Source organism: Helianthus annuus, chromosome 11 (genome assembly GCF_002127325.2).
Source record: "Helianthus annuus cultivar XRQ/B chromosome 11, HanXRQr2.0-SUNRISE, whole genome shotgun sequence".
Lineage (NCBI taxonomy): Eukaryota > Viridiplantae > Streptophyta > Magnoliopsida > Asterales > Asteraceae > Helianthus > Helianthus annuus.
This window is the reverse complement of record NC_035443.2, coordinates 11,421,080-11,493,168: the sequence shown is the minus strand read 5'-3', so window position 1 is coordinate 11,493,168 and position 72,089 is coordinate 11,421,080. Positions and strand designations below refer to the sequence as shown.

Genomic DNA, 72,089 nt, shown 5'->3' with positions numbered 1-72,089 from the left:
TTCTTCCCTGTTTCTCTTCCATTTCTTGCTTTCGTCAACTCAAGGTCATTTTTTGACATTTTCGGTTGGTTTGGTGTAGATGAAGATGGGGTGAGGAAGATGAAGATGACATTACTTTGCAGATCTGAGTCTTTTACATTCAAATCTTATGGGTTTGCGTTCAGATCTGACTGCTTCTACAGTTTCACGTTTCATCTGACTGCTTCTACAGTCTGCTTTGTGGTAGCAGGTTTATCTAGATCTGGATCTGAATCGATTTAATTTTTTTTATTTGTAGAAGTTGTTTTTACAGCTTTGTTGTGGTTCGATGATGTTAGAAGGAGGTTTTCAGGTCCTTTTTGCTGGTGAGGATAGAGAGACGATGCCCTCTTTGAATCTTCGACGGCTACAAGTTAGTCTACCAGCAACCACACCTACGAAGGTACAAGATCTAATGGATACAATCTTGAAATACCTGATCAAATGAATGGTATTTGCCTGTTTATTAAGAAACTGTTTGCTTTAATTTTTTGTATATACCAAACACAAAGAGTAAATTACACGGATGGTCCTTATGGTTTACCAAAATTTTGGATTTGGTTCCTAGCTTTCCAAAAGTACACAGATGGTCCGTGTGGTTTGCATTTTGTGTCGCATTTAGAGTATGATGTTACCATGAGTCGGTTTTCAGTAAAGTAACTGGTATGTTGCAAATCGTTACATGTAATAATTCTATCTGTCATAAATTTTTGGTACTGCAACACTTAAGTGTGTATAGTTTAAAAGTTTGGGAATGGAGATGAAAGTGATACCTGATGTTTGTTTTAAGGAGAATTTTTATCAAACCCTTGAGATTAGGGTTTTTTTTAAACCCACCCAATGTGGTGGCTTCTATATTTAATTCCAAAATGCCTTTTCGTCATTGAGGTTTGGCCAGTTTTTTTGCGACTTTCGTCCAAAGGTTTGTTTTTCTACATTAGGATCCAAAAGGTTTGAAATCTTGCAATTTTCAAATGAATGGTATTTGCCTGTTTATTAAAATGGCAAGATTTCCAACCTTTTGGATCTAGATGCGAAAAAACAACCCTTTGGACGAAAGTCGCAAAACTGGTCAAACCTCAGGCTCGAAAATGGCATTTTACTCTATTTTTAATTTGTGCTTCATTGTTTACTGTTTTAGTTTTTTTTTCTTGATTTTTTGCTTACATTTTGCTCGATAAAATCTGATTAGTTTGAAGATATATTTGCTGAATGATGATTAATTGATTAGTATAATCATATGTTTTGTTCATTCTTTACAGGAGAAACAACGATTCAATGATTGCAACTGTTGAATCAACAAAACTAGATTATGAATGGAGGAACGACTGAACAAAACATGTTGGAGCTGATTCATTGGCATTGGCGAAGGGATCCAGTTTGTGAGGTGCGGTGTCTTGGCGTTCCGACTTTCGACATGCGAAACCTCTGTCGCGTTCTACAAGTTTATTCAGACAATTTTGATTCATCACTTAGGTTCTGTAAGTAGATTAAGTTAACTGTTTAAGTGAAGCATTTATGGTTAATGTTAGTTGAAATGAAAGGAGAAGACTGGTGGTAAGATTCTTCTTAGGACTGGTGGTGTGTTGTATCTTTTTCGGGGTAAACATTATGATCCGCACAACAGGTCGAAATACCATTTGATTCTGTGGAAGCCTGCAACTCGGTTTTCCCAAAGCTTATACAAGAATCACCGGAAGGGTTGACGAAAGAAGAAGCTGATGAGTTGAGAATGAAAGGGAAAAAACTTCCCCCGATTTGTAAACTAGGTAAAGTTTAACGTCTAGAGTTACATATTTGCGCATTGGGTTTATTATTTTCTGAGTTCTCATATATTAATGACTAAACCAGGTAAGAACGGTTGAAGAGTAGAAATGTCTCACAACTGTAGAGGATCCGGAGGTGGCGGAGGGCGCGTGGAGGTCGTGGTCGCTCTGGTGGTTCTGATTTGAAATGCTACCATTGTGGTGACGTTGGCCAGTTTGCTCGTGAGTGCCGTGGTGGCGGTGGTGATAGACGCCGCCGCCGCGACCGTAGCCCAGTCAACAGGTACCGACGGAGTCCTAGCTACGTTCAGAGGTGAGATTTCTGAAACACGAGATTATTTTTTTGTTTTGTCACTTAATTGCCATATAATGTTTATTCACTTTAGTACATGAAAATAACTTACTTTTTTGCCGGAAGCAGGAGCTACAGTCCTCGTGGCCAATCACCATCCTCGTGGCGGATCACCGCCACGCCGTAGGGTGTCACCCCCTCACAAGATTAACTACATCAGGTCACCTCCGCATGGTGGAAGGTATTGACGTGGCTAGGGTACCGCCGCAAGCGGGGGATATGCTTCTGATTTTATTTAATATGTTTTCTTAGTATGCATTTAGTTTTTGTGTAATATGATTGATCAAACAACGTTAGGCTTGTCTGTTAGGGGCAGAGGTCATATATTCTGGTTTATTGACGCTTATAAAAACTGTTAATATCACTTTTATTACTTGTTTTAAAGTTTTAAACTTTAGTCGTTATGATCATTTAGGTTGGATTTGATTCTCTTTTCTTCGGCCGGATTGATTACCAAGATAAAGCTAAGCAAAAAGGGGATAAAAATCTCGAAGTTATTTGGCGGGCCTCCAAGCGTCTTGGTTCATCTTCACAGGTGTGTTTTAACTTCCGTTATTATTATCATTAAAATAAAAGAATTACTATCTAACAGTTTTATAAATCGTTACAGATTTTTGCAAGTGCTTTTCCACAAGAATATGCACCTCCACCTGGTGATTTCAACTTTGAAGTCAACAATGATTCCTCAATCGTACCATTCAAGACCAGGTCAAAGTAAGAACGCCTATTCTTCTATATACCAGTGTAAAAGTTTATTTATTAATGCTTATTATGATTCCATGTTGTTTGTAGTCTATTGGCGTTGATCTTGACGGGGTCCGCAAGGATCATCAAGCTATCAAGGCCAAACTTAAGACACTCGAGACTGAAAAGGAGGCCATAAACAATGTGATTGCTTCTTTAGAGGAGGAATTGTGTGTAGTGATCGAGAAAAATTTCAATGAGTTCGACCTTCCTAAGATAACAGACGATGTTAACTTACAAGATGCAGGTTATCGTGAGTTACAAGAAGAGTATGGGATTGTTTTGGAACCTGAACACTTGAGTGCCAAAGATTCACTTAATCCGGACCAAAAAAACGTGTTTGATGAGATCATGATGCATGTTGATAATGATCTTCCAGGCGTGTTCTTTATTGATGGTCCAGGTGGAACTGGAAAAACATTTTTGTACATTGCCTTGCTTACTGAAATTCGGTCACGTGGTCTTATTGCTCTCGCAACAGCTTCATCAGGTGCAGCGGCTAATAATATGCCAGGAGGTAGAACGGCTCACTCGAGATTCAAGATTCCTCTTAATCTTGAAAATAATTCAATGTGCAATATCAAAAAACAGAGTGGGGCCGCTAAACTGATTCGGTCTGCCAAAATAATCACATGGGATGAAGCGTCGATGGCTAAACGACAGGCGATAGAGGCAGTCGATCATACATTCCAAGACATTATAGGTGTTAGTCTCCCATTTGGTGGAAAGATAATGGTTATGGGAGGTGACTTCAGACAAGTGTTGCCGGTTATTAAACGTGGCACTCGAGCACAGATTGTAGACTCCAGCGTACGAATGTCACCTCTTTGGTCTTTGACTAAGAAGATGCGGTTGACCATAAATATGAGAGCGCTAAAAGATCCATGGTTTTCTAAATTTCTTTTAAGAGTCGGCGATGGAACTGAAGAACCAATCGAAGGAAACTATATTCGCATACCCGATGACATGACAATTCAGTGCAACAACAGAGAAATCGCTATAAAAGAATTGATCCATGCCATCTTTCCATCAATTGAAGATAATGTATATTCTTCAGATTATATAATCTCTAGAGCAATATTGTCCACTAAAAATGATAGTGTTGACGAGATTAATAATCAAATGATTGAAATTTTTCAAGGGGAGGAAAAAGTTTATTACAGTTTTGATGAAGCTGAAGACGATCAGCGCAACTTCTATCCGGTCGAGTTCTTAAACTCGCTAAATGTTAGTGGTTTGCCGCCTCATAAGCTTCGTTTAAAAATTGTATGCCCAATAATATTGTTAAGTAATATCGATCCATCACATGGCCTGTGTAATGGCACGCGATTGATATGTAAGGGTTTCATGCGAAATGTTATTGATGCGGAAATTGCAGTCGGTCAACATGCCGGCAAAAGAGTTTTTTTGCCAAGAATCCCTCTAACCCTTTCTGAAGATGACATGTTCCCATTCAAGCTGAAAAGAAAACAATTTCCAATTCGACTTAGCTTTTCCATGACGATTAATAAAGCTCAAGGTCAAACAATTCCAAACGTTGGTATTTATCTTTCGGATTCTGTATTTTCACATGGACAACTTTATGTCGCGTTATCAAGAGGGATTTCAAGACAAAGTACGAAGGTGTTGGTACATCTCGCCAAAGAATTCAAACAAAGCGGAGTTTACACATCAAATGTTGTCTACCAGGAAGTGTTGCGTGATTAATTAATCGCATCCGAATAAAAAAGAAGGTAAGTTAGTAGATTTTGTGCCTTATTTGCTTCCAGAAATTACCTTTTAATTACTATTTTAAACCACCTGTAGGCGTCTAACATTTTTTTATGTGTCGAAATCTGGTACAGTAGAGGAGAAGGTACAAGAAAGTCATAAGCGAACGGATGTATTGGTAAAACAGGAAGAGATACAAGAGACTCCCCGCATGGTGTTTTTATTGTTTTGTCCAGCTACTTGACTGTTTTGAACTCTTCTTGTTTTTAATTACATCTACTTCCTTGTTTTGTACTATTCTTGTAGAAGATCACCAAATAATCGATAAACTAACAGAAAAACCAGTGCCATTGTATCACGAATAAGAAAACTAACTTAAGTACTATACAATATTTCATGAGACGACGGATAAACTAACGGTAAACAATTATACTATTGTAAATTGCCACTCCCGCCGCATCGCGCGGGTAAGTGACTAGTATAGGATAATATATAGGGTAAAGTTCTTTTACAAATAATCTTAACATACTAAACATACAAATTGAAGGAAAACTCAAAAAGACAAGGTGGCATTTTTGTAATTATCAATAACTATCAAAGTTACTCTACAAATATACCTAAAAAAACCTAACCACTCCCCCCACCCCCAAAAAAAACCTAAACCCCCCATCCCCCCCACCCCCCAAAAACCTAAAAAAAACCTACCCCCCCCCCCCCACCCCCCAAAAACCTAAAAAAACCTAACCCCCCCCCACCCCCCAAAAACCTAAAAAAAACCTAACCCCCCACCCCCAAAAACCTAAAAAAACCTAACCCACCCCCCCCAACCCCCAAAAACCTAAAAAAAACCTAACCCCCCCACCCAAGCTAAAATGCTAAAAACTAAACCCCCCAAAAAACCTAAAAAAATCTAAAAAAATAAAAAAAAAACACACAAATTATTTTATTTTATTTTTTTAACATTTTTTATTAAAAAATCGCTACTTTTAGTAGCAGAAAAATTTTTTTTTTTTTTTTTGGCTAACGAAATGTATCGATTTTTTAATAAAAAATGTTTAAAAAAAATTCTGTTTTTTTAAGTATTTTTGGTTGTAACTTTGATAGTTGGTGGTAATTACAAAAATGCCACCTTGTCTTTTTGGGTTTTCCTTCAATTTATATGTTTAGTATGTTAAGATTATTTGTATTTTATCTTTTGTCATAATATATATTATACTAGTTGCCTACACATAAGTACAATGACAGGGTCGTTGAGTACAATTTAAGATTTTACCCACTTAATTCATTTGAATAATTTCGGACGCTTATAAAACTGACTAGACAGATTTCCATTTTTGTAATTTTATTATCAACTATTTACAATAACTGGTTCGTTAAATACAATCTAACACACTTTAATCACTTACATAATTTCATACGTAAAAAAAAAAAAAAAAAAAAAACTGACTAGACACCTTTCCATTTACTAGCAAACGTGAGATTTAAACACCCTACCAAAAACAGATAACAATGGCCTCAAATTCAACACTCAACAATTTCTTAAGTCTCAACAATAACAAACATGTGAGATTAAATATATAAAATGTAATATTTAATCTTGTAGCCTATATAATCATTTATATTATATTAGATCAAAATATATTTATTAACCTATTAATAATTAGTTGGTAATTGTTGATGGACCATATTACCCTTATTAACTAATTGGGTTTCCTCTTGGGTGTATAAATAAGGGGCTTATTAGAGAGTTAAAGGGTTACACACATTACACAATCACAACCCTCATAACATCAAGAAATCGGCTCTCTCCCCAAAACCGAAATCACCCTACTTTCGGTTTCATCACCATCATAACTTACACCCTAAGGAGGAACCAGATCATCCTGACAATCATGTCGAACTCAGTGTCTGCATCTCTGACTGGATTCTCTGCTGGCCTGTCTGCTGTAACAGGTATTATTCATGTTTTCCATTACATTTAAACAGAACTGATACAACATGTGGTATCAGAGCATATGTTGATAAACCAGTTCTGTTTTCGTATCCATTATTCTTGGATCAAAATCTGGAAAACGGAAGTTTTTTAAGCCTTAAAATCAAAAACTGTTTTCGGGTTGTTTATGACCGAAATCCCTGTTTTCGGAAACTGTTAATTGATAAACCGACTCGAAATTATAAAGATTAAACTTATTATCACGAAATCCTTTACAAAACCATTAAAATCAGGTTTCGGATTTCCAGATTATGTTCTTATTTTGTTAGGGTTCATCATAATGTTCTAAGAAAACTCGAAAATTCCCTAAGATTTGGAATATAATTTGGATTAGTGGGTGTTTTTACTGTTTTGATCTTATTTTTATCTAATAAAATTCCGAAAACTGTTAAAGAGATATCAGTTATTATTTTCGAAATATTTTGATAAGTTTAGATCAGCATTAAAACAGGAAACATTATCCCACAATCCCTTAAATTTCGAGTTTTCAGTTATTATCACAAAACAGCTGTTAACGAGGTTGCTACTCGCAACCATGAGGTTGCTACTCGCAACCATGAGGTTGCTACTCGCAACCATGAGGTTGCTACTCGCAACCATGAGGTTGCTACTCGCAACCATGAGGTTGCTACTCGCAACCATAAGGTTGCGACTCGCAACCATAACGTGATTTATCGCAACCATGAGGTTGCTACTCGCAACCATGAGATTGCGACTCGCAACCATAACGTGATTAGTCGAAACTAAGGTTGCGACTCGCAACCATAACGTGATTAGTCGAGACTAAGGTTGCGACTCGCAACCATAACAGCACAACTCGAGACTAAGGTTGCGACTCGAGACTAAGGTTGCGACTCGAGACTAAGGTTGCGACTCGAGACCATGAACTTAAGCTGTCCCCCGCACCCCCCAGCGAACTCACCGCGGAGTTCGATCCGCGCTAACAGGTGGTTTGCTATTAAATACTTGGTTTTGTTAATACTTAATTCATTAATCAGAATCAGATAATTTTACAAAACCAAAATAGCTTTACTTGAATGAGCTTCTGATGTATTAATTCTGGCCAAAGCTGATTTAATACATCTATTTATTGTTCAAGTATTATAAAAGGCTATGTTAAGCATGCATTACAAACCTGAAATGTCTTAATTCTGGCCAAAGCTGATTTAATTCATTTATGTTTAGCATGCTTGACAAGTGCATAACTAAAGTGATTGTCTCATTTCTGGCCAAAGCTGATTTGTCACGATTGCTTTGCACACATACTTAAATGATTACACTTCTGGCCAAAGCTGATTTGTCTTCGTTTAAGTAGAATTTTTACTAAGTCTATTATTTTGATGTTAGTAATAGACATTATCACAGCTTCATAATTAAAATGGTCATTATTTATGCCTGCCTTAGTATAACATGCCCATTAGATCACATTAGGACTTCTTCTTTTGTATCATAACTTGCTCATCTTATTTCCATTATCAGCACCCAATTGCGGGATTCCACCTTTGACTGGTGATAACTTTGCTGAATGGAAGGATGCTCTCATGCTTACGCTTGGGCTGCTGGACTTTGATTATGCCCTAAGAGAGAATAAGCCAGCGGACCTTACCGCCACCAGTACTGCTGCTGAGCAGATAGTCCATGATAAATGGACTAGGTGTAACCGCATGTCTCTCATGTTCATGAAGCAGTCTATTCATAACTCAATCAGAGGAGCCATTCCTGATTCTGAAAATGCTAAAACCTATCTGGCTTCTGTGGAGGATCAATTCAAGGGAACATCAAAAGCACACGCTAGCACTCTTATCCTCAAGCTGGTGACAACTAAATATGATGGGAGGAGCGGCATTCGCGAACACATCATGATGATGCATGATATGGCCAATAAGCTGAAGGGCCTAGAGATGGAAATCAGTGATGGTTTTCTCGTTCACTTCATCATCACTTCGCTTCCTTCGTCCTATGAAGCTTTCAAGATCAATTACAACACTCAGAAGGACAAATGGACGATGAGTGAGCTGATCGCTATGTGCGTGCAGGAGGAAGAGCGTATGAAGATGGATCGCACTACTGATGTTGCTAACTTCACCACTTCCAGCTCAAAGAAGAGGAAGAACTCTTATCATAGAAAGGATGCTTCTAAGGTTCAAAAGCCAAATCCAAATCCTAATACAGGTGCACCTTCCAGCTCTAAGAACTCCTTAGGCAAACCCTATTGCAAGTTCTGTAAGAAAACAGGACATAAGCAAAAGGAATGCCCTGACTTTAAGGAGTGGCTGGCTAAGAAAGGTAACGATTTTTTCATGATACTTGAGTCCTTTAATTTAAATGTTCCTGCTAATTCTTGGTGGTTTGATTCTGGTTCTATGGTTCATGTAACCAATTCACTTCAGGGATTCCTTACAATCCGGAAGCTGGGAAGAAACCAAAGAACACTTAAAGTTGGGGATGATCGGGAATTAGAAGTGAAGGCCATAGGAACATTACAATTATTTTTGAAAACTGGTTTATGTATTAAACTTTATGATACCTTATATGTTCCTGAGGTAACTCGGAACCTTGTATCAGGACCAAAGTTAGACATGGACGGTTTTGTCGTTTCTCATGGTCATCGCAAACTCTCTATTCTCTATGATTCCGTTGTTTATGGTACTGGCATTCTGGATGGTGGTCTCTATAGATTAGAACTCGATGATAATTTTTCCAAATCTTTGTTGTCATATAATATTAATGAATCACTCACAAAGATGGAAAAGAAACAAATTCGAGACTTAGAGACTTCATCTATGTTGTGGCATCAACGTTTAGGCCACATCTCAAGAGAACGATTAAATCGTCTCGTAAAGGATGAAGTCTTACCTCCTCTCGATTTCACCGATTTTGGAACATGTGTCAAATGTCTTAAAGGCAAAATGACATCAGCGAATAAGAAAGGTGCCACTAGGAGCTCTAATTTATTAGAACTCATTCACACTGACATTAGTGGTCCCTATCAAATCGCTGGCATCACAGGACATACTTCATTTATCACTTTCATTGATGATTATTCTCGTTACATGTACTTGTATCTTATAAAGGAAAAGTCTGAATCTCTTACAACTTTTAAAGATTATAAAGCTGAAGTTGAAAAGCAATTAGATCGTCAGATTAAAGTTGTGAGATCAGACAGAGGCGGTGAATATTATGGAAGACATACTGATGTGGGTCAAGCTCCTGGTCCATTTTATGAGTTTTGTAAGGGCCAGGGGATTGTGAACCAATACACCATGCCTGGTACACCTCAGCAGAATGGTGTCGCTGAACGAAGAAATCGTACCCTTATGAACATGGTGCGCAGTATGTTAGCCAACACTAATTTACCATTATTCCTCTGGACTGAAGCGTTAAAAGCAGCTGTTCATATACTCAATAGAGTTCCTTCTAAGTCTGTCCCTAAAACTCCTTATGAACTTTGGACAGGAAGGAAACCGAGTCTTAAATATATGAAAGTATGGGGCTGCATTGCTGAAGCAAAATTATATAATCCTTTCCTAAGGAAACTTGACCCTAAAACAGTTACCTGTTTCTTTATCGGGTATCCCGATCATTCAAAGGGTTATCGTTTCTATTGTCCTTCCCATGTCACCCGTATTGTTGAAACCAAGCGTGCTGCGTTCCTGGAGGATTTCAAGGTCAGTGGGAGCAGTACTAACCCTTACGAAGAATTGCAAGAAGTACAAGACGCGGGGGGGAGAGACTCGTCGCTTACCATTACTCCGCTTACTCCTCTTGTACCACATGCAACTGCACCTGAAGCCACTGCACAAACTCCAACTCCACAACCAGAACTCATTATACCTCATAACGAAGGCACATCAAACGCTCAAAACCAAGACAACGCTCAACCCGAAAATCAGCTCAGGAGGTCATCTAGGCAAAAACGGCCTACTAATTGGGATGATTATATTACCTACCTGACTGAAATGGATGCTGGAAAGCTCAATGATCCTATCTCTTATAATGAAGCCATTAGCAGTGATCAGTCTTCTGAATGGAACAAAGCAATGATTGATGAGCTTGAATCCATGAAGAAAAATGACGTTTGGGATTTGGTAGAATTACCCAACGGTGTCAAACCTGTAGGTTGTAAATGGGTGTTCAAAACAAAACTGGATCCGAATGGGAACGTTGAACGCTATAAAGCGAGATTGGTTGCAAAGGGCTACACTCAGAAAGAGGGAATTGATTATCAAGAGACGTTTTCACCTGTCTCTCGTAAAGATTCATTAAGGATCGTTATGGCCCTAGTAGCTCATTTTGATTTAGAGCTGCATCAGATGGACGTCAAAACTGCTTTCCTTAACGGAGACTTAGACGAAGATGTTTACATGAAACAACCTGAAGGCTTTAAACCTGAAGGTCAGGAGCATCTAGTCTGTAAGTTGAAGAAATCCATTTATGGGTTAAAACAAGCATCACGTCAATGGTATCTCAAGTTTGATGAAGTCATGAAGAGGCAAGGTTTTATGAAGAATCAAGTGGATCAATGCACCTACCTCAAGATGAGTGGGAGTAACTTTACTATACTTGTCCTTTACGTAGATGACATTCTATTGGCAAGTAATAGTTTAGACATGTTGCATGAGTCGAAGCGGTTACTCTCGCATAACTTCGACATGAAGGATCTCGGAGATGCTTCTTACGTCATTGGCATCGAAATTTACCGAGATAGACACAAAGGGATCTTAGGATTGTCTCAAAAGACTTACATAGATCGTGTCCTTACACGTTACAACATGCAACAGTGCAAACCCTCCGTCGCTCCAGTAGTTAAGGGAGATGTTTTCGGTTCATTCCAGTGTCCGACAACAGAGGTTGAAAAGGAGCAAATGAGCCAGATACCTTACGCGTCAGTAGTCGGGAGCCTGATGTATGCTCAAGTCTGTACTCGCCCAGATATCGCTTATATTGCTGGAATGCTAGGCCGTTATCAGACTAATCCTGGCCTAGATCACTGGAAAGCAGCTAAGAAGGTCCTCAGATATCTGCAAGGGACGAAAGACTATAAACTGACTTATAGAAGAAGTGATCACTTAGAAGTGGTAGGTTATTCTGATTCTGACTTTGCCAAATGCAAAGATGACAAGAAATCCACTTCGGGCTACATCTTTATGTTAGCAGGCGGACCTATCTCATGGAAGAGTCATAAACAACAGTTAACTACAACTTCCACAATGATGGCAGAATACATTGCTGTTTACAACGCAACCTGTCATGGAATGTTGCTTAGAAATCTGATCACTGGACTCAAAATTGTTAATTCCATTTCTAGACCATTGAAGCTTTACTGTGATAACTCAGCTGCCGTTAGTTTCTCGAACAGTAACAGTTCGACTGGAGCTGGTTTATATCTCGATACAAAGTACTTGTTCGTACGTGAACGTGTTGAGGAAAATAATCTTTGTATAGAGTATATTAGTACTAAAGATATGCTAGCGGATCCAATGACTAAAGGTCTCCCACCTAAAGTTTTCGAAGAACATGTATCGAATATGGGACTTACTAAAGACCTTGTTTAATGGCATATTGTACTAGCTTATGTTTTAATTAATAAAATTTCCTCAGTTTGATTTTGTATGTCTCTAACATATGTTCTGCCGGTGTAATGACATATAGACAAATATAAATACAAATCAGACGCTAAAGGGCTTATACATATTTTGATCGTAACTATTAGGTTTTAAATTGAGGCTATAGTATGACTAATGGGGGTCCTGAGTCGAATGATGATTCAACGGCTGTATTTCTCTGCTATAGTTCTTGGTTTAAAGCTAAAATGAGTGTTAACTCCTGGCCAGGCTTACCTAATACTCATGATAAATGATTACTTGGCTAAGTGGGAGAATGTGAGATTAAATATATAAAATGTAATATTTAATCTTGTAGCCTATATAATCATTTATATTATATTAGATCAAAATATATTTATTAACCTATTAATAATTAGTTGGTAATTGTTGATGGACCATATTACCCTTATTAACTAATTGGGTTTCCTCTTGGGTGTATAAATAAGGGGCTTATTAGAGAGTTAAAGGGTTACACACATTACACAATCACAACCCTCATAACATCAAGAAATCGGCTCTCTCCCCAAAACCGAAATCACCCTACTTTCGGTTTCATCACCATCATAACTTACACCCTAAGGAGGAACCAGATCATCCTGACAATCATGTCGAACTCAGTGTCTGCATCTCTGACTGGATTCTCTGCTGGCCTGTCTGCTGTAACAGGTATTATTCATGTTTTCCATTACATTTAAACAGAACTGATACAACAAAACAATAATGCTAGCCTTCTTGTGCCTAGTTTTGCACCTAGCCAGTGCCTATGGTTCCACATCCAAAGGGAAAACCATAATCTTACTAGCCGGACAAAGCAACATGTCGGGCCGAGGCGGCGTGCACAACAACACATGGGACGGCGTTGTTCCTCTTCAATCCCAACCCAATCCATCTATCCTACGTCTAACCGCTAATCTCACTTGGGTCGAAGCGCGTGAGCCTCTCCACAAGGACATTGATGTCCATGCAACGTGTGGAGTAGGTCCCGGGATGGCCTTTGCTAACAGGCTGTTGCAAAGAGATCCTGGCTTGGGTCCATTGGGTTTGGTTCCATGTGCGGTTGGTGGTCCGAGAGGGACCAGCATTAGCGAGTGGGGACGAGGGACGTTTTTGTACAAGCAGCTTTTGATGAGGGCTAAGGTGGCTCGAAGAGACGGTGGTTCGATTAGAGGAATGTTGTGGTATCAAGGGGAAAGTGACACGGTTAGTGAAGTGGATGCAAGGATGTACAAGATAAGGCTGGTGAATTTATTTAGGAATCTGCGTGCTGATCTTGGAACTCCTTCCCTTCCAATTGTTCTTGTAAGGCTTTTTAGTTTTTTTGTCACCTACAACATAATATATATGACTATACGTATTTCACAACAAAACCTAATATATGTTATCATAAATAATTTGAATATAAAGAATAAAAAATGAAAACAAGTCTGTTAAAGTAGAGAATTCTCTATCTCGTTAAAATGCCAAAACACAAAATTACCAGCAAATGACAGATAAATGGATAAAAAGCTGCACAAGCAAATTGCAAAACATATTCTACTAAAAACAAGTCGACTTAAGGGTCGAAAAATTACTATTCATGAAAACCCAGTCATATATCCAGAGAGAAACTTAAAGTGCGTTTTCATGAAGGTTTATTTATTTATATTTTTATATATATCCAGAGGGAAACTTAGATTAAGTTTTCATGAGGGTTTGTCAAATGCCGTGGAATTTAAAAGAACTTAAATTTAAACAAGAGAAAAATGTAATTTGCGTCCCTGTGGTATGTTCCAAACATCAACCTGAGCCCTTAAATTAAATTTTTGGTTTTTTGAGCCCCTGACCTTAAATTAAATTTAGGGGCTCAGGTTGATATTTCACTCATATCTGTCAGTTTGACTGTTTGAGACAGGGGTAAGACCGTCTTTTGACATATATTAATAACACTCTGCGTCCCTATGGTATGAGTGAAATATCAACCTGAGCCCCTAAATTCATTTTTTGCTTTTTTCTTAAGAAATTTAATAATTCAAATTAACTCTTTTATTTTTAAATGCAATATAATAATTAAATGTATACTATATATATCAAATTATTAAAGCCTAAATTCACTTTTATTTTTAAATAAATGCAATCTAATAAATGCAATATAATAATTAAATGTATACTATATATAACAAATTATTAAAGCGTAAACTGTATATTAAACGTAAAGTTTTAATACATACAATATAGAGACAAAACGTCATACCAACTTCGTAGACTTGACGGAACTTACAGACTCGATAACAAAAGACCGTAACATACAATACAGAGACAAAACGTCAAAGATCCACAAGCAATTGTGGATCTTTACTGACGGGTGCACTTCGGAATGTAGCAGATATGAATGAATATAACCTCAGTGTAGGTAATTACATATCTGCCACTGGGGTTATATTCATTCATATGAATGAATATATTCATATGAATGAATATAACCCAAGTGGTAGATATGAAATTCCAGAGCTCGATAATTACACATCTGCCACTGGGGTTATATTCATTCATATGTTACAATATAACCCAAGTGGTAGATATGTAATTAGCGAGCTCTGGAATTTCAAGGAAAATCGAAGACCTACACTGGGGTTGTATTCATTCATATCAATCACTTCATGGGAGGCTTTGATGGTGTGCGAGGAGGACCTCCGCACAAGGCCCACGATTTCGAGGGGCATGCGATTTAAAAAAATTCCGATACGCATATGTTATAATAAACACATACAACTTCCAATATATAGGCCCATTCACAAATTAATTTTTATGGTTTAGAATTTAGCCCACTTGGAATTGGGTTTATTGAACCCAATACTAATTCGATTTTTATTTTAAATAATAACAAAACATAACGGAATGACACATTTTTTCAATCTCGAACAGGGTACGTTAATTCTGAGAGACGCCTCTGAATCACTTCCTTATGTGCACCGCACCATCTTCTATGAGGTTGTCAAGTGTTCTCGCCTTCGTAGTTGGTGTTTTGCGTATCTTTACATCCGCGGCCATTCTGTACAACAAAACACATTCAAATGAGGAACACATTCAATCCAAAACTGATCCGATACAACAAAACACATTCAAATGAGAATCAAAATCAAAACACATTCAAATGAGGAACACATTCAATCCAAAACTGATCCGATACAACAAAACACATTCAAACTAGAATCAAAACCAAAACACATTCAAATGAGTAACACATTCAATCCAAAACTGATCGATACAACAAAACACATTCAAACCAGAATCAAAACCAAAACACATTCAAACCCACATTCAAACCTCTGTTTTGATACCCTAACACATTCAAACCATGTTTTGATACCCTAACACATTCAAACCAAAAATCAAAACCAAAACACATCAAACCCACATTCAAACCCACAAGAATCAAAACCAAAACACATTCAAACCCACATTCAAACCCTTTGTTTTGATACCCTAAACCCTAAACCCACAAGAATCAAAACCAAAACACATTCAAACCCACATTCAAAACCTCTGTTGATACATCAAACCCAAAATCAACCCTCTGTTTTTTCAAAATAAACCGCAAATCATCGAATGGAACCCAAAATCAAACCCAAAATCATCGAATGGAACCCAAAATCATCGAATGGAACCTAAAATCAAACCTAAAATCATCGAATGGAACCCAAAATCAAACCCAAAATCAAACCCAAAATCAATTCTCTGTTTTTTTCAAAATCAACCAAAAATCATCGAATGGAACCCAAAATCAAACCCAGAATCAACCCTCTGTTTTTCACAATATAAACACATTCAAATCATCGAATCAAACCAAAAATCAATATGAGGATGAAGATGAACCTGATCTGTTCGATGATGAAGATGTTCGATGAAGATGATGAAGATGATCTGTTGAAGATGATGATGATGATCGATGAAGATGATGAAAAGATCTGTTGAAGATGATGATGATGTTCTTGAGAGTTGGGAGAGCTCGCTATTTGATGATGGGATGATAATGAAACTGGTTATGAATTTATTAAGTGTAGATATTAAGGGTGGGGAGTATTATGGACTTTTCACAACTGTCAAATGGTAAAACTGACGGAACACTAACGGCAGGGACTCATACTGTTATGAATTTATAAAGTCAGGGACTCAAAAAACCAAAAATTTAATTTAGGGGCTCAGGTTGATGTTTGGGATATACCACAGGGACGCAAATTGCATTTTTTCTCTTTAAACAATCTAAAAGGAATCAGAATTTAAAGGATTTTGAATATAAAAAATAAATTTAAATTATGAATTTGATTCACAAAACAATTATAAAGAAATTGTAATCTATCACTCGGACCTCAAACACGGCCTCCACCGCCCGTGACACAAATCAACCACCACTCACGACCCGACCACACCTGGACCCAGCCCGGAATGTCGTCACCCAAATCATCGTAGCCACCCCAACCCGACTACCGACTATGACCCAACCAAACTGTCAACCCACTCGACCCGGGTTGGCGGTCCAAGTCGGGGGGGATGGGGGGGGGGGGAATGAGTCGGAGTCTGTGATCTAGCACTGGTAGGTAGTAGGGATGAGCATGGTACCGGACCGGTACCAAAAGTACCGGTACCGATAAATGGGGAAAATAGGTACCGGTACCAGTACCAAATATATCGGTTTGGAACTTGTACCGAATATACCGGTTGGGTCCGGGTTTAGGCGACGGTCGGGTCGGGGCTCCAATCAGGTGCAGATTGCGGTGGTTGTCTAGGTCAACGATTAGATTGTGCCGGTGGTCCGAATTGGGGAGACGGTTTTAGACGGCGGTGGGGGATGGTGGATGTGATGAGACGGTTAGTGGTGAAGATTCCAATAACTTTGGTTTAATCGATTTACATTTTGAAAAGATTTTAAAATTCTTACATAATTAAATGAATTTAGTTCAATTCCAATTTCAATTATTTTCGAACCAAACACACTAAAAATGGAATTGAAATCAATACCAACCAATCGCAAACCAAACACTTGTATCAATACTCATATAACTACATTTATACAAATTTCATTTAGTTTTTTTTATAGTAATATATATAGACGTGGGTTTTGATGTTCTAGGTGGCTATAGCTTCAGCTAACGGACCCTACATAGAAATCGTGAGAAAAGCACAACTGGGAATAACGCTTCCGAAAGTGAGGTGTGTAGACGCCAAGGGCTTGCCGTTGTTAGAAGATAAGCGGCACCTTAGCACCCTGGCTCAGGAGCGCCTTGGCCCGATGTTAGCCGATGCCTTCCTCACTCTAAAAAGATGTGGCCTCACCAAGCAAAAATATGCGTATCAGTCCCTCTAAATAGTAATTAGGGATCTCTATATTTAAATGCAATACTATAATTATGACATGCATGGTGTGTTGTTTTTCAAATATTATAGAACAATAAATAATGAACTTTATTTCAAGAATAAATATGCATGTCTATGGAATTTTGGATGTGGCATGTATTTGAATTGGGTGGAAACTTGTATCGTATTCTTTATTGCAATAGGGTATAAATAGTTACAAGAGGTCAAATATTTACAATACGATATATGCATAAGAGTACATTTAAAGTTTAAATGATAGGTTCTTTAAAGTTAAGTTCAAATAAAACTCTTGATGTGAGGTTTATTTATTTTCCTGGTACAAATATTACAAAAAAAAACAAAGAATATAATTATATAAAAATGTTAAGTTGAAAAGTATAACAATAAAAAAAAAAATGATGTTGACTTATTCCACTATCAAGACCTAAAAGATATATTCTCACGTTGTAAATTATTAGCACTGATATTTTTTAAGAAAAAATATTCCTTACAAAGATTACTCAAAGATGATAAATTACAGAAAATGACTTCTTCTAACTATATAATCAACAAATAGTCGTAACCGCAACCATTACAAAACTTTAATTGAACTAATTAATGCCCCCTTCCACCTGAGCTTGGACCAGAGTTCTTGATGTTCCCCAAATTTTCAAGATTTGGAATATCAGATTGGCCAGAGTCTTTGGTCTTGTCACAGTTTTTAAAACGCGTAACACCGTGTCTTTCGACTGTATGACATGGACTAGAGACCGTTTCATAGTTTCTAAAACCATGTCCCTTTCCTCCTGGACTTGGTCCGGAGTTTTTGATCGCCGCAAGACTTTTATAGTTTGTATAACCGTGTCCCATCGAACTAGGCTCGTGACCCTTTCTTCCTGGACTTAGTTCTTTATCAGTTTCACTTGTTGCAACCCTGATGTGGTGAACACGTTCGGCATCAACCATCGATCTACTCAAAACTTTAAAGGTTAATGAGTTGAGAAGTAGAAAACCAACAGCCAAGAAAGTAAGCATTACTGATCTAGCCATATGTGTAATGCTTGATTATCAAACTTAATAAATGAATAAATGAAGTGTTTATATGCCAATGGAACTTGAGAGAAGAAAGAAATAATTTGTGTTGTAAAATTGGCATGAAGGTGGTGGTATATATACATATGTGTGTATGCATGCAATGATTGACCATACCCAAGAATAAAAGAAAATTCTATTTAATAATTGGAACACGTGGATGAATCAACTATCAAGTGTCTTGTTTAATTTCATTCAAATTTAACTGTTTGAGTAGTCATTGATGAGGTCTTAGTGGTTTGTTTCCCAATGAGGAAAAAAGTGAAGCAATGTTGTCTTTTGTTTACTACTTTTGGTATCTATTTGGGTGACATATTAACGTAGTAAGCCATTGGGTGTGATCCACTAAGTCGTGTATGAGCGTCCTTGCTTACATAAACTTTTTAAAGTTGATTGCATTAAGTTTTTTTAATCTTCTTATGGTGTACTGGGTGGTCTCGGCAACCCCATTCGGCAAGGCACGGCCGGCTCAAGCACCTTGGAGGCCCAAAGCGAATTATAGAATTGGGGCCTTTTTTTGCAGCTGAAAAAAGTCTTTGTTTTCTTCAATCCTTAATCATGCTTCATAAACGTTAAAAACTTAATTTTCCTATAACCATGTCAATTATAGTGTCTTACCGAAGTTATAATCTAATAAAAGATTATAGATTGAAACTTTATTATATTTACAGTTGTGTAAACTCCTTTATTCCTATAACTTTTTTTTAGTTGTTATACATAAAGGAAGACATATCAATAAGAACTTGATATATTCTTTAGTCCTAAGAAGTAATAAATAATCACTAATGTCTATATTGATCTTCATATTTAGTCATTTCTCCAACTCTTCCGATGTAAAACCCATCTTCCCACATCAACTTCCTTCAAATTACCCATAAAATTACATCAACACTTGTTCGATTTCATGACCGATGATCGGAAAAGAAAACTCACAAGTTGTCATTGTTGTCTCCGTCTTTGCACCCATTACTACCTAGAAGTCGCCTAATAAGAAACTAAATCCACAAAAACTAGAAATTGAATCAGAAAATAATGGTACCACAATACCACATCATGCTTTCTTCCCTTTTGCAGAAAACATCATACTTTCTTTCCCTTTCTCTGCAAAAATTGTTGTTCAAAATGCAGAAACCGTAAAAACATTTTGGGGCCCCTTAAACATGGAGGCCCTAAGCAGCTACCTCATTTGGATTGCCCTAGAGCCGGCCCTGCGGCAAGGCGTTTGCCGATCGGCAACACCGCCGCCAAGGGTGTTTGCCGCGCGAAAAAGATGAATTTCGGGGAGAGTTTGCCGCTTTGGGGAAAGGTGAATTGAATGTTTGAAAGTGACCGTTGGCAAGGTTTTTTTGAACGTTGGCATTGTTTTTGAATGGTTAGATTACCGTTAGTTTATAAAAAAAAAATAAATAAACACCATATAAATATCATTCCATTCTATAAAATTCTCACCCCATTCTAAAAAATTCTCACCCAATTTAAAAAGTTCTCAAGCACATCATGGATAGACAAAACAAGAGCGATGGCAAGAAAAAAGTTTCGGGTTCGGGTTCGAGTGCGGGAGGGCGTGGCTCGCAAAGTAGACGAGACAGATCAAGTATGTACCAACCCAACTTCCCACCGCAATTTTTTCCGCAAACGGGTTTTTATAACACCTAACCCCAACCCAATTATCCACCACAATTTTATTCGTTACCGCAAGGTCCCACGATGGTTGCACCGGGTGTATTCGAGTATCCTACGGAAGCCCAAAACACTTTTGACCCGTTTGCTTATTAGTCCACCGTCTCAATCTTCAAGAGATAACGTTGAACACGTGCTTCCCGTATACGATGACGACGAAGATGAAGAATTTGTACCCGATACTCAATACTCAGATGAAGATGAAGAAGTCGAAGAAGAGGAAGATGTTCAAGGTGAAGTAGAAGCCGAACATGAAGGGAAAAGAAAAGGGAATAGGGCAGATCCACAAAGATGGACGAAGAAGCAAGAAGAGGCTTTAGTGATGGCGTACGTGCATTGTACTCTTAGCAAGAAAAAAGGAAATGCACGAAAAGCGAAAAGTTAACTCGCACACTACAATGCAACCGTTCATCAAGTCCGTCCGAAATGAAAAAAATATGCAATTAAAGTTGAACGAATTTAACGGTTTTTGGTATTAAGCGGTATAACTTTTAACGTTTACATAGTTATTATTTTTACCACAAAAAATATTCTTGTTTTTTACATTAATATACTTTATATTTTTATTACAGAATCGTTTACGTCCTAGCGGGAGTGACGATGCTCGTGTTATGAAACAAGCTCTAAAAGATTACCTAAAACGACATGAAGGTGGCTTTCCTCATATTGAGGCGTAGGAGGTGGTTAGAAAGCATAAGAAATGGGGCCCGGTGCCATTGGTGGGTGAGGATAGTGGTCCGTTTCATTAGTTAAACTAGTCGTTGGAAAACATACAAAATGACATTAGTAAGTCAGACAAGCAGTAAATTGCAGACCTTTCACCACATGACTACACAGATCAGAAACATCAACCAAGAAACATGAAACACAAACTTGAGTCTTCGAGCTCCAACACCCTTCTCAGCAGCTTCCTTTTCCTTCAACCTCATCAAATATGAATTCTCTTTATTTGACCTCAACAGGGATGGAAGAATCCTCTCACATCTGGGGCATGAAAGTGGAGGTTCAATCCACCGAAGCAAACCACAGCCATTGATCAGAATGTGGTAAGAAAACATAACACACTACTTATCAAACATAAAAGTCACTGAAATCGATGATCAACAAACAAATAAACCATTACACAGCAAAGAAAACGTCTCCCAGGATTAGCTTCAGTCCAGGATGTTCTAATGCAAGTCGCAGTACCACATGAGCATACTGCATTTGAGCGAACAGTAGCATTGCTTGTCCACGATGAACCTGATGACATTTTTAGGTTACCTTCGCCGGCGAAAATAGTTGCAGACTTTATAGAGAAGACAAGATCATAACACGAGCTGCAATTTCGGTCCCTGAGGGGCATTCTAGTCTTTTAACACAATTGGTAACGGCAGACTGACGGAATATTGGAGGAGGGACGTGATTGAACGCAATTGACAACCCCAGAGACTGGATTGTAGCGTTTTTTTTTCAAATGAGGGCTGATTCTGCATTTTGATGTAAATCTCAGGGACGTAAATTGACATTTACTCGTAATAAAAAGAAGTAGGAATTCACTTTAGAACATGAGTTGATATTGATGTTTTTTAATATGAGCACACAAATTTTTCACTTTATACACTTTTATCCCTAAACAAAAATTAAATGTCGACGTTTGTTGTATGCTTGATATTGTTGCTTCTTCACATATATATTTAAAACTTGAAAGCTACTTATTTCTTATTTCAAGGTGTGATCGTATTTAATGTGTTTGATTAATGTATTATTTAAGAGTTAATTGCGAAAATCGTTCCTGAGGTTTGGCATGTTTTCCATTTTCGTTCAAAATGACTTTTTTGAACCAAATAGCACACACGTTTGTAACTTTTTGTCATTTTCATCCAAATGCCTAACTGGGTTAGAAACAACCGTTTGATGAGGGTTTTTTTTTTTTTTTTTTTTTTTTTTTTTTTTTTAGAAATTTCACAAGTACAAAGCCTGAAACGTAATTTCTTTTTAAACCTAAAACCATCACCCTCTGTTTTCTCTCTCTCTATAACCTTTAAAACAAACCATCAACTACTACTCACACCGTTACTCACCTCCACCGTGTAATGCTTATTGTTTTGTGTATTTTTGCTTGTGATTTGTAGTTTGGAGGGCTTTTGGTAACCGGAATGTCACCTTCTAAGCTTGAAGAATGAGATGGAGATATCATGTTCAGAATCAGAAGAAGAAAGCTAGATCAACACGTGAAATTCGTAAGAACTTCCGGCCATTGATGAGTTCGCCGGCGACAAATCCGGTAGAGGATCCCATCTCCGCTGTGATACAACTTTTGACCAGCTTCGTTCAACAAATTTTCGCCTGCTAAAGGCCGTCGTCGTCACTTGTGCGGTCAAACGACCTACATCGACACCACACGGTTCGCTAGAATTTAAAATTGAAACTATATGATTTGAATCGGCACCGCACGGTTCATCAGAAATCAAAACGGACACTCTTTTGAATCCACCACACGGTTCGTCGGAAATTAGAACGGAAACTTTATAATTTGAATCGGAATCTCTGTAATGAGTGTTAGATCTAAAGCCATCTTCATTACGAGTGTTAGATTTAAGGAGGTCTAAACAAATTTTCATTAATTATTAATATGATCGAGTTGAATTATAAAGTTTTAGTGTCTATTCATGGCTTATTTAAGCCTTCAAGCTATGAACAAGGAGTATCTCCAATGGATATTAATTAAGTATTTTATTTTTTTACCACAATTGTTTTCTATAATTCTACAATTTGTTTTACATGTAAATCTTTACTTTTATAAAGTTTGAGTTTAAAAAGAAATTACATTTTAGGCCCTTTATTTGTGAAATTTCAAAAAAAAAAAAAAAACCCTCATCAAACAGTTGTTTCTAACTCAGTTAGGCATTTGGATGAAAATGGCAAAAAGTTACAAACGTGGGGGGCTATTTGATACAAAAAAGTCATTTTGAACGAAAATGACAACATACCCAAAACTCAGAGACAATTTTGACAATTAACTCATTATTTAAATTCAATTTTTCGAGTTTAAAGTTTGATTATCTAACAAATATGGTTTGTATACAAATTAATATACTTGAAATAGTCCTTTATAAAGTTTGATTATTTAAAAATATGATTTGTAACAAATTAATATACTTGAAATAATCGTTTAAAAAGTTAGTATCGAAGTTACTTTTTTAACATACGTCTTACATTCCTTATTTTATTTTATTTGTAATTGTGTAAATTTTGTTTCACGATATTCCGACAAATATTTAAAAAAACATAGTTGTATGCTATAGTGAATGCGGGTGCGGTACCGGTGTCGGTGTTATTGGAACTGGTATAAGTATTAGTTTTATAGTTTTGGATCAATGTAAAGCATGTTTGGACATATTTTTTTTGTCATATTGCGATTTTATTTTTGGGTTTACTCTTTAATTTCTATAGATATAAAATACCGTTTATATAATGGTAAAGTTACAGCACGACACAAATCAAATACTTGTTGCGTAGCGCAGGCTATTCCACTAGTTTATTTTAAGTTTCAACTTTACTTCTTAGAGCATTCATATCCCTTTCACCATTTCTACGATATCATTATATTAAAAATCGTTATATTTTCTCTCTTTTTAATTAAATAATATTTTTATAACTTAGTTGTTACATTTTTTTCTTCTGCATTTACAACCACTTTCAAAATATATTAAAAATTATTATAGAGGATAAACAATTTCACCTCAAACATACGGATGAACATGAACAATATTTTTTCTATTCTTTACTAACAACCACTTTTTTATAATATAAAGAACACACTCACAAAATTTGGTCAAAGGGAGGTAAATGCTCAGGTGGGCCGGGGGTTACCATAGTGAAACTTCGGGCAATAGCTTTCCTCTGAAATAGTGGGTGGGCCTACTCACCAACGTTGTTTCTGTTGGCAGTACGTGAGTGGCCTTTTGTCAATGCGTTTGCCTAGATGCCCGGGCTTGTATGGTTTTTGTTACCCGTTCAAATATATATATATATATATATATATACACACACACACATTTAACTCATTTAAATTTTTAATAATACTATTTTTCTTAAATAACTTGCGTTTTTTAATTAAAAACTACATAAGTTGTCTTTAGTTATTTTTCTTATAAATTTTATTAAAACAAAGCCGATTGCAAAGTAAAATATATTCCAATCCTGTATAACTATACCGAATGCTGGTACTGTTACAAACTAACCAATACAAACCGAACAATATCACGGGCAAGATCTGTATCATTAGAGCTGAGATCCATGTTCATTTTATGGTTTTGAGCTGCTATAAAACATGTATCGATATCGTGTTAAGTATATCATCTTTTCTTTGTAGTATAGAGTTTCCCTGCGAAAAATACTAGCTTATAAACTATTTTTTAAAACAAGTAATTTTTTCTTTGTTCTTTTTTTTTTTGGGTGTCGATGGTGTTCCACAAAAGCCAATCGCTTTACTTTACGCCTTTACCCTCTCTACACTCAACCGTTGTCCCCATCCTGTTTGTAGTTTTCCTCATTTCTGCACATCCACCGCTTCTCCTCACTCGACCCCCAACAAATCGTTTACAAAATTAAAAAAAAAAAAAAAAAACTGTCAGTTTATAACACATTTGGAGTCGGTTTGATGCGTTTCAAAATGTTGCCGTTAATTCTTTGTGAAACTGATCACGAAAAACTCAACACAAAGGTTAAATACAATCAATTTCTCATAGTTAAAACCAATGTTTTCAGTGCCGGACCGAACGTCTAACTTATATCGATCATATGATAACAGATTAGATCAGTAGATCAACTACTTAATATTATATAAAATCACAAACAAACACCAAATCCAGAAAAGAACTAAACAATTTAACAATTCGTCTAATTTGATTTCCTGTTACTAGAATTCATCTTCTCATAAAAACGAATTGACAAAAGACACAGAGATAGTTGAACCTCATCTTTACCCCAACGACTTTTCGCAGCGGGAGGCTTCGCCGTACGGGGCTGCTGCGGCGGTAGACACGGCCATACCGACGAGGACCCACATAAAGATAAACCATCTGAGGAGGAAGAAGAAGAAGGCTTAGATAACGGCCATAAATAATGCGAATAAAGTCGCCTAAACCCACCAAGCGCAAGGACTACTGCACGAAACTGGTCGTTGTTGTTATTGCTTCCAATCTTGGCCCAATGTTGCGTGCAAATCAGTTCCCATAATCGCTCGTCCTGAGCCGTCCGATTAAAAAGTTGGGAAAATTACCAAAATAGCCGCTTGACCAGCCATTTTACCAAAATAGCCATTTGACCGGGCTTAATGGACATTCCCATCGAAGTGAACTCTCATTTTTATGCACCTTCAATCCAGCCACAAACAAGCGGACACGTGTCCCTCTTACCTGACCAGGCTTTATGCACCTTCAATGTCAGCCGAGCCGCTACAAGTACAAGCCGAGCCGCTTCATGGCCAAGCCGAGCCGCTTTGCCCCATTCCAAGCCGCTACACCCTGGATCTAAGCCTCTTCAGCATGCCACCTACCCCCAAGCCTTTACATTTGAATTTATGAGCTTTCAACCCATGCCCAAGCCGCTACACCCTGGATCTAAGCCGCTTCAGCATGCCACCTACTCCCAAGCCGTTTCATTTGAATTTATGGGCTTTCAACACATGCCCAAGCCTTTACATGTGTTTTTTATGTATAATTTCGTAAGTATATATAACATCTGGATTTTGCACACATGTGTTTTTTGTCTTCTCGTTATCTTTGTTTGAATACATACTCTGGTCACGTTTAGTTTAATTTTTTTTTCTTTTTTTTTTCGAACAATTACTTTAAAAAAAATATGCACACATCCATAAGACTATATATATTTCGAAACAAATAAAAAAATATTTATTTTCAAACCTATGAATATTAATTTTAACTTACGAACAAGACATTACATTTTTATAAAAAAATAATAGTTTTACATCTTGTGCAGGTTATATTATAAAAAAGTGAGTTTTTTTATAATTTTAACCTATGAATAAAAAAATAATAGTTTTTTTATAATTTTAATAAAATGTATATCAAGACATTCAGGAAAAAAAACTAAAAAATATCGTTTATATAATTTTTTAAATAACTAATCATGATATATATCGGTAATTTATATCGGAAATTTATATATATTTTTATCGGTAATTTATGTATATTTTTTAAAATATTATCTAACTTACATATAAATGTACAGGTTATATTAAAAGTCACCGAACTTATTTGTTGTCTACCATTTTTTGAACCTTTGCATATACACTAACATAACTTATACATATATAGCAATCAAATTGATTTGTTCACATATTTCTTTATTTTGATAAGAGATGAATTAGAAACAATAAACATTATACTTATATCAATATTACACAAAACGGTCATATAAATCCTAAAAATATTACAATATTAAATAATTATGATACCTGCAAATTAATAAAAAGATAAGTAATTTTGAGTAATGTTTATTTGGCCTGAAAACAATAAAAAAATATGGATAGAAAAAGAAACATTGTCCACATCAATATTTAAAAACGATATTTCTTAGTTAAAAGATATAAGCTAGTATGTGTATAAATTTTTTTATATTTTTCTTAGACGGCCTTCATAAAAAAATGGAGAAAAGAGTATTTTGATATTTTTTTGATGTATTTTGATATTTTTTTGATGTTTTTTGAAATTTAAAAAAAAATACTACTGAAGCGGCTCGGCTTGTACTTGTAGCGGCTCGGCTTGTACTTGTGGGGCAGGGGGCGAAGCGGCTCGGCTTGTACTTGTAGCGGCTTGGCTGACATTGAAGGTGCATAAAGCCTGGTCAGGTAAGAGGGACACGTGTCCGCTTGTTTGTGGCTGGATTGAAGGTGCATAAAAATGGGAGTTCACTTCGATGGGAAGGTCCATTAAGCCCGGTCAAATGGCTATTTTCGTAAAATGGCTGGTCAAGCGGCTAGTCTGGTAATTTTCCCTAAAAAGTTTGTTCACGCATCCCACCGCACCTAACGTCCGTGCGTCCACGTGTTTCAGAACTTCGTAGAGCAAATTCTCGTCTAACAGAACACCAACGCTCGTCTCGTCTGCAACGGTCACAGTTTTCGGAATCTGATCTTGCCGGATCTTCTTTTTCATGTTACAAGAATCCATGTAGTTCTGGTCTTCTGAAAGAGTAATTGATCTCTTCATAGGTAGATAGATTATTGAGAGAATTGTGGAAGTGGATTTCTTTTGTCCTTTGTGTCTTGTGTGTTGGTTGGCCTAGAGGTTATATAGAGGAAAGTTTGAGCCTTCGAGGCAGAGGTGTACAAATGGTTTTTTTTTTTTTTTTTTTTTATTATTTCTTTTAACCGGTCCGGTTTTTAATTGAATCGGTTTTTTTGTAAGAGAAAAACCCGGTTTTTGAAAAATCTGATTTGGTTTTTAATTGGTTTTACATGGTGGATGAAATCCAAAAAGTGGCCGAACTCTGAATTAACAACGATTAGATCTTTAATAGCTTGAAAATCTGAACCTGCACGAGTAACAAACCGTTAGGCTCGCCGCAGAGGTGAGAGGGCCACTCTGCGAGCGCCTTCCGGCTTGAGGATAAGTATTTGTTTAGAGAGAGAAAGTAGAGAGAGAATGAGGATGAAAGTTCAGAAAATTATACTTGAGGTGTATTTGGAGAAGATTATTTATACTAGTTGATCTTTCGATGATGTTATTGGGATGGACGCACTTTAGGATATGCGTCCTTTTGTTGGGTGAAGGGACGAACCTGTTTGTTATTGGCCAAGACTTAATTGGGCATCTTGTCCCCTGGTGGGTATACGTTCGTCCGGTCTTCAAAGAGTGGAAACCTGAAGTGGTACTAGTCGATTCGGTTCGGTTAAAACCGGGTTGAGCCAAAAAAATCATGTTTTAACCGGGTTTTTTTAAATCGGTTCCAGAGATCGAAAATACTAAACAGCCTACAAATCAGCGGTTTGGTTTGGGTTGAAATCGGTTTTTAAAAAACTGGTTAAAAACGGTTTTGATTCTAAAATCGGTTTTTTGTACACCACTTTGAGAGGGGTGTGGGTATGGGTTGGTTTAGATTGTTTAGGAAGACAAGTTGGCCAATGAATGGGGTTTGGGAAATTACTATTGTGTCCTTCGTATTTTTGTATTTTATTGACTGGAGGTCAAGTTTAGGTTGTGGACATGTGATAGTGCCATGGTTTGTGGGTTTTGTTTGTATATGCACACTGCCTGCCAGCACCAGCCGTTTGGATACATCCACTCCTTTGTCGTTTTTATTAAATATATATTTTTATTGTTTTTAATTAAATATTTATATTTATTGTTTTTAAATAAATCTACTCCTTTGTCGTTCTTATTAAATATTATATTTATTATTTTTAAATAAACTGGTAGCGTTGTTGATTTACCAACAAGGTTTCGTAACAAGCTAGAGTGTAACCTTCTGCACAAATATTGGTGATGAATGAATTGCTTTTTTGCTGTTAAAAAAAGGGTGTACATATTCAGACACCTTGTTCCCTAAATTCACACCCTTCTATACGCTTCGTATAGGGCTATACGAAGCGTATAGGGTTGCTTTTCCCGACCAACTTCTGCACCTCGTACAACGTCACATCAGTCAACTTATACGGGGAGTCTAGGCCTGTACGAGGGGCCAATACGAAGGCCCTTAGACGCCTCGTATAGACCTATACGAGGCGTCTTGGACTGACCGATTTGACTATGAAGGGACTATGTCTGACATGACTTAAAGGCATACGGGGAGTAAAGACCTATACGAGGCGTCTTTAGCTCCCATAAAATGCAACCTACAGTGCGTTCTTGGTCCACATCCGAGGTTTCAACAAAAAACCACTCACATTCTGTTTGTTTTTTTATTTGTGTTTGCGTTATTATCATTCCGGAGTGTTGAAATGTCATCATATTGGAACGACAACTATATCTTCGGGCAATATTCTAGCGAAAACTGGGGGCACGAAAGCGTTCCGGTAACAGTTATTAGCGTAAATGTTATAATTACTTGTTGTTTTCGTTTATTATTTACTAATGATGATACGGTTGTCTATTTTGGAGGAGTCTGGCATTCCCGATTCTAATGAGCAAGAGGAGGTTGTGTCTAGTATACAAGGAAAACAAAACAGCCCGTTTCTAGATTTGAACAAGCATCCTCCTGTTGATGAAACAGCCCCTGTAGATGACTCATACCCTGCTAGTGGATACGGAGGAGACGGTGGATACGGAGGAGACGGTGGATACGGAGGACACGGTGGAGACGGTGGATACGGAGGAGACGGTGGATACGGAGGACACGGTGGATACGGAGGAGACGGTGGATACGGAGGAGACGGTGGATACGGAGGAGACCGTGGATACGGAGGAGACGGTGGATACGGAGGAGACGGTGGATACGGAGGAGACCGTGGATACGGAGGAGACGGTGGATACGGAGGAGACGGTGGATACGGAGGGGACGGTGGATATGGTGGATACGGTGGATACGGGGGATACGGTGGATACGGAGGAGACGGTGATCATCAGCAATTCATTTCCCCGGGCACTCCTTATGTTCATCAAAACAATTCGGACGTTGGAGGATATGGTGGTTATGGTGGATATGGTAGATATGGTAGTGAAGCACCTCCCATTCTGGACAGTCTGTACTTAAAAAAGACGGTATAAATTACTATTTTATTATTAATATTTTATTATTATTAATTTTATTATTATTATTTTATTATATTATTATTATTATTATATTATTATTATTATTATTATTATTATTATTATTATTATTATTATTATTATTATTATTATTATTATTATTGTCGATGTTACAGGTTTTCAACTCCTTAGATGAACTAAAGAAACGGATACAAGAAATAGCAAATGCGGATGGTTTCGTTATTGTCACCCGTCGATCAAAGAAAATCGGGGGAAGAACCGGGAGGGTATGGCTTGAATGTGATCGTGGTGGTGAGCACCAGAGTACAGCAACACTTAGAAAAGCTGGAAGCAAAAAAACCGGTTGCCCGTTTTACCTGCTGGCTGTCCGAAACCACCCGTATGAAACCTGGGAGATAAAAGACGGAACAATTGAACATAACCACGAACTTTGTGAGGACCTGTCGGCCCACGCGTTTGTGCGAAGGTTTACTCCAAGCGAAATGAAACTGATCGAGCAGCTGACAGCTCAAAACATGGAGCCGCGCAAAATATTTCAAACGATAAGGAAGCAGGACCCCGACAGGTTTCATGTTCAGAAAGACGTTCAAAACGTTGTAGCGAAGATTAGAGCCGAACAAAGACAAGGATTGACTCCCATGCAGTCACTAGAAAATGTGCTGATGAAGAACGACTTTATTTACGAGATCCGGGAAGAACCCGGAACAGAGATCGTAACAGAGATCTTCTTTCTTCATCGGGACTCGAGAGTCTTGTGGCGTGCATTCCCCCACGTCATGATGATCGATGCAACGTACAAGACAAACATATACAATATGCCCTTTATCCAGATTGTTGGTATGACGCCTACCAACAAATCGTTTATTATCGCGCATGCCGTTGTTAGTAAAGAACGGGGTGATAACTTTGTGTGGGTGCTTGAGAGGGTTAAGGCAATGTTGGATGAATGTATGGAGCCACGTGTGATTTTAACGGATAGAGACCTAGCCCTTATGGGCGCGTGTGCTAAAGTATTTCCAGACGCCTCCAGGCTTCTTTGCAGGTGGCACATACAACAGAATGTTATGAAGCACTGCAAGGGTGCCTTCACAGACGACGACTGGAAGAAATTTTTGTCATTCTGGGGTTCATTGATTGAGTCTCCATCCATACCCATCTACGACTACCACTTGCGCAACATGCGAAAGCGACTTGTGGAGTGCAAACGTTCTAGTAAGTTTTTCTAATAACATACGACTCACCTATGCAAATTTTATTAAATTATTTTTACTTTTTAGGAGTCTTCAAATACGTGTACGATAACTGGCTAAAAGACTATAAGGAGATGTTTGTCTTTGCGTGGACTGATAAGAGGCGCAACTTTGGTAATCGTACTACAAACAGAGTTGAGAGCCAACATGCCAACTTAAAGAGATACGTCGAAGATAGGAGCTCGCTGGACCGTATAGTTGGTTGTGTCCGGGATATAGTTGAGACACAGTTCGGTGAAATAAGGAAGACTTTTCGAGAAAGCATCGAAAAAACAATGAAACACCACAAACACCCGATGTTTCAACACCTACTTGGAAAAGTATCCCACAAAGCCCTTGACTTGTTGCATGGAGAGGCAATTAGGAGGCTAGATGTCTTGGAGCGCTTTAATTCATCATGTGGTTGCCAAATGTGGCACAGCTGTGGGTTGCCCTGTGCTTGTAGGATAGAAAAGTACATGCGTGAAGGTAATAATTATTGAACGTCGTACAACACTTGTGTGATATATTTCCTTTCCTTCATTTTACCTAAACAATATTGTTTTTAACCGTGCAGAGCGTCCGATTCAACTCGAAGACATAGACGTCTTCTGGCGGAAACTTAACTTCCAAAGTTGTAAATTGATAGACGACTCCCTTGACGTGGTCGAAGAGCTAGATGTTGTTAGACAACAATTACAGTCGCACCCTCCAGCTCAGCAAAAAAGCCTGCTTTCAAAGATTAAAGCGGTGTTGACTCCAACGAAATCTACCAAGAAACCACCGGTTGTCCAACAAAATACTCGTGGCCGACCAACAACAAAGCAGGTACAAGAAAGGTTGGACGAGGCCTCTCGTATAGATGAAGAATTGAGGAGAAGCTCCTTCGGTGATGCAAACACGTGCTTTGAAGGTTCACGACAAAGTAAGTACGATAAACCTCGCCACAGCTCGTACGTTCCGTCTCAAGCCTCACAACAGTCGGTTATAAGGTCCCAAAAACCCAAAGCGACCCTAAGCCGTTCAAAGAGTTCTAAGAAGAAAGAGACACGAGATGATCACGGTTTTCCTTTAATCATTGGGGACGAGTACGTGGGAATCATCGAACGGTTTAAGTCTGACATTCCGCCAGTGTTCCATCCGTACGTCTCGTGCATACGAGATGTGATGCCGGACGGTCATTGTGGGTTTCGGTCTGTGGCTGTGGGCTTAGGGATGGATCAGAGTTCATGGGGGCGTATTAGAAGGGACCTTGTCCAAGAAATGGATCAGAACGAATCGATCTGGTTCCCAATATTTGAAGCATGGGCTGCAGGTTATTTTTACACGCATCGTCAGGGCCTAATTTGGGATTCAGTGGCCGGTTGTGGGGAGAATCACTGGATGGACTTCCCCTTTGCAGGACTTCTTATTGCACAAACGTACGGTATCGGGGTGCACCTGTTAACGACAACCATGGGTGCGAGTTCCACTTACTTCCCAATACTAAGTCCTCCGGCTAATCAACAACCATTATTCATAACGCTTACACATGTTAACGAGAACCACTTCATACATGTTAAGCTGGAAGGGGATTATCCTATGCCACCAGCACACGGGCTATGGTTGACCCACCGAAGACCCCACACAGAACAATGGGAAGATATGTACTTGCCACGTCTAGAATGGTATACATCGATAATGAATCCTCGACCAAGATCAAACCCCAGTCTTAATTACATAGATAGTTACACGGAAGAATGATTTTTGTAATTAATAGTATTTTTTTGGAATTAATAGAATTTTTTTGTAATTATTAGTATTTTTTTGTAATTATTAGTATTTTTTTTGTAATTATTAGTATTTTTTTATAATTATTAGTATTTTTTTTGTAATTAATAGTATTTTTTTTGGAATTAATAGTGTAACTTTGTAATTAATAGTATTTTTTTTGTAATGAATAATATTTTTTGGAATTAATAGTATTTTTTTAAATTTTTCTACAAAAAAAAAACTATACGCTTCGTATAGAACTAGACTCCTCGTATAATATTGCACAAAAGACCATTTAGCCCCTGATAGGCCCCCAATAGAGGCTTATTCCAGGGGCTCAAAGGTAATTTTACACCAACCAGACGCCTCGTACAGACCTGTACGGGGCGTCTATTTGAGCGGGATTTTGAAAATTCAATTTTTGAATTTCTGAAATTCAAAATTTGAATTTTTTGAAAGTAGACGCTTCGTACAGACCTGTACGGGGCGTCTCTTTGAGCGGTTTAAATTTGAATTTTGAATTTGAATTTTGAAAATCATTTTAGTTAATTACTATTTTACCCCTGATATGCCCCCAGTATAGCCACTTAGCAGGGGCTAAAAGGTAATTTCAAAATTGTACGACTCGTACAGACCTGTACGAGGAGTACAGTTGAGGCGGTTACTTTTTGCCATTTCTTTTTTTAATTAATAAAATGTATTATTAAATTACCATTATGCCCCTGTTTACCCCTTAGTATAGCCTTTTTTCAGGGGCAAAATGGTAATTAACCATTCCAGAAATATCTTTTTGGAATGGTTAATTACCATTTTGCCCCTGATAAAAGGCTATACTAAGGGTAAAACAGGGGCAAAAATGTCATTTAGCAAAAAGCATAGACGCCTCGTATAGCTCTATACGAGGCGTCTAGGCTTCGTATAACACAGGGGGGGGCCTAGACGACACAGATCACACACACAAACAAAAACACACACATATACGGTGCATTCGGATCTATACGCCTCGTACGTATTTCAACCGTATTTTTGAAGAATCGAAGCATCACCGGTACGTATTTCATCCCGTAGTTAAGTATTTTTGTCTCGTTTATGCCTTTAGACCGTAGGTTTGCCCTAAAAGTTGAATTTGGTTGGGTTTTGGGGGTTTGATGTTGATGATGATGAAGAACTTGTGGAACAGGACGCTGAGTATAGCCCTATACGAGGGCTATACGAGGGTCTGTTTTTTTTTTTTTTTTTATTAATTATATTATTATTATTATTTATTAATTATTATTAAATATTATTATTATTTATTAATTATATTATTAAATATTATTATTATTATTATTATTTATTAATTATTATTATTAAAAACATTATTATTAATATTATTATTATTTATTTATTTATTTATTTATTTATTTATATTATTATTATTATTAATTATTGTTATTGTTATTAATATTATTATTTATTATTTATTTATTTATATTATTATTATTATTAATTATTGTTATTGTTATTAATATTATTATTTATTATTTATTATTTATTATTATTAATTATTGTTATTGTTATTAATATTATTATTTATTATTTATTATTTATTATTATTAATTATTGTTATTGTTATTAATATTATTATTTATTATTTATTATTTATTATTTATTATTTATTAATATTATTATTATTGTATACGTATACAGTATTTATTATGGAGGACGATCTGATGCCGGGCGATGACATTCACATAGAGCCGGTTCAGCAGGGTCCACGACGGAGACAGCGACCGCCTGTGGATACGTTGCAGGGGCATCCCTATCTAGAGTTTCCCGACGGCACTGACGCCGCCCGTCATTGCCAGAAGCTTAGGAGGATGCACGTTGGATCGCATGCATCGATCGACTGGGATGCGATGGAGGAGATTGCTGAGACGCCGAGAGTGCGTCGGTTTATACCTATCGATTCCCCGTGGCATCGTCTTTTTGATTTGGCGCACACGCCGACCTACAGGGAGCTGCTGGTCGAGTTCATTTCGTCATTCACATTTCACCCTCCTGGGGAGCCAGTGCCGATTCCGTACCCAGGTGAATGTTATTGATATTTATTTATTTATTTATTAATATTATTTATTTATTAATATTATTTATTTATTTATTTATTTATTTATTTATTTCTTTATATTATTATTATTATTATTATTATTAATTATTGTTATTGTTATTAATATTATTATTATTTATTATTTATTATTTATTATTATATTGTTTTATTTATGATTCCGTACCCAGGTGCTCCCCCTCCGCCTGAGGTTTCTTTCAGGCTTGCTGGCGTTCAGCGTTCGATGACGCTAGCAGAGTTTGCGGTGCGCTCTGGTTTATACATGCAGGAGGAGATCGAGACTGAGATCTACACAGCGGGGCTAGTGGTGGTTGAAAAACCCACTCTTGTTGGGTTTTGGCAGGTGATTGCGGGGGCGGATCATTGGGAGCATGACAAGTCGAAGGGGAGGGTGTCGTTTGTTAGCGACCCACTATACAGGTATGTACGTTTATTATTGCAATTATTGTGATTATATGCACTGTTTATTAATCTCTGTTTTTGTATTTCGCTAACACTATCTGCAGGTATCTGCACCATTTGCTCGCCACTTCTATATCAGCGCGCGGCTACAGCCGTGAGTGGTGTACGACCACAGATCTTTTTTTCCTATATTGTTTGTTGTATAGGAGGCCGTGCGCGCTAGCACACGGTCTAGCCCAGTACTTCGCCTCCGGCCATCACCGGCAGGAGCGCGGATTTTTGTATGGCGGGGCGTACGTGACCGTCATTGCCCGTTCATTTGGCCTCGTACCACATCAGGACCCACATCTACGGACGCCGGCCATCATGCCGACGCGGATGGGTATGCCGTCGCTATGGGGGATGAGGGTTATCAAGAGGTTCCCGGTTGGCCCGCGGTTTAAAAACCGCGAGGGGGGCGTATGGAGAGAGGAGGACCTACCAGAGCATTTCGAGGACGTTCATCCTCCTGCAGATCCTGCTGATGTAGTGCCCGTGGAGGACCCTCCGGAGGATCTAGACGGTGCAGCGGGGCCACAGCCACCGCCACCTGCCGGGGCACCTCAGTTTCCACGTCACGCTATTCGAGGTGGTGCCCCAGGAGCTGCACTACATCCGGATGTACTAGCCAGGCTTGACAGGCTCGACGATTTGGTAGGTTGGTTGGTACGGGCGGAGCAGGATAGACGAGAGAGAGAGGGATTACCCCCGATACCGCTTCCACCGGTTCGAGCACCACATCAGCAGCAGCAGCCGCAGCAGCAGCACCAGCCGCAGCAGCAGCATCAGGATTCAGATTCGGATTTGGATGCATAGACCTGTTGTTGTTTTTATTGTTATTGTGGATGTACAAACTTATCTTCTATATTTTTGTTATGGATGTAAACAGTTATCTTATATATGTCATATTTATGTTTGTTTTCAGTTATTCGGTTACTCAATGATTGTTCTCTTAAATTTAGATAATACGGAAACAATATAACCCCTGAATATAATACGGAAACAATATTTGAAAGAAATAAAATTTTAATCGAAAGAATAATATTTAAAAAAGTAAAATGTTAAAAACAATATAATATATTTAAAGAGCCGATTTTTAAAATAGTTGATTTAATCGACGCTGAAACAAAAATTTTTTTTAAACTTTTTATAGTGTAAAAAACAAAAAAAAACAAAACTTTTTTAAAAATAAAAAAAAACGATTTTTAAAGGCAAATAGTTAATTTTTAAAAAACAACAACTTTTTATAGTGTAAAAAAGAAAAAAAAAACTTTTTTTAAAACCTAAAAAAATTTCATCAAAAAAACACATCTTCAAAAACCATCCAAAAAACCAACCCAAAACCCACCAAAACACCCCTCATTTCAGCCAAAAAAAAATACCAAACAGAGACGCCTCGTATAGCCCCATACCCTGCGTATAGGGTTCCTTAAACAACGTGCCTGACACCCTCTGTACACCCATCGAATTCAGTGCATGGACGCCTCGTATAGGTCTATACGAGGCGTCTAGGTTTGCAAAAGTGTGGATTTAGGCGCAGTGGGTGTCCGGATAGGCGGAGCCTAAAAAAATTACAGAGTAAACAAATAGACTTAGAAATACTTTTTGATCAAATATAAAACATATTACTTTACATCCAACCAACTATAAAGAAAATATAAAATAACAACCTAAATATAAAACATATTACTTTACATCCAACCAACTATAAAGAAAATATAAAATAACAACCTAAATAATATCTATTATATTGAATTTTTATAATTATGTTAACGAGCAATCGATTCTTTTTTTAGTCTTTTTTTTCCAAAGTGCTGATATAACTCTCATAAATAAAAATGCTAATACAATTCACATATGTGTTAAAATCAATTATCTTTTTTAATTTACAAGCGCTAATATAATTCAAAAATGTTACTTTTGGTATGTGTTAGTTTAACTTTTTTAAATGCTAAGATTTATTCTCACGGTTTTTAGGATAGATATGATTTGTACCGTAAACATCTCTAGCATTTACCGGTTCAATTACGAAGTAAAAAAAAAAATAAGTTTTATTTTTCAAAAAAAAAAAAAACAATCTTGATAGTTAAGAGGTGTGATCCACAACAAAAAAAAATTAAAAATTTAAGCATTACATCATGTAAATTGTAATGCATTTATTCTGGTAGCTATAGGTTTTATTGTTAAAAAAATTAAGGAGTACAAAAATACCAGCCAATTCACCGGCCAGTGGTCCAAATCCATGCAAATTGAATCGGCACAGGGTTTGATTTCCATCCAACCAGCCTGAGCTTAAAGGTAATACTCATCCAATTCAATTTTCAAACACCCTATTAGACCATTAGAAGTAGTCAACATGCGAATGGGCAAAATTCGTTATGTGACGTACACGTTAGTATGGATAAAATTACTCCGAACATGGTCTAGTGGTGTGAAATGTGTGAATGAAACAAAACCACCCAACACATCTCTCACCCCTTCTCTCTCTCTCTCTCTCTCTCTCTTGTACCCCATTTGTATAGAAGGTGTTTTTGTGCTTTAAAGTGTTATACATGTAGATAAAATGGTTGTACATTAAATCATATATAAACCTTATTTATCAATATATTTGGGGGCTAGGGATGCTAAAAGCCTATATATATATATATATGTCACACCCTCAAAATCCACATGCGGAGTACCACCGCTTGGAGGCGCGACTTACCAGGATCCAGCCACCAATTATACTGAGCAATTTAATTAATAACATAAGTAATACTCACCAACCGCAGGGTTAGCAAATATCATAGTCAAAGTTCAAAAGTTTTAAGTTCAAGTAGTAGTTCAGATAAGTAGCGGAAGCATAGACAAAATAGTTTAAAACAAGATTCTTAGTTCAAGTTTGTTTAGAACCCAACACACGGGTTAGACGACCACTACACATCCACAAGCTGCAAGCTCCTGAGTCACTGGGTACCTGCAAAGCATGCAGTAGGGTATCAACATAATGTTGGCGAGTCCACGAGGTGTCAAGTTTTAGTTTTTGAAAACGTAGGTTGTTTAGATAAAGCATTTATAATCACGTTATGGGGAGCTACCCCATCTGTAAGCTCACTAAACTGTAAATACCGAAACTGTTGACGGGAAGTTGTTGTGCCCCGAGTCAATGTCTATCGTCATTGACCAAGATGCAAGGTCTACTAGTTCACGCCCGATCCCCCCGGTCACGGTGTGAGGTTGTCAAACCTAATAGCGCTATCAACTAATAACCCGTTCGCCCCCGGCGATTAATCGGTACTTGTAATCAGGGACTTAAAGTGATAGAGTTTCGTTTAGCTTGGCTAGTTGTGATTTATAAATAGTATCCAAACGTATCTCCCCCGGAGATAGTAAGTTAAAAGTACCCATTCGTATTTCCCCCGGAAATAATAGTTCAAAAGTATTTTTCCCAAAGTTGGCAGTTTGTCTGTGTCCCTCCCTGGGACGCATGCTTTTAGTGTGTGAACTCACCTTGGGTTGCTCGGCAGATTAGGTTACTTGTCAAGCACGCTGGTCACCACGTCCGGTTGGTGAAAAGGCACCGAGTCAAGGAAGAAAGTGAGAAAATGAAGTGTCCGAGTGATGATGATGAGCTTGACCGAGGTTCCTTGTTGTTGCCGATTGAATCCGAGAGAGAGAAGGAGGTGAGCTTGATTGTTAGGGTTTTAGTGAGAGAGAATGAAGGAATGTGTGTGTGTGTGGGAGTGAGTGTGGGAGAATGATGGAAAATGAGGAATGGTTGGCTTGGGCATGGGTTTTATACCCGTTCTAAGGTCGGTACACCCTAATGGGTTCCGAGTGGGATCAAGGGAGGGGTGCGGCCCAACTGTTCACTCGAGACCAAGCGGTCTCGAGTCGGGCCCTTGTGTCTCGGCTCACGCATAGATATTTTATACATACATACATACATACAACACATAGCATAACAAGATAATCACAACTTTCATTTAATAATTCGTACGTACACAATGCTAATACAAGAGGGTTTCTCGGGAAAACCTAGAGTGTCACATTATCCCCAAGTTTTAAGAACTTTCGTCCCGAAAGTTAAGGCAGCCACTGTCAAGCTAGTATGAGTGCGAACGTTTCAACGGGGTGTCACATCACCCCCCGTTAGTTTGGAATTTCGTCCCGAAATTCAGTTGTAGCTTCAGTGCTGGGGGTTTCGTTTGGGAACAACTGGGGATACTTGCACTTCATATGGTCTTCCCGCTCCCAGGTAAACTCTGGGCCACGTCGCGAGTTCCAACGAACTCGCCCGAGAGGTATCTGGCTACGTTTGAGGGTTTTGATTTCTCGATCCGTGATCTCAATCGGTTCCTCAGTAAAGTGTAGCTGTTCGTCAATAGTGAGTTCCTTGAAGGGAATGATGAGTGTTTCATCTGACAGACACTTCTTCAGATTAGACACGTGAAAAACATTGTGCACCGCACTCAACTCTTCAGGCAAATTCAATCTATAAGCAACCTTACCGATCCTCTCGGTAATTTCGAATGGTCCAACATATCACGGATTCAGCTTGCCCCGCTTACCAAAACGAACCACACCCTTCCAGGGTGAGACTTTAAGTAGAACCCGGTCCCCGACCTGGAATTCTAGAGGTTTCCTACGCTTATCAGCATAGCTTTTCTGACGGTCACGAGCTGCCGTCATGCGTTGTCTGATCTGGGCAATCTTCTCCGTTGTGTCTACCACCAGTTCTGGGCCTGTGATCTGGCTATCACCAACTTCCGCCCAGCAAAGAGGTGATCGACATTTACGACCGTACAATGCCTCAAAGGGTGCTGCCTGAATGCTGGTGTGGTAGCTGTTGTTGTAGGAGAATTCCACTAGCGGTAGATGCTTCTCCCAATTCTTGCCAAAATCGATCACACATGCCCTAAGCATGTCTTCCAGGGTTCGAATGGTGCGTTCCGACTGCCCATCCGTTTGTGGGTGATAAGCGGTGCTCATTTCCAATCGCGAGCCAAAGGATTTGTGCATAGCTTGCCACAACTCCGAAGTAAAACGAGCGTCTCGGTCGGAAATAATGGAGGTTGGCACCCCGTGCCTCGAAACCACTTCCTTTAAGTACACGTCTGCCAAGGTAGAAAACTTATCTGTTTCCTTAATAGCCAAAAAGTGTGCAGACTTGGTCAATCGGTCTACTATCACCCAAATAGTGTCATTCCCGCGTTGGGACCTAGGTAGGCCAGTGACGAAATCCATGGAAATTTGCTCCCATTTCCATTTCGGGATTTCTGGTTGTTGGAGTAGGCCTGCTGGTTTCTGGTACTCTGTCTCGACTCTTGCGCAAGTCAAACATTTGCTGACATATGTTGCTATGTGGGCTTTCATGCCAGGCCACCAATACGTAGTCCTTAAGTCGTGGTACATCTTATCCGAACCAGGATGTACTGAGTAACGGGACTTATGGGCTTTGTCCATCAAAAGTTCACGTAGATCTCCATAGAGTGGAACCTAAATGCGCCCTGTCACATAGTAAGCGCCATCTTCTTTTTGTTCTAATCGTTGCCTCGATCCTCGCAGGGACTCAGCCCTGATGTTCTCCGGTTTCAGAGCTTCAACCTGAGCATTTCGAATCTGAGTAGGGAGGTTAGACTGGATGGTAAGTTGTAGCGCTCGCACGCGCTTGGGTGCAGTGTCCTTTCGGCTGAGGGCGTCTGCCACGACATTGGCCTTCCCCGGATGGTACTTGATTGCGCATTCGTAATCATTTAAGAGTTCGACCCATCGACGTTGTCGCATGTTTAATTCCTTTTGCTTGAAGATTTGCTCGAGACTCCTGTGATCGGTGTAAATAGTGCACTTGGTACCGTACAGGTAATGTCTCCATATCTTAAGAGCAAAAACCACTGCTCCCAGTTCCAAGTCGTGCGTGGTGTAGTTCCTTTCGTGAGTCTTAAGTTGTCGAGAAGCGTAGGCAATAACCTTCTCGCGTTGCATCAACACGCAACCGAGTCCATGAATAGACGCATCGCAGTAAACCACAAAGTCGTCGGTACCTTCAGGTAACGAGAGAATAGGAGCACTACAGAGGTTATCCTTTAGCTTCTAAAATGCGGATTCCTGAGCTTCATTCCATTTGTAAGCAATACCCTTCTGAGTGAGAGTCGTGAGGGGCTGGGCAATCTTCGAAAATCCCTTGATAAATCTACGATAGTATCCTGCCAATCCCAAGAATTGGCGAACTTCGGTCGGAGTTTTAGGTGTAGGCCAGTTCTTTATAGAGTCGATCTTAGCTGGGTCGACGTGAATTCCGTCCCTATTGACCACGTGCCCAAGGAAATGGACCTCTCGAAGCCAGAAGTCACATTTCGAGAACTTGGCGTACAGTTGCTCATTGCGAAGGAGTTCGAGAATAAGATGCAAATGTTGTTCATGCTCCTCTTGACTTTTCGAGTAGATCAGGATGTCGTCGATAAACATAATTACGAATTTGTCGAGCTAAGGCTTGCACACTCGGTTCATGAGATCCACGAATACCGCAGGCGCGTTAGTCATTCCAAAGGGCATGACAAGGAATTCGTAATGACCATAACGAGTTCTGAATGCAGTTTTGGAGATGTCTTCATTACGGACTCTTAGCTGATGATAGCCTGATCGTAGGTCAATCTTAGAGTAGTAGCTCGATCCTTGCAACTGATCGAATAGATCGTCGATACGTGGGAGAGGGTAGCGATTCTTGATGGTAACTTTGTTCAGCTCACGATAGTCAATGCACATTCGGAATGTGCCATCCTTCTTCTTAACAAAGAGCACTGGTGCTCCCCAGGGTGACGAACTAGGACGGATAAATCCTTTATCCAATAGTTCCTGTAGTTGCGTAGAGAGTTCCTTCAGCTCTGCGGGGGCTAGTCGATAAGGCGCACGAGCTATGGGCGTTGCTCCGGGAGCTAGCTCGATTTGGAATTCGACCTGACGGTTGGGAGGGAGTCCAGGTAGTTCTTCAGGAAATACCTCGGGGTAGTCGCGTACCACTGGAAAATCTTCAATCCTCTTTTCCTTTTCCTGCGTGTTGGTGACAAGTGCTAAGACAGCGGTGTGCCCCTTTCATAAACACTTTTAGGCTTTCAAGAACAAGATGATGCCTGTGACTTCTCCGCCTTTGTCAACTTGTACGATGAGGGGTTTGCCAGAGCGGCGGGGGATGCGAACCATTTTCTCTTAACAGAGGGTTTCAGCGCGATGTTTGGATAACCAATCCATACCGATGACGACGTCGAAGCTTCCAAGAACGATAGGGAAAAGATCGATGCCATAGGTCTGACCAGACAGTACTAGTTTGCAGTTGCTGATAACATGTGAGGCCTCGATGTTTCTACCATTAGCTAACTCGACGATATGCTTGGAACTTAATAACACAGGCGGGTGCTTAAGTTTCTTACTAATACGTAGGGATACATAACTAGCATTGGCTCCGGAATCAAATAATACAGAAACATAGTGATCATCGAGTAGGAACTTACCCGCCACGACATTGGGGTCATTCCTTGCTTCTCCAGCTCCAATAACAAAAGCCCTTCCTCTTGCACCATTCCCAGCATTGTTGTTGTTTTGATCGTTGTTTCCAGCTCCCTGATTGTTGTTGCGGTTCTGGTTCAGTTCAGGGCAATTCTTCTTAATGTGCCCCTCAGCTCCACACTGGAAACAACCCTTGACGTTCCCATGATGCTGCTGCTGGTTCTGCCCTGCGGGACGTGGACTCCTACAGTCCTTGGCCTCATGCCCCATCTTGTTACATCGCTGACACTGAACTTTCCCACAAGGCCCACTGTGGTGTCGATTGCACTTGTTGCACTTGGGGTGGTTCCCACGATAGCCACCCTGTTGTTGAGGGCCCTTGTTGTTTTTGGTTTTCCTTTGCTGGGTCGGGGCCTGAGTGGGGTTAGCATCCTTGCTTTGATTTCCTTCCCACTTACGCTTGTTATCACTAGAAGTTCCAGCAGTAGCACTTAGGGATGAGCATATCGGTATCCGATACCGAACCGATACCGATACCGATACCGCCTAATACCGATCCCGAATTTCACCCAAACTAGGCACCAATACCGATACCGAAACATGTCGGTTAGGTATCGGTACGGTACGGTATCGGTTTATACCGTATTTTGAGGGTCGGTATCGGTATAATACCGATGCCGTACCGTACCGATACCGAAAACGCCAAAAAGTAGATACCGATCGGGATCGGGATCGGTACGGGATCGGTATGGGATCGGTATTCGGTGGCATATGCTCATCCCTAGTAGCACTGATCCTTTTGGGCAACTTGCCCTGTTCCACGGCCTGATCAGTGAGTTTGTGAGCAAGACGAACGACCGGCTGAATGGTATTGAGGTTGGCTGCAGTCACATGGCTTCGGATTTCTGGAGCCAAACCCTTGATGTACAATTCGATTCTTCGATACATAGGTCGAGACATGTTTGGGCAAAGAGCAACATAGTCGTTGGACTGTTTGGTGTATGCCTCGATCTCTGATCCAACCATCTTGAGCTCAAAGTACTCGTTTTCGAGCTTGTGGATGTCATCCCTATGACAATACTCTTCCTTAATCATGTCCTTGAAATCTTCCCACGCAGTAGCATTAGCAGTTTCCAAACCAAACATCTGAATTTGCGCCTTCCACCAAGAAAGCGCGTTTCCTTCAAGCGTACCAGTAGCAAACTTCACCCAATTTGCAGAGGGACACTCACAGACAGCAAAAGACGGCTTCAACTTTCTCAATCCAGTGTAGAAGACCTATGACACCCTCTATGCCATTGAAAGGGAGAGGTTTGCAATCCATGAAGGTTTTGAAAGTACAAACATGTGGTTGCGCAGGCGCGTGCTGACCTGTTGTGAGAAGCGAAGCGAATAGGTTTAGGGGTGAAAAGACGATGCGGCGGTAGGATCTAAACATCCTAAAATAACGAGTTTACCTCCAGGGTGAGCTGCGAAAGCTGCAGCCACCGTGTTAAGCAGGTTAGTGAATTGAGCCTGAGTCATGTTAATGTTTCCTCTTCCACGTCCACTCATTGTCTTCATAATCAGAAAACATAGTATGAGTGTGATGTCGTAATGTAGCGAGAATGAGATAGAAGAGGGAGGTGTATCTATCTAACTAGGCACACTAGTACGTATAGCAGAACAGAAAGCATAAAGCAAGCAAGCAAGTAAACACTAGTCCGAGCTATAAGGTCCAATGTGTTGAGTCTTGCACTTGGAGTGTAGTGTCGTCACGAGTCACGTGTTATAGTCTGGTTTTTCTCAAAAAGATTTCCCCTTTTTAAAACCAAGTTCACTATAACCAATGGCTCTGATACTAATCTGTCATACCCCCAAAATTCACATGCGGAGTACCACCGCTTGGAGGCGTGACTGACCAGGATCCAGCCACCAATTATACTGAGCAATTTAATTAATAACATAACTAATACTCACCAACCACAGGGTTAGCAAATATCATAGTCAAAGTTCAAAAGTTTTAAGTTCAAGTAGTAGTTCAGATAAGTAGCGGAAGCATAGACAAAATAGTTTAAAACAAGGTTCTTAGTTCAAGTTTGTTTAGAACCCAACACACGGGTTAGACGACCACTACACATCCACAAGCTGCAAGCTCCTGAGTCACTGGGTACCTGCAAAGCATGCAGTAGGGTATCAACATAATGTTGGCGAGTCCACGAGGTGTCAAGTTTTAGTTTTTGAAAACGTAGGTTGTTTAGATAAAGCATTTATAATCACGTTATGGGGAGCTACCCCATCTGTAAGCTCACTAAACTGTAGATACCGAAACTGTTGACAGAAAGTTGTTGTGCCCCGAGTCAATGTCTGTCGTCATTGACCAAGATGCAAGGTCTACTAGTTCACGCCCGATCCCCCCGGTCATGGTGTGAGGTTGTCAAACCTAATAGCGCTATCAACTAATAACCCGTTCGCCCCCGACGATTAATCGGTATTTGTAAGCAGGGACTTAAAGTGATAGAGTTTCGTTTAGCTTGGCTAGTTGTGATTTATAAATAGTATCCAAACGTATCTCCCCCGGAGATAGTAAGTTAAAAGTACCCATTCGTATTTCCCCCGGAAATAATAGTTCAAAAGTATTTTTCCCAAAGTTGGCAGTTTGTCCGTGTCCCTCCCTGGGACGCATGCTTTTAATGTGTGAACAAGTTGCTCGGCAGATTAGGTTACTTGTCAAGCATGCTGGTCACCACGTCCGGTTGGTGAAAAGGCACCGAGTCAAGGAAGAAAGTGAGAAAATGAAGTGTCCGAGTGATGATGATGAGCTTGACCGAGGTTCCTTGTTGTTGCCGATTGAATCCGAGAGAGAGAAGGAGGTGAGCTTGATTGTTAGGGTTTTAGTGAGAGAGAATGAAGGAGTGTGTGTGTGGGAGTGAGTGTGGGAGAATGATGGAAAATGAGGAATGGTTGGCTTGGGCATGGGTTTTATACCCGTTCTAAGGTCGGTACACCCTAATGGGTTCCGAGTGGGCTCAAGGGAGGGGTGCAGCCCAACTGTTCACTCGAGACCAAGCGGTCTCGAGTCGGGCCCTTGTGTCTCGGCTCACGCATATACACGCATACATATTTTATACATACATACAACACATAGCATAACAAGATAATCACAACTTTCATTTAATAATTCGTACGTACACATTGCTAATACAAGAGGGTTTCTCGGGAAAACCTAGAGTGTCACATTATATATATATATATATATATATATATGACAAAGATCCGTTAGGAACCACACTTTATTGCGAGAACCAATGTGAACACAACCAAAAATGCCTAAAAATAGCTAAAAAACACACAAATTATTTTTTAATATTTTTTATATAAAAATCGCTAATTTTAGTAGCAAAAAAAATTTTTTTTGTCTACTAAAAGTAGCGATTTTAACATAAAAAATATATATAAAAAAACTTTTTTTATATTTTTTGGGGGTTTAGTTTTTAGCACTTTAGCTTGGGGGGTGGGGGGGTTAGGTTTTTTTTTTTTTTTTTTTTTTTTTGGGGGGGGGGGTTAGGTTTTTGGGGGTTGGGGGTTAGGTTTTTTTAGGTTTTTTTTAGCTATTTTAGGTTGTGTTCACATTGGTTTTCGCGGTTCTCGCAATAAAGGTGGTTCTCGCATGAACCTTCCCATATATATATATATATATATATATATATATATATATAAGCACCTTGCGCCTCACGTACTAAAAGCATGCTACTTTTGCGATTTGCACTTCGCGCTTTGATTTTAGACCTTGTGGCTTTTGTGCACTTGACTCTTTTTTAAACCAAGGCTTCATGTAAACAAGAAAACAAAGGTCTAGAAAAGGTACACCAGAACTCTAAAACCTATCACTTAAGGATCCTCCTGACAAATCCTACCCTTCCTAATCAAATGAAGAGGCAAAGAATGGTCGTTGGGGATCGAATCTCTATGAATGAAGAAGAACTTATCCCTCCAATCCTTATTGTTCTATTTGGTCTTCAGAACTAAAGGACTTTTGCCATATTTGATTCAAAACATGAAGCGACAGGTACTATGGGTTCTGAGCTCGTAGACATCAGCAAGTTCAGAAGCGTTGATGTCTAGGGAATGGGCTTGATGGATCTTATCGAGGACATAGAGGATCCTCCACAGCTTGGGCATGACTTGGTAGTAGAAAAGTTTGGTGACTTGTAAAAACTCATTCAAAAAGGGTGAAAACGGAATTCAGATGCTCAATGTCCGGGTCATCGAAGGAACAAAGTTCCCCCTCGCATGCGTCCAGGATTTACTGATCCCTGGACTTGGAGACAACATTTGAGCTTGAAGATCAATGGGACTTCTTTGCCCTTTGCAGAGTTTTTGAAGAAAAACTTATTGAAAAAGAAAGAAGGAATTAACCAGATCTTTAACTCTCGTCGATTGGAATGGAGAGAGTGAAGATAGGGCTAGCTGTTTGTTATAATGAGGGCAATAACAATCAAATTAGTGTGGGTAACCAGGTCAAGATTTTATCCTTCAATCTCATCCACATCTTTTATATGAAATTTGAAAATTCAACATTTTATAACTGTTAATTCACAACCACAAAAACAAAATTTGGGGAAAATTGTTAGGGTTAGAATTTTTATACCAAGGATCCTGATGGCTTGACCATGTTATAGTATCATGACATGACTAAGGATCCTGAGTTCCGGTAATACTAACATCTGCTTCACGCCTTTCAATATTCGAAGGAATATTCCTTCACAATGGCTAGAAGATGGAAGCTTGCGGATATATCGTGAAATGAGTTGAGAAAACGTGTGAATCCCAGTCTTCCCAGGATCCCGGAAAAAGCGGACTTGTAGTTAGGATATTTTTCGACTTGTATGCTATAAATAACTGATTAGATCACATTAGAAATTACTTTTTATGCACTATATACACACACACTGCAATTGAAACAAGTCCTGTAACACTTAGATTCCGATCGATCAAGGTCAGTATTGTACTTTCTTTCAAGTTCATAATAATATCAAAGCTAGAGAGCTAGGTAGTTACCAGCTCCCGCGGTTTTTGTGTCGGCGATCATCTTTCAAAGATATCAAAGGCTTTCCCCGTAACATATCATGTGTATTTTTGATTGATTATGGCGTTCATACTTTCCTTATCGCATTACAACCATTCAAGCAATCCTACCAAGCTAAAAAATCTTGTTGAGTTAATTACTGTTTTCGTCCCTGAGGTTTGTCAAAAATAACAGTTTCAGTCCATTAGTTTAAAAATTGCGATTTCAGTCCATTAGTTTCATTTTCGTAACTATTTCAGTCCACCAACTTAACTCCCATCCATTTATTTTGTTAACTTTGAGTGAAATTACCAAATTACCCCTATGGTTAAATTTAAAAAAATGCTAGTCACAGGTTTCGAACCTGTGTCCTTTGCTTTGAAAGGTAACTGTTAAGCCAATATGCCATGTATTAAGATTATGAATGAATTCAATTTGTTTTTCTTATAACATAGCTTACTCATCATCTTTTTCCCTAAACCTATTCATCATCTTCCACAAACCTTTCATTCACCACCATTAACAACCCACCACATAACAACCGACAAGTTCCTCATGGGTTCGATACCGGTATTTGAGGGTAAAAACCGGTAAATACCGGTACCGAACTGATACCGAAAATGTCAAACCATTTGCTCATCCTTAAATGCAGGTGTTGTAAACTTGTAATTATGTTTCAGTTATTTCCAAGATACAAACCATTTTCATACCACATTTAAGCAAATCAACACCTACCACTGAAACACACCCCCAGACACAAAAAAAATAATAAAAAAAGAAAAAAAATTATAAAACTACCAGCAAGATCCCAAGGTTCTGATTTTTAAACATCAACTTCTGAAACAGCTTCAAACCGAAACGGTTTCCGACAAACCTTGCGCCTCAAGTAATACCTCACGAGTTCCTCATCGGTCGGGTGAAACCGGAACCCAGGTGCAAGTGACGTCGGTGCCGGCGATGATGACGTTGCCGGCGGTGGCGCCACTGTCATCAACTCAGTATGACTCATTTTGTCTTTGTTTTTTTTCTTTCTTTGTGGGTATCACTCTTTTTGATGAAATAAGGATTCTAGTTGAAGCAAGTGAGCTACATGATGGGAGAGAAAGAGGATATGGATTGTATTGTTACATTGTGATTTAGGTTAGAGTTTGTGTAAATCACAAACTTGATACATTGCTCAATGGTTGAGTGGTTGTTTTAAAAATCAAAGGTCATGGGTTCGAGTCCTGTGAACTGCATTTTTTATTTACAATTTGTTAAGTTGGCAGGGGCAATTTGGTCATTTCACCCAAAGTTAACAAAATAAATGGATGGAGTTAAGTTAGTGGACTGAAATGGTTACGAAAATGAAACTAATGGACTGAAAAAGCAATTTTTAAACTAATGGACTGAAACCGTTATTTTTGACAAACCTCAGGGACGAAAACAGTAATTAACTCAATCTTGTTTTTTAAACCAGGATCCTGATATCAATCCTAGAATCCTCAACAACAAACTTACCATTTTCAAGAGCACCTCATCTCACTTTCTCAATTTGGTTAATAAATTGATCTCACCAGCTTTTGACTAAAACAGATGGACACTACGAATTCTTTGTTATGCCTTTTGGGCTAAACAAATGCGTCATCGACATTGCATTCTATCATGAATGATCTTTTTCGCGGTGTGTTACGCCGACACATACTTGTTTTCTTTACGATATCCTAGTCTACAACCAAACTATAGAACAACATTATATCCATTTGCAACAGGTTTTCGAGACTCTTTCTCGGAACAAATTCTTTGCCAAACTAGCAAAGTATACCTTTGCAGTCCTATTTATCAGGTGTCTAGGACATATCATCTCCACCTAGGGAATAAAGGTTGACCCTCAAAATTCATTGGGTATGATTTTGAAATTCATTACAAACTGAGGAAGGAAAACTGAGTTGCGGATGAGCTAAGTAGAATTAGTCCTCCACATCTATTTGCATTATCGGTCACAAGTCCACAATGGGTCAGTGATTTAAAATTATATTCTGACTCAAAAAAATAATAATTTAAAATTATATTCTGAGTCACATTTAACTCAAAGATGACTTGTTATACCATGGTGCACGAATATTTATTCCGGAATCATTTGCTATTTGTTGTTAGAATATATAAACTTGATTATATTTCATATTTATTATGTATATTATGTAAACATAACTCTATTATACTTATATATAAGTATGTGTATCGAATATATGTATAGGGACATGTCGGCAAAGAAATACCGATTCACAAATGGTGGTTACTCCCGCCAAAAGTAACCGCCAGAAATAACTTTCCCTTACAATATGTATATAAACATTTGCCGGGATCAATAACCGGTACCAAGATATTTCATTTTAATATCCTTCACTCATAATCATCCTATTCGTTTATGAGAATTATATATGCTATGTTTTTAGATGTTCTCACTTACTATTACAAATTCAAGTCAGTTCAAGATGATGTGAGAGACGGCAAAACAATGAACAAGGAAGACTTCCACAAGCAAGAACCAGAATATGCAGGAACTGAAGATCAAGCTGCTGTTCAGGGGAGAAGATTGATGAGCACGAGATGTATACCGGAAGAAGATAAAGAACACTATGCTCTATTTGCTGGAAATGACTGGATGGGACTGAAGAAAGCACAAAAGCGATGGAGATTCGATTTCCGGCAGGCTGAGAAGGCGGTGAATGAAGCCAATCGAAGCGTTCTTATGCACTCCCGCAAATATAATCCAGTTTAAGGGGGTGTGTTAGAATATATAAACTTGATTATATTTCATATTTATTATGTATATTATGTAAACATAACTCTATTATACTTATATATAAGTATGTGTATCGAATATATGTATACGGACATGTCGGCGAAGAAATACCGATTCAAATGGTGGTTACTCCCGCCAAAAGTAACCGCCGGAAATTACTGTCCCTTACAATATGTATATAAACATTTTCCGGGATCAATAACCGGTACCAAGATATTTCATTTTAATATCCTTCACTCATAATCATCCTATTCGTTTTCGTGTGAGTGTGTTGTTTGTACGTTGATTCATTATGAATTCATCAAGTGTTTACGGTGAATCAAGTTCTGCAAATGATGTTCATGATGAAGTTAAACTTCCGCTGCCAACATTTGTTTCATACTTTTGTAGGAATTTCATTCCTCACCTATACGGGCCACTACGGCATCTGAGCTACATTAAAACAGTAGGCAGCCTTGTTCAGTTGACCAAAGCTTCAAGCCGATGTTGCGTGATTTATTCGTCAGTGCCATAATTTTCAACAGGTGAAGTATCCTACACATAAACCATATGGTCTTCTTCAACACTTACCTATCCCATCTACAATCTGGCAAGATATATGGATTTTATCACACATATTCCATTTTTACGAGGTAAAAATGCCATATGAGTGATCGTTGATCGTTTTTCTAAGTTTAGTCACTTTATTTCCTTACCGCCAAAATATGGAGTCGTAACTTTAGCTTCCTTATTTCTCCAAAACATCTACCGTCTCCATGAAATTCCTAGAAGTATCGTCACCAATTGTGACCCACTGTTTTTTAGCAAATTTTAGTAGGAACTTTTCATCCAGATTGGTACCAAATTGAAGTATTCCACGACTTATCACCTGCAATCAGACGGCCAAACGGAAGTAGTTAATAGGTGCTTGTTGTGGTCGTTTACCGGGTAAACCAAAGCCGTGGAGCAAGTATTTGCATCTCATAGAATATAGGTACAACATAGCATATATAGTTCCATTAACATGACCCCTTTTATGGCACCTTATGGCTAGCCTTCACCCGACAGTATAAGATACCAACATGGAATGTCAGTTATTCCATCCATTGATGCTATCCTTTTGGAGCTCCAACGATTACGTCTTATGCTGAAAAACAACTTGAAACGAGCACAACAACAAATGGCAACACTGCAAATGAACACAGGTTAGACAAAGAATTTCATGTGGGTGATTTGGTCTTCCTACGTTTACAAGACTATCGGCATCAATCTGTTCATTAATCTCGCACAACTAACAAACTATCCAAACAATTTTATGGGCCATTCAAGGTTATTGAGAATATTGGTGCAGTCGCTTACCGTCTCCAACTACCACCGGGATCAAAAGTTCACCCAGTGTTTCATGTCTCATTTTTACGAGGAGCGTTCGGGAATCCATAACCAATTCTGCTACCCCCGGAGTTATAGCAAGAGGTGTCGCCATACAAGTCGAGCCAGCTCTAGGACGAGCTAGTTTTTGAGGAAGGGGCAAATGATACGGGTCAGAGCCTGATTGGGCCAAGAGACATGCCCAAAAGGAACCACAAGAAGCCTGCTAAGCCTTTGGAGTAGCCCAACACGAGAAGTCTACATAATTAGTTGTTTTGTGGAATTTGTGTTTTATTGCACGTGTGTTTATTTTATTGTTCTGGATGGATAGGAGAGTGGGCATGATTTGGAGTTATGGAGCATTAATAGAATAGTGGTGCACGCATGTTGCATAATAAAAAACGTGGATAGATGTATTCACTGTTTCTCTGCATATTTATTTCCCATGTTTTTTACATTTGGATTTTTATCCAGAAAATCGTTCCAAAAACATTCTCTCTTCCTTCTTTTGTTATTCTTGGAGTCTAGCCTACTTATAGGCCCTAACAGATTCACTCGGCTAATTAGGCTGCTTGTGACAATCAGATACCCCGACTGCGCTAGGAAGGTTGCGTCTAATGTACAAACGTCTAAAAAATTCAGGGGAAACGTCTAATGAAAAAGGTGGTGGCTAGGTGCTTATAATGTCTACAATTTCCTTCAAGCATCTGATCCATTTAAGCCGATAGAAACGGCTAGGCTCAGACGCTACAACACCTATAATATTGTGGCTCTGTGGTGGCTTGTAGACGCTACCCCTAACTTGTTGGGGATCAGAAGACGAATATGCATGAGAGTGTGATGGTGCAGCGGAATTATGAGTGGGGTTTGTGTTGTCATAAGCAATTGATCCAAATTGAATGTGCATAATGAAGATGATATCGATGAACAAGTGCAGAGGAAGGAATGGACAAATCTCGGTAAAATTAAGAAATGTCTTGATTCCGGACATTATTGCCGGTAACTTGAATATATACATATGAATTTGGCGGTTCGAATTGGCGGGTAACTGTCAAGGACAGTTATTTGAAAAGTTTACCCGCTTATCAACCGATCATTACATAAACGTATCATTAACTAATCTAATACATATCATATGCAGTTCTACTTATAAGTTCGAGTAATAATAAAACTAATAAACATAACTTAGTTTAATAAATCCAACATAACCCCCCTTAAACTTGGTTATGTTTCCGAGCTTGATCTAAAACGCTTTTATTCGCTTCATCTACAGCCCATCTTGCATAGTTGAAATTGAAGCGTTTCCTTCTTTTTCCTTGATTCCAATCTTCATCATCAATACCTGCAAATAACGCAACTTGTGCAGCCCCTGCAGGTTCTTGTTGAGCCTCTCCTGCATTTTTTGACCTTTCATGGCAGCCACCGGTGGACCTTCCTTCTTCTAAGACTGTCTCCTTGTCTTGCACTCTCTTTTGAACAACTTTAAAATTATAATAATACTCTAGGATATCGAGATACATGGGATATGTGACTCTCATGTAATCTCCGTCTTCATAATCGAATCCTAGTTCCTTTGCTATTGCAGGCCACAAGTTCTCCGTTGTTACATTCCTGTAACCTCCGTCCACGGCCACCAGCAAGTACAGACTCAGTAAGTAGGTTGATCTTCCTCTTGTTTGGAGTAACTGGTGGAACCGGCCTTGTTGTGATTCCCATATATTCGAATAGAAACCATTTAACCAGTTCTTCAAACTTTGAATCGAGTATATGTTTATATTTGAAAACAAATTCTCGATCATCCAGTAAATTCATAAATGCTCTATAATCTTCAAATTCATTGAATTCCATGGCCATTACGATCATAACACTCCAATCTGTCTCTTGTGAAGACAGATGGAGTTCTTCAAAATAGGAATTCAAGTAACGTTGTTTGAACTCTTCATCAAATACCCCTTCTTCGATTATATTTTTCTTTTCTTTTAACCCAATCTCTTCTTCCCTCGTTAACCCACTCGCTTCATTCACCGAATTATTCACCAGAACATAAAACATGGGGAAAATTCTGCAAGTGTCACCATCTTTATTGATAGTGAAGCCTTGCATAGTCAATTGATCCATGCTTAAAATGTTTCGGTCTAATTCCGGAGAGTAAAAGACACTTTGAATTTTCATAATCTCATTACTTGTTTTAATCTCTACCGATCCAACCCCCCGTGTGAACAAGAAATTGCTTTATCCCGTTTGTGTATCAACCCCAATGATGTGTTTAATGCGTTTAAACACATTTAGATTTCCAGCCATGTGATGTTTAAACACAGAACTAACGCTCCAGAGCCCTCCTTCGGTACCGACAACGATCATCCCCAGATGATCTTTGATTCCTTCTTCTTTGTTCTATATCCCCGTGTTCACTGCCTGCCGGATAAGTTGGGTTGCTTCATCGGTTTCTTTCTTCAGGCATGAAGAAATCTGGTGCCCGGGTTTTCGACAGTAAAAACAAATCTTTTCCCGATAACGTTGTTTATTCTTGCCCTTTATCTCGTCTGTACAATGTTGACACGGTAATAGTGTGGCTGTTGATCGAATTTCAGTCGTCTTCTCCTTTCCTGTAGAGGCTCTGATACTACTTTGTTGGGGATCAGAAGACGAATATGCATGAGAGTGTGATGGTGCAGCGGAATTATGAGTGGTTTTGTGTTGTCATAAGCAATTGATCCAAATTGAATGTTGATGGAGTGTGTGAAACCTGAGCCTTAATGTGTATTATACTACGTGTATTAATGCGTTTTACGTGATTATACACCTCGAATGTGATAACTACGAGTTCTTGTGGTTTACAGGTTAATCGGCGTAATTTGGTTAAGTTGGAGTGCGAAGTGATTAAACGGAACGACCGCGGATACGTATGCTACGATGTTCAAGCATAACCTACGACCAAGCAAATAAACAGGGAACAGAATGTCAAGACCGTAACTTACGATTTTAACCGTAAGCTACGGTTTAGAAAGGAACCCCATCGCGTAATTGATTCTTGGAGGATTTAAAAAGGATCTATTAAAAAACCGTAATTTGGACGCATATAGTGGGAGGTGGCACAAGAGCCAAGACATCATCATTCTTTATTGAAGGCAGCAGTTCACGTGGACACGAGGAGTAGTTAACAACCCATTATCACAACAATCAAAAAAATCACATTCTCATTTGAAGGCAGCCTTCATTCACGTGACTTGTGGAGACAAGTGGGCCCGAGACTTGTTGAAGCACATGTGGACTTCTTATTGGCGGCAGACAACACAACAATCAAAGACTCATGTGGAGCATATGGGCTTTGATGGCAAGGAGTGGGCTCGTGGACTTCTGTTTGGGCCGCCATATATGATGATCATCAATATCAATACACAACATCACAAAAACACAGTTCGACGGCAGATAGGGGAACGGAAAAACAGGCAGACGAAATTCAACCGAGATGAGCGGCTAAATCTCTCGTGAACACTTCGGGTGAATGATTGTGTAAGACGCTATTGATTTGGTTTATTGTTTTATGTATTGAGTTCGGATTGTAACCGTGTGACAGACGGTCTTTACTTGCGTTTTTATAATTCGTGTGACAAACGAATCCTGTGTTAGACAGAGAAATAAATACGTTTAAATCCGATTATACTTTGTTGGTTGAATAATTATTCATTGCATGAATAGTTGATAATTATATCGTTTAACCCATAGTATCCAATATGACAATCAGCTAAGTTATTAGTTAATCACACAATCTGAATCCCGGAGTGATCACCTTTTCTCATCATTGTTTATTACAACTCACTCTTTTTCTTAATTTTTATTCGTTACTTTAGATAATTCTTATAATCAATCACACCGATTTTCCAATTCAGTAGTAATTAATTAATACTTTTCATTCGAAACTTTCCACAATCCTCCTCTGGTTCGATATCCGACTTACTCTAGCTACCTAGTTTATTTCGGTTTTTGCATGTCACTAATGACAGACATCAAAATGGCGCTGTTGCCGGGGAGGCGTGCCCAAAGTGTTTAGTGTTAAGTTTTAGTTTAAAAAAAATAAAAAATAAAAAATAAATAAAAATCCAAAAATAGTGTCAGTTTTGTTTGTTTTGTTCAGATTTATGCGTGGTGCTTGTGTTTTTTGTGTTTGTGCAGGATGACAGATCTTACAATATTCTGCAGCTCTCTTAGATGCATTTTGTGCAAGGAACCACTTCACCCGTGTATCGGTTGCCACGAGGCCCGATTTAGACGGGAAAAAGCGAAATTGGAAGAACCACCGATGCCTTGCTATGATAATCCTTCCCCTCCACCATATTTCTATGATTCTGATACAATGGTGGAGGATGGTTATTACTCTGACGGATGGGATCGGGACGAGGATGCTTATTATGAGCCAAGGACGGATGGACGATGTTTCTGTTGCGGTTGTTATCATACTTCTTATGATGAGGATGTGTGCGCGGTGTATTTGGAAAATCCAGAGTATTGGAATAAAAAAATGATGGATGCATACATCTCAAAACCGTATCAGGGATAACGACAGTATCATCCCGAGGAATATTCTGAGCCCGGGGGTGTTTATATTTATCAGACCGAGGAGGAGAAAGAGCTTGCTATGTTGGAAGTGACTTTGTCCAAACTCGAGCAATATTTATCAGCACCCAACCTTTCCGATGAAGATCGAATCAGCTGTCTAGTTTCTAAGTGTCAGAAATTAAAAATGAAGATAGAAATAGAAGAGCGTCTCTCACCATTACCTGATGATATTAGAGATTATTCTCACATGGAGGAGGAGGTTGTGGAGGATAATACCACACCAATGAATCCTTTATCTGATGAAGAGTCACTGGTGGATCGGATGGTGTGTGAGGATGAGGAGGCAGAGCAGTCTGAGGAGATAAATATGTGTACCGAACCTCTTCCCATATCAATCATTCAAATTAATAAGTGTGGGGAAGACGGTTCGAGTAAGAAGATGAGAAGGGTGAAACAACAAGACATCAAGGTACATCTCGTGAAGTGGATTAGTGAATCCCGCAGGTGCAGTCTGAACATGCCAATTATACTGACAAACCTATGGAGATGGCATGTAAATTTCCGTGCATTCATGGGAAATACATTGGGTAAGTGTGCATTGAGACCACCATAGCGCATATCAGGTACGGTCTGGCTGAAGACCTTTAACTTAGCGCTCTCGGGAGGCAGCCCGAGGATGTAGAGTTTGTACTTTGTTTTGGTTTTGTTCGGTGTGTTGTGTTTTGACAGGTTCCTACGATTCTATCTTCACGGATGCAATGAATCAAGTGTGGGGATCTTTGGCAACATCCCCGATGAGATCTCAAAGAATCTATGAGGGGCGTATGTTCCGGTTAGATCGCAACAGCTACACCGCCACAGACACTCACTTATTTTCTAATCAGGTGCATGTGTTTATCTATCCTGTGTTTTATTTGTTTTTGTGTACTTGGTGGTGTGAATTTTTGTGTTGGGAATGGTTTCTTTGTGTCGAGTCGTTTAGTTGTTAGCCGTTCATGGTTTGTTAGGTGGTATCTCTCGAGTTCGGATTCTAAATTGCACCATACATTGGGGACAATGTATCCCAAGTGTGGGGATGCGGGAACTCGAGAGAGGGTTGGTAAGATTGTTGATCTCAATTGCTTGGAAGGGATGAAATTGTGAAAAATTTTGAAAATTTTTGTCTCAAGTATGCTTGAACTTCATGAAAACCAACGTTTTCAATCGCTAAAGGGTTTCTTGCTGATATTAAACTAACTTAGATCCCTAGTCATGGTTGTCCCTTTAAGTTTCATGAGAGTATTTCTGACAAGTTAAAAAAAATAGTTGAGAAGAGATGCCTAACTAGGGGTAACATGCTTTAGGAATTACACATGCTACGTGTCGGTAACCCATATTCCTTTTGTTCGGTGAGATATTTGAGCCTACTTAATTGTTAGTTGAATTGCTATAATTGTTCAATTGTTGAGTGTAGGCCATATGTTGCTTTGTGTTAGAACTTGTGTGGTTTGATACGTGCCGAGACTGTGATTTAACGTATGCATAGATGATAAAGGCATTAGGATCCCTTCCATTGTGTTATATATTGATTGTTTATCCACCCACCTTAGTTAACCATGTTGAGCCTTTTACCCTTCGTTTGATACACCTTGTGTGACTCGTTTGCTTACCAACCATGAATGACAAGTACATGTTAGATGTTTGTTGAAAAAAAAAGAAAAAAAAATTAAAAAAAAAGAAAAAAATGAAATGAAAAAAAAAACGAGAAAAATAAAGAAAAAGAAAAAAAAATAAAAGTATTATTATGTTTGTGTTATATAAATGGGTCGAAAATATCCCAAAGTGTTGGTAGTTATTGTGAATAAAGTTGTCATGGTTTGGTATGTTCGTTTGTGTTCACCAAAAAAATATAAAAAGCCAAAAAAATATTTCCCTACCTTTACCCATAACCCAAAAACCCGTAAGTCCTTTTGATATGTGCTACGTTATTTGATACAGTGGAGGTGTGATTGCTATACAAGCTTATGACTGCAAGGTAGCATATTTGGTTTTGAGTGAATTATACACTAGCACATTACACGCTAGTCTTGATTAAACCGAGAGGAGTGATCATTGTGAGGGGCGTGTGGCATGTGTGTAGTAATATAAGCATGTTAGTTTTAGTTAGACAAGTCTTGAATTGTTTTAAATGCATATCATTTATTTGTCAGATTGTCAATCTCGATTGTGTCAGTCTATGGGACGGGTATGATTTGGGACCTTGTTGATTCGGTAAGGGATTCAATGGTGATTCGTTAATAAGGTGAGTAATGTTTGTGATAGTTGCTTGAGGACAATCAAAGATAAGTGTGGGGATGTGATGGAGTGTGTGAAACCTGAGCCTTAATGTGTATTATACTACGTGTATTAATGCGTTTTACGTGATTATACACCTCGAATGTGATAACTACGAGTTCTTGTGGTTTACAGGTTAATCGGCGTAATTTGGTTAAGTTGGAGTGCGAAGTGATTAAACGGAACGACCGTGGATACGTATGCTACGATGTTCAAGCATAACCTACGGCCAAGCAAATAAACAGGGAACAGAATGTCAAGACCGTAACTTACGGTTTTAACCGTAAGCTACGGTTTAGAAAGGAACCCCATCGCGTAATTGATTCTTGGAGGATTTAAAAAGGATCTATTAAAAAACCGTAATTTGGACGCATATAGTGGGAGGTGGCACAAGAGCCAAGACATCATCATTCTTTATTGAAGGCAGCAGTTCACGTGGACACGAGGAGTAGTCAACAACCATTATCACAACAATAAAAAAATCACATTCTCATTTGAAGGTAGCCTTCATTCACGTGACTTGTGGAGACAAGTGGGCCCGAGACTTGTTGAAGCACATGTGGACTTTTTATTGGCGGCAGACAACACAACAATCAAAGACTCATGTGGAGCACATGGGCTTTGATGGCAAGGAGTGGGCTCGTGGACTTCTGTTTGGGCCGCCATATATGATGATCATCAATATCAATACACAACATCACAAAAACACAGTTCGACGGCAGATAGGGGAACGAAAAAACAGGCAGACGAAATTCAACCGAGATGAGCGGCTAAATCTCTCGTGAACACTTCGGGTGAATGATTGTGTAAGACGCTATTGATTTGGTTTATTATTTTATGTATTGAGTTCGGATTGTAACCGTGTGACAGACGGTCTTTACTTGCGTTTTTATAATTCGTGTGACAAACGAATCCTGTGTTAGACAGAGAAATAAATACGTTTAAATCCGATTATACTTTGTTGGTTGAATAATTATTCATTGCATGAATAGTTGATAATTATATCGTTTAACCCATAGTATCCAATATGACAATCAGCTAAGTTATTAGTTAATCACACAATCTGAATCCCGGAGTGATCACCTTTTCTCATCATTGTTTATTACAACTCACTCTTTTTCTTAATTTTTATTGGTTACTTTAGATAATTCTTATAATCAATCACACCGATTTTCCAATTCGGTAGTAATTAATTAATACTTTTCATTCGACACTTTCCACAATCCTCCTCTGGTTCGATATCCGACTTACTCTAGCTACCTAGTTTATTTCGGTTTTTGCATGTCACTAACGACAGACATCAAATGTGCATAATGAAGACGATATCGATGAACAAGTGCAGAGGAAGGAATGGACAAATCTCGGTAAAATTAAGAAATGTCTTGATACCGGACATTATTGCCGGTAACTTGAATATATACATATGAATTTGGCGGTTCGAATTGGCGGGTAACTGTCAAGGACAGTTATTTGAAAAGTTACCCGCTTATCAACCGATCATTACATAAACGTTTCATTAACTAATCTAATACATATCATATGCAGTTCTACTTATAAGTTCGAGTAATAATAAAACTAATAAACATAACTTAGTTTAATAAATCCAACATAACTGCCACGTGCCAATTTTGCTATCTACTTCTAGATTCGTTTTTCTGGTTTCACCTAGCTAGGTCAGAATCTATAGTCACGTGATGGTGGACATATGAAAAAACAGGAATATGAAACTAATTTGAAAAGAATTACAGAGTAAATGTGTTGTTTACTTATGCAAATATGTTTTTAAAAATGTACAAGAGTTGGTATGTTAAATTTTGTAAGGACCCCGTAAGAATAACTTGGAACCCATATTATCAAATTTAAGTCTATTGGAGTGGGAATTCTCTTGTTTTCCAACTAGGTGGTTAGTAGTTCAAGTCTTGTTATACCCGTTTTTTGGTTTTTATTTATTACTTTTGCCTTTCGTTTAGGTTTAATCTAGTCTTGATTTAGTAAAAAATGAGTTACTATTATCAAGTTTAGGTTTAATCTAGTCTTCTATTAGTAAAAAAAAATGAGTTACAATAGAAAAGTAACAAATGAGTTACAATCATAAAAGCAAAAAATGAGTTACTATTATTAAGTTTAGGTTTAATCTAGTCTTCTATTAGTAAAAAAAATGAGTTACAATAGAAAAGTAACAAATGAGTTGCAATCATAAAAGCAGAAAAAAGATTGTCAATTTTAATCCCTCTAAAGAATACGCCACCAAATACTATAGGAACAAGTAACTGTTGGACCAATCAGGTGACTTTAAAAGTCAGTTAAAGTAGTTCATCTTAGTTTACAGAGGCGGAATCAAAGTAAACCAAGTCATAACAGCTTGATCCTTTCAATTCTTCTTTCTATTAATGATTGCGAGTCTTTACAATGAATCTAACAAAAATCCGGCAGCACCTCGACTCAAATACACACACAGTTATATTGACCGTTTGAACTGAACAGCTATTTATAGACCTAGACCCTTTCGTTTGAATAAGACACAACATGTTCAAACGAACATGCTTCAAACGGCCAAGCATCTTCAAACGGACAGGTGTCTTCAAACGGTCAGGTCCTTCTTCAAATGGTCAGGACCATTTCAACCTATACTAACCCTAATCTAATCACAATTGTGCACTCGTTTAACCTATCTAGACATAAGACTCGATAAGGCATAGTCAGCAGACATTCAGTGCACCAACAGACTCCCCCTTGGATGTTGACGAAGTCTTCGGCGTCGAGTCTTCAGTCTTGGCCTTTTCTTCAGCTCTGTCTTCTCATCATAAACACTCTATCTTTACAGGTTCAGGATCACTTCCTAGCTCCATCTTCAGACTCCCCTTTGACTTGTTGATCCAGACTCCCCCTCTCAATATGCTAGAATCTGAGGTCTTGATCTGGTTCAAGCTTTGACAATTAGATCCCATGGGAATGATGAAGTCCAAAAACCTGTGGCTCACCAATAACATTACAATCCTATCTTTTCAACAATAAATCACAAACTCAATCAGCTTTAGCAATCCACTCAAGTATTCAGGTTCGAGTTAATGACCCTGATAACTCAATTAATCTACCAAGTTCAACTTAATGACCTTGGTTGATCATTGACGAATCAAACTGATCTTAAAAACAACAATCTTCACACATTTTTTGAAAATAACAAGTATCAAGTTAATGAACTTGTTTTGACTTTTAAACACACAGATTTTATCAAGTATAAGCTCTTCTCATCTTCCAGTTCAGAACCTCCTGCATTTGCTTTGACTTTCAAGAATCTGACAATCAACTTTCTACTCTGGTTTGTCTAAAATAAAGCAGAAATGAAAAATCTTTTTGGATTTTATAATGTGTTCTAAACTAAGAAATGAAATACAGAAACTTAAACTGCAGAATGTAAACTATTTACAAATTTATTTTTTTTCGAGCGTGTCAGGGAATCATATCAACTTTTCAGACAAAATACAAGTACCGTTAAGCTTCATTTCATACTCAGATTTAAACAATTCACCTCGATTGTCAATATACTGATCCATCTTAAATTTTCACACAAATTTCAATTTACTCAGGATACGATTTAGATGTCTTATGAACTTAGCTCATTCATGTGTCCCACCTCTTGAATATACTCCCGTATCCAGAATCTCAATATTCAGTCTTACAAGTGAGTATACTACAATGATATATGTACATAAATTAGGTATGCGAGGGCCGAGGGATATCAGGGCGATACTTCCGTATGCGCAGAGAGATATCAGCTTCGACTTTACAGTATGTCCCCTTTAGAGGATCTTTTAGCTATAACAGCAATGATTATCAATTTTATTGTTTAATCAGCTGAGGGCTTATGCTATGTTTCAAGCATTTTGCAGAAAGTATTATCCAAGTACTAGGTCAGAACTTCCATTCAGCAAAAGTCCCGGAATAATACCCCAGACATCATTGAGCATAAAAACCTAGTATATCAGAATACGAGACCTTTCAAACAAGATTTCAGGGGTTACCTATATATCCAAGTAGTGTTCCCCACGAATTTCACAAGTTTGAAATTTTAGGTTTATATCCCGAATAAATCTACTAAATGTACGAAAACCTATCGACACATCATCAGTGAGACTGTTTAACTCATTTAGACTTTACAATTCTTTAGCATACTGTAATTGTCTAGCCGATGTACTATCATTTTCCTATTTTACCCAAGCTCTTTTTCAATTTTATCATGTTTTTGTATTTTTGCATTTTTTACTGTTTTTGTATTTTCTGAAAATAAACTATATACATCTATCTACTCCCCCTAAATACCAAAACAAGTAAAAAATCGACAAACCATTGCAGATTGTTTCTCATCTTCATCCGCAACAGTACTCTCATCAACGCCAATTATACCATCCGACACCGAAAGAAGCTTCATACCATTTAGTTTTAACAAATATTTAAACCGATTTTTATCAAAAGCTTTGGTATGTAAATCAGCTTTCTGTTTGTCAGTGTGGATTTTCTCAATTCGTATCAACTTTTTCTCGAAACAATCGCGAATAAAGTGATGACGAATCTCTATATGTTTAGTTTTAGCGTGATGTACTGGATTCTTTGTTATATTTATTGCAACCTCATTATCAACAAAAAGAGGTGTGTTAAGAAACTGCAAACCGTAGTCGCGCATCTGTTGCTGTATCCACAGGATCTGAGAGCAGCAACTGCTAGTAGAAACATACTCCGCTTCACATGTAGATAATGCCACAGACGTTTGTTTCTTACACTGCCAGGTAACCAATCTAGGTCCAAAGAACTGGCATCCTGCAGTTGTTGATTTTGTATTTACTTTGCAGCATCCGAAATCCGAATTGGAATACCCTTCGAGCGTAAAGTCGCCTTTTCTAGGATACCACAACCCCACTGTAGGAGTTCCTTTCAGATAACGTAATATCCTCTTCACAATAATCATGTGCGAAGCTCTCGGGTTAGATTGATATCTTGCTGCAAGGCACGTTGGGTACATAATATTAGGACGTGAAACAGTTAGATACATCAAAGAACCAATCATGGAACGGTCATGGAACGGTAGAACGTTTCATCAGCCCTGTCTCCGGTGAGATCTTGGTGAATACCATGATTTGTTGCAAGTGGGGTAGTAGCTGGAGTAGAACTTGACATTCCAAATTTCTCTAGAATATCATGCACGTACTTCGTCTGGTGAATGAAAATTCCCTCAGGTAGTTGTTCAACTTGAAGTCCCAGAAAGAATTTCATCTCCCCCATTGATGACATTTCGAATTTTTGCTTCATCACCTGTTTGAAATCTTTGCACAATTTCTCATTCGTTGACCCAAAAATTATATCGTCCACTTAAATCTGTACTATCAGAAGATGACCGTCGACCTCTTTAGTGAAGAGAGTGGCATCCACTTTTCCATGTATGAATTTGTTGGCTAGTAGGTGTTGAGACAAAGTCTCGTACCAAGCTCTCGGGGCCTGGTGTAAACCATACAGCGCTTTGTCCAATAAGTAGACCTTGTTTTTGTGGATTGGGTCAGTAAAGCCCGGCGGCTGACCGACATAAACCTCCTCTTTGACCTTCCCATAAAGAAACGCCGATTTTACATCCAACTGATATACTTTGAAGTTCTTCCAAGACGCAAATGCAAGGAAAATTCTGATTGCTTCTAGTCGTGCCACAGGAGCATAGACTTCTGTAAAATCAATCCCTTCCTGTTGACTAAAGCCCTGAACAACGAGTTGAGCTTTGTTCCTTATAACAACTCCTCTGTCGTCTCTCTTACACTTAAATACCCATTTTGTATTGATTTTCCTTTGAGCATCCGGTAAATCCACTAGCTTCCACACTCCCAACTTTTCAAACTGACTCAACTCTTCTTGCATCGCAATGACCCAAGAGTCGTCAGTAAGCGCCTCTTTATACGTTCTTGGTTCGATCTGCGAAATGAAACAACTTAATGAAAATTCAGTTTGTAAAGGTGCTACTGTAGAATAAAAACATGTTAAGCCCTGGTCTATTTGACGTCTCGTGCGAACGCCTGAATGCAATTCTCCTATGATCAACTCCTCTGGATGATATGAAAGAGTTCGCGGCATCACTTCGCTTGGAACATCTACTTCACCTTCCAGATTAGTAACATTTTGATTTGCACTTTGTTCACCAAATTGGTTTATTTGACTTGAATCCTGAATCTGCTCCCCCTCAGAATCTGAATCTCCATGATCAAAGATCGGCATGTTCTCTGATTCTTGATTATCATTCTGATCTGACTGATTATCTTGAGCAACTTCATTCTGTTGGACATCATCATGTTCACCAGCATTACTCGGACCTGCTTCATCATCATTTGAAGTTTTCCGTGGTCGTCTTGAATACTCAGCTGGGAACCTTTGCGGTGACTCATACTCATGCAAAATATCCAATTCATCAAAGAAATCTTCTTCTTCCTCTTCCTCTTCCATCATGTCAAACGATTCCCACAACTTGTCGTAATGATATCGCCATGAATCTCCTGGACTTTGTGGCGGCATAGTATAACCTTGACATTCAACATTTGCAGCTTCAATAATCCGCTTCTCACGTGGAACGAAGACACGTCGTGTAGGACTTGAATATCCAACAAATATACCCTCAATGCACTTCGGACCAAACTTTCCATAAGGCTCTATAACTGTACAGGGTGACCCGAACGGTTCTAGATACTTTAAATTCGGTTTGCGATTATTGATCAGCTCAAAGCGTGTTTTGTTGAATTTCTTGACAGTGAGAACCCTGTTGAGCGTATAGCATGCGGCAGAAACAGCTTCAGCCCAAAAATTAATTGGTAACTTTGAATCTGCGAGCATAGTTCTAGCCGTCTCAATTAGCGTCCGGTTTTTGCGTTCTGCGACTCCATTTTGCTGCGGAGTGTACGGAGCACTAAACTCATGCAATATACCTCTTTCATCACAAAATTCTTCCATTCTGTTGTTCTTGAATTCAATACCAATTATCACTTCGAATTCTTTTGATACGCCTTTGGTACAGATTCTCAATCTTCTTGAATAACGCCATTAAACTGTCAAACGTTTCGTCTTTCGTCTTCAAGAAAGAAACCCATGAAAATCTGGAATAATCATCAGTTACCACAAGACAATATTTATCTCCCGTAATGTTCTTGACATTCACCGGACCAAACAAATCCATGTGAAGTCTCTCCAGAGGTCTTGAGACTGAATTGACTTGCTTTGTAGGATGTGACTTTTTCTTCTGCTTGCCTTTTACACAGCTAATACACTCCCCTTCCAGATGAAAACCTTTGACATGAACTCCTGTAACCAAATCGTTATGCACCAAATGATTCATTTTTCTAAGATGTATATGCCCCATCTTCCGGTGCCACAATCTCGATTCTTTCTCAGTTGCTCTGGACACGAAACAATGAGCTTGACCTGTGGTTGTAGTAGCTACACTCATATCCAACACGTACAGATCATTAACTCTCGGTGCCCGCATGATAATCCATTCCTCAGGGATAACAAATCCTGGTTTCAAGATCAAACATTCTTTATCAGTGAAGTGAGTGGTATACATCCTGTCACAAATCTGCGAGATACTCAGCAGATTGTTCTCCAGCTCAGCAATGTAGTTAACTCTCTCAAACGTTACAATCCCGTTGGATAACGTTCCTTCACCTATAATCCTTCCTCCTTGATTACCCGCAAAACCTACGTATGCTCCATTTATGTTTCTCACATAATACAGCAATGCGGTCTTCCCTGTCATATGTCTTGAAGCTCCACTATCCATGATCCATCTGGATACAAGTTTTGGAAGATCCTACACATAACAAACTTTGACTTAACCAACTTCAATAAAGATGCCGATTCATGCTTCGCGATCAAGGAAGCTTCGGCAATTCAAACTGCTTAGTCAAACATGGTGTCCACCCAGGCCTCATCAGCCTTAGGTGTACCCTTGACCGTTTTAACTCTCGCAACTTGAATTTTAAAGTTTTCAGCCTTCAGAGGTGGAAAATTTGCATCATAATCAACTTGAATTGAATCCTCAGAAGGTGAAACCTTTTTCTCTGTTTTCGGTTTCCAAACTTGTTGAGATAACGCAACCCGTTTGTAAAATTTGTTATTTTTAGTTACCGACTTCTTTACGGTTTCATTTTTCACACTCTTTTTCTCAACAACAATTGGTGCTTTACCCTTCACATCAACTTTCTTCTGTTGAATCTTCACAGTTTCAATCTTAGGCTTCACGTTGGTACACTTTCGTGCAATGTGACCAACTTGATTACATCTGAAGCATGTTCGAGTATCAGCCACTCGACTTGTGCCTTCAGACTAAGAGTGAGAAGCTCTTTTCTCAAAGAACTCTTTGTTTGATTTTGAAAAAATTTCGTTCTCTTCATCAGCAAGTGAACTCAAACTATTCACAAACTTTTTCTTCTCAACAAACCTCGTATTTGAAACATTTCTTTTCTGATACGATTTACCCCCCTGATAACCACCCGACTAAATGTTTCGGTTGTTATTATAAACATGCGGTGGATAAACAGATTTCTTGTTGTAAACTTTTTCTTTCTCAAACCTCATTTTACTTTTCTTTTGACTCAGATTGTTCACTGCTGACAACTCTACTTCGATCAACTTGAAAACATTTGTCAATTTGTTCATGTTTACATTCTCAATCGGAAACTCAGAATCCGAAAACAACTTATCCGAACCCAACATCTTGTTCATGACAAGATTTGATTCTTCATTTAAGTTGTTCTTGGACTTTTGTTTCGGAATGTACTTGTCCAAGAAACACCCATCTTCCTCAGTAGTGTCACTATCTGTTTTTAGCACATTTTCAACAACACCTTTTACAATATCATTTTGGACACTATCGTCACTGGAAGATGTGAACGTGACATCAATGCTTTCCGGAAGTTTCACTTCACTTTCTTCTCCAATTTCAACCAACCCAGATTGCTTTTTCGTGTAATTATCCAAAATCGGCGGTGGAACTCTATGAAAACCCACCCCGGTTCCATCAGAATAAACATCTTCGCCAACTTTGTTTTTCCCGATGGGTTTAGGAACAATATGTTGCAAAACAAAGCTTGCGGAGTTGTAACTTTTAAGCTTCAACTGGATTCGCTAGTTTTCAATTTCAGCCTCTTGAAATTTAAGTTTCAGTTTAGCGATTTCATCCAGTTGTTTGTTGATTGATTCTTCTTTTACTCTAAGCACTGCTTTTAGGTGAACGTTTTCTTTATGTGTTTTACCATTACGATCATCACTATCTTTCATTGTTCTTTTGAGTTTTTCAAATTTTTCAGAAATCTGACGGTTTTCAAGAATTAACTTTTCATTTTCCTTTTTAACCTTTTCATGATCAATTTTATCATTTTCAATTTGGCTAGTTCATTCTCTTATCCGTTCAGTTGAAGCTTTAACTGTTTTGTCACGATCTAGAATTTGATTCTCAACGCTTCTGACGTTTGCTGTCAGATCTTCAACTTTCTTACCGTTGAGATACGTGACTGTATTACAAAATTTGCACTCTTTGTTGCAATTTTTGCAATTTTTGCAATCAAAATTTCCATCAATTAGTTTACCTAACGCATTTGTTGACAAGTTTAAACTGACCTGGCTTTTTGACTCAGACACGGAGTTAGAGTCTACCTCAAGTGCCTTAGCAGCCAGCACTTTGTCAGCCATTTTTCCCAGGTTCTCAGCAGTCAACTCCTGCGTTGTGTCAATAACCCCAGTATCAATCTTCTTTGATTTCTCGATCCCTTCTTTCTCCTTTTTCTTTTTCTCTTCTTTCTCTTTCTCGTCTCCAGTTCCCCACCATTTATTCTGCCAATAATCATCCTCTTCTTTGTACTCCTTGATTATGGCTTCGATATCAAGTGTTTTGTCATCGATCGCAATGTTTCCATATGGATCAAGATAACACTCTCTGTCCGAATCCCATCTTCTCGCTCTCCTCGCTTCCAGATAGATACCAGAAATTCTAATGATTTTGTTTTCAGCCAACATTTTTCTGTATCTATACTTCTGCTCTTCAGTTCGGTTGTCTTTCCAAGGAATAGGTTCGTCGTTTTTCGCCATGAATGCGTAACCAACCGTATCTTCTTCCGGTAGAACCTCTTGACTCCAATCATACCCCTCATCATCGTAAATTACTGCAAGAGCTCCAGATTTCTCTTTGTTGTCTTCAACCTGCTTCAATCTAGGCGGCTCCGATTTATTCTGGTGATAAATCGCCTTCTTGTAGTAATCATCTCTGAAAGGGTTCTCCGACTCATCAGCATATGCGTTTCTGCATTCACGCTTGAAGTGACCTTTCTGCTTACACTTGAAGCATGTCACTTTGGATTTATCAAACCCCAGCTTGGTAGATGGACCACCAATTGTCTTCCTGCCGGTAATTTCCATGAAACGCTGTGCTCGACGAACAGCACTAGCCATAGCCCAACGAATATCGATCAGCTCCATTTCTTCAGGATCTATCTGATCATAATCTTCCTTCGTTAAGTTGGTATTGCCTATCTTCCCAGCTACTAACCCTTCATACGATTCCAACACCGATGCTAGGAAGATCATCTGCTGTTTGGCCGACTCCTCATCAAAATTCTGAGCATTCTTCAAGTCTATTGCAATGTTGCATTGAAAACGATTCTTTGCATCAGAATGACTTGCAGATGATGAAGATCCACTGTGATAACCACTGTGATTTCCACTACTTTGACCACTTTGACTTTCTTTGCTTGATGTGGATACATTCTCAGCAGAAAAAGCAGTTTTGGGTAAAGTTGCTTTTGGCATCATGCTTTTTGGATAATACAAATCCAAATTCTACTGATAGGATGAATGATTGACTTTGTATGTCTTCTTCAGTTCCAACTCGTGACTTTCAAGTCTCTCAATCACCAAATCCACAGTCAACTTTGCAGGCTCGATAGTGTTTTTCAGCATCAACGCATAATATCTCCAATCCATCTCGTCAGGTAATGAATCGAACAGTTTGTCGATAAGCTCTTCATCAGGAAATCGGATATCATGTCTTGCTAATTCCAGCTTCAGATGACCAAACCTCTCTATCATTTTACAAACTGACTCGTTCTTTAAACAGCTAAACATATCAAATTCTTTCATTAGAAGTTTCTTTTTACTTTTCACAATTTCAGCACTTCCTAGACATTTCGTTTCTAGCTTTTTCCAGAGATCTTTTGCATTTGAATAATCGATTAATGAGATTATGTCCTCCCGAGCAGACTGGAATAACAATGCCACACATTTTTGCTCAGCTACAAATGAATCAATCTCCTCAGCTGATCTTAAAGTTTCACCATTTTTGTTTCCATTTTCATAACCGTTTTTCAAACTCTTCCAGCTGGGAAATGCGAATGCCATTAACCAATCTTCAAACTTTCTTGACCACCGACTGTATTCCTCGATAGCCATTAGCTTTGGAGGTTTATTGAATGTTCCGAAGGCACTTTCCGATTCCCAAGCTTCCATTATCTTTTTCTTCGCATTTGGCGGATTCTCATTCTCTTTGCTTGATGAAGTATCATTGTTTCCGGAATTTCCAGTAAATGCGTACATATCGCTGAACGGGTTCAAGAATATATCATCCATCTTGAATGTACCTGCAAAATCAGCCAACACTTAGAAAATTTTTGAAGTTTTGAACAATAACAAATTCAAACGGAATGGTTTCAAACGGAATGGTTTCAAACGAAATGGCTCTCCTCAAACGAAACCCCTTTCAAACGATAATCACTTTCAAACGGAACCTACTTTCAAACGATCAGTTCAAACGATATGGTCAATTTCAAACGATACTTCAAACGAAACGTCTGTTTTCAAACGAAAGTGTTCATTTTCAAACGAAAAGGTTCAATTTCAAACGATAATTCAAATTCTTCGTTCAAATGGAACCCTATTTTTAGTCCATTTTTACCAATTTTACGTCGAATTTTGATTCCAAACTTTCAAGGATTCGTTATCAATGTGTTTCGCTTGATATGTGAGAGTTTTAGACCATTTTAACCGTAAACACTAGTTCAAATCAGAAAAGAAAGGTAGAAGAGAGATAATCCGATGATTTCAAGCTGAATTTGGTATGAACTCCTCGTCCTGAGCTCTGATACCACTTGTTGGACCAATCCGGTGACTTTAAATGTCAGTTAAAGTAGTTCATCTTAGTTTACAGAGGCAGAATCAAAGTAAACCAAGTCAAAACAGCTTGATCCTTTCAATTCTTCTTTCTATTACTGATTGCGAGTCTTTACAATGAATCTAACAAAAATCCGGCAGCACCTCGACTCAAATACACACACACAGTTATATTGACCGTTTGAACTGAACAGCTATTTATAGACCTAGACCCTTTTGTTTGAATAAGACACAACATGTTCAAACGAACATGCTTCAAACGGCCAAGCATCTTCAAACGGACAGGTGTCTTCAAACGGTCAGGTCCTTCTTCAAATGGTTAGGACCATTTCAACCTATACTAACCCTAATCTAATCACAATTGTGCACTCGTTTAACCTATCTAGACATAAGACTCGATAAGACATAGTCAGCAGACATTCAGTGCACCAACAGTAACCATACCAAGAGTGAACAACAAAACTTCTCAATTTTTTGATTTCATCTTATAAATTCTTTAAATCAAAGCATAAATCCAAGATTTTAATGATTGGGGAGAGAAGTTATTGTAACTACTAGTATATAAGTTGCATTCACTTGTTTTGTTGCTCTCAACAAAACATATAAAAATTGAAGTGGCATATAATAGCAAAATCAACCTACACATTTGTTAAAAATAACCCACTAATTAGAGGAACCACTATGTTACTAATATGCATCAATTAAGAAGGTTTACAAGAGGATAAATGCAATTCTCCTCAACCTGACCTGACCCGAACCAAAAGCTGTTCGACCCGAAAACTCTAACATTTATTTGTAAAAAAATTATCCTAGCACCGAAAAAAGGGACACCATACCATTG

At 38.6% G+C, this 72,089-nt stretch overlaps 5 protein-coding genes across 7 annotated transcripts; 4 read left to right on the top strand and 1 right to left on the bottom strand.

Annotated features, from left to right (window-relative positions):
• The first annotated feature begins 3,231 nt into the window (after positions 1–3,231).
• On the top strand, positions 3,232–4,587 carry LOC110888702 (ATP-dependent DNA helicase PIF1-like). The gene has a single exon (XM_022136216.1). It carries the CDS (start codon positions 3,232–3,234, stop codon positions 4,585–4,587), a length of 1,356 nt encoding a protein of 451 aa, XP_021991908.1.
• Positions 4,588–12,909: 8,322 nt separating this feature from the next.
• On the top strand, positions 12,910–17,551 carry LOC110888701 (probable carbohydrate esterase At4g34215). The gene is made up of 2 exons (XM_022136215.2): positions 12,910–13,488; positions 17,297–17,551. Exons 1-2 carry the CDS (start codon positions 12,910–12,912, stop codon positions 17,528–17,530), a joined length of 813 nt encoding a protein of 270 aa, XP_021991907.1. The 3' UTR covers positions 17,531–17,551.
• A 7,365-nt stretch (positions 17,552–24,916) lies between these two features.
• Positions 24,917–27,641, bottom strand: LOC110890926 (F-box protein GID2-like). 3 transcript variants are annotated; one of them, XM_035979594.1, is made up of 3 exons: positions 27,305–27,641; positions 25,428–25,547; positions 24,917–25,358 (listed from the first exon to the last, which is right to left on the bottom strand). In XM_035979594.1, the coding sequence occupies exons 1-3, from the start codon at positions 27,507–27,509 to the stop codon at positions 25,177–25,179; spliced, it is 507 nt and encodes a 168-aa protein (XP_035835487.1). In that variant the 5' UTR covers positions 27,510–27,641; the 3' UTR covers positions 24,917–25,176. The 3 variants fall into 3 exon arrangements, with proteins under 3 accessions (XP_035835487.1, XP_021994262.1, XP_021994263.1); XM_022138570.2 differs by having other exon boundaries at positions 24,922–25,538; positions 27,296–27,636; XM_022138571.2 differs by having other exon boundaries at positions 24,922–25,547; positions 27,305–27,636.
• A 2,793-nt stretch (positions 27,642–30,434) lies between these two features.
• LOC118483877 lies at positions 30,435–36,579 on the top strand. The gene is made up of 4 exons (XM_035979593.1): positions 30,435–31,220; positions 34,679–35,059; positions 35,264–35,513; positions 35,600–36,579. Exons 1-4 carry the CDS (start codon positions 30,491–30,493, stop codon positions 36,348–36,350), a joined length of 2,112 nt encoding a protein of 703 aa, XP_035835486.1. The 5' UTR covers positions 30,435–30,490; the 3' UTR covers positions 36,351–36,579.
• Positions 31,512–33,029, top strand: LOC110890925. The gene is made up of 2 exons (XM_022138569.2): positions 31,512–31,726; positions 31,815–33,029. Exons 1-2 carry the CDS (start codon positions 31,534–31,536, stop codon positions 32,978–32,980), a joined length of 1,359 nt encoding a protein of 452 aa, XP_021994261.2. The 5' UTR covers positions 31,512–31,533; the 3' UTR covers positions 32,981–33,029.
• Positions 36,580–72,089: the final 35,510 nt, after the last annotated feature.

What these genes read in the sequence shown, in the direction of transcription:
- LOC110890925 (XM_022138569.2), top strand. Translation starts at nt 31,534, where the DNA reads ATGAAACACCACAAACACCCGATGTTTCAACACCTACTTGGAAAAGTA. An exon ending in AGAAAAGTACATGCGTGAAG is followed by an intron (nt 31,727 to 31,814) that starts GTAATAATTATT and finishes TTAACCGTGCAG; the next exon opens with AGCGTCCGATTCAACTCGAA.
- LOC110888702 (XM_022136216.1), top strand. Translation starts at nt 3,232, where the DNA reads ATGATGCATGTTGATAATGATCTTCCAGGCGTGTTCTTTATTGATGGT.
- LOC110888701 (XM_022136215.2), top strand. Translation starts at nt 12,910, where the DNA reads ATGCTAGCCTTCTTGTGCCTAGTTTTGCACCTAGCCAGTGCCTATGGT. An exon ending in CTTCCCTTCCAATTGTTCTT is followed by an intron (nt 13,489 to 17,296) that starts GTAAGGCTTTTT and finishes TTGATGTTCTAG; the next exon opens with GTGGCTATAGCTTCAGCTAA.
- LOC118483877 (XM_035979593.1), top strand. Translation starts at nt 30,491, where the DNA reads ATGAAACTGATCGAGCAGCTGACAGCTCAAAACATGGAGCCGCGCAAA. An exon ending in AGTGCCGATTCCGTACCCAG is followed by an intron (nt 35,060 to 35,263) that starts GTGAATGTTATT and finishes TTCCGTACCCAG; the next exon opens with GTGCTCCCCCTCCGCCTGAG. An exon ending in GTTAGCGACCCACTATACAG is followed by an intron (nt 35,514 to 35,599) that starts GTATGTACGTTT and finishes CACTATCTGCAG; the next exon opens with GTATCTGCACCATTTGCTCG.
- LOC110890926 (XM_022138570.2), bottom strand. Translation starts at nt 27,509, where the DNA reads ATGAAGAGATCAATTACTCTTTCAGAAGACCAGAACTACATGGATTCT. An exon ending in ATGCGTGAACAAACTTTTTA is followed by an intron (nt 25,539 to 27,295) that starts GGGAAAATTACC and finishes CCCAACTTTTTA; the next exon opens with ATCGGACGGCTCAGGACGAG.